Source organism: Benincasa hispida, chromosome 3 (assembly GCF_027475165.1).
Source record: "Benincasa hispida cultivar pf3 chromosome 3, pf3_genome.v1.1, whole genome shotgun sequence".
Classification (NCBI taxonomy): domain Eukaryota; kingdom Viridiplantae; phylum Streptophyta; class Magnoliopsida; order Cucurbitales; family Cucurbitaceae; genus Benincasa; species Benincasa hispida.
In genome coordinates this window covers 24,158,289-24,230,377 of record NC_143480.1, presented here as the reverse complement: position 1 = coordinate 24,230,377, position 72,089 = coordinate 24,158,289, and the positions used below count along the sequence as shown (strand labels likewise).

General features: G+C 31.0%; 3 protein-coding genes across 4 annotated transcripts; all 3 read left to right on the top strand.

Moving 5' to 3' along the window:
* The first annotated feature begins 5,108 nt into the window (after positions 1-5,108).
* LINC4 (crowded nuclei-like protein) lies at positions 5,109-12,645 on the top strand. Of its 2 annotated transcripts, XM_039025802.2 has the most exons (9): positions 5,109-5,777; positions 6,922-7,131; positions 7,211-7,464; positions 8,202-8,472; positions 8,571-8,654; positions 8,848-10,730; positions 10,886-11,090; positions 11,170-11,239; positions 12,099-12,645. In XM_039025802.2, exons 1-8 carry the CDS (start codon positions 5,577-5,579, stop codon positions 11,173-11,175), a joined length of 3,114 nt encoding a protein of 1,037 aa, XP_038881730.1. In that variant the 5' UTR covers positions 5,109-5,576; the 3' UTR covers positions 11,176-11,239; positions 12,099-12,645. The 2 variants fall into 2 exon arrangements, with proteins under 2 accessions (XP_038881730.1, XP_038881729.1); XM_039025801.2 differs by lacking the exon at positions 11,170-11,239.
* A 2,364-nt stretch (positions 12,646-15,009) lies between these two features.
* LOC120073149 (branched-chain amino acid aminotransferase 2, chloroplastic) lies at positions 15,010-26,193 on the top strand. The gene is made up of 10 exons (XM_039025803.2): positions 15,010-15,316; positions 15,418-15,470; positions 16,486-16,663; positions 19,487-19,663; positions 19,783-19,914; positions 20,387-20,485; positions 20,884-21,000; positions 23,375-23,470; positions 25,417-25,529; positions 25,880-26,193. The coding sequence occupies exons 1-10, from the start codon at positions 15,176-15,178 to the stop codon at positions 25,992-25,994; spliced, it is 1,221 nt and encodes a 406-aa protein (XP_038881731.1). The 5' UTR covers positions 15,010-15,175; the 3' UTR covers positions 25,995-26,193.
* Positions 26,194-39,192: 12,999 nt separating this feature from the next.
* Positions 39,193-40,723, top strand: LOC120073150 (transcription repressor MYB6). Its single transcript, XM_039025804.2, has 3 exons — positions 39,193-39,552; positions 39,633-39,762; positions 39,852-40,723. Exons 1-3 carry the CDS (start codon positions 39,417-39,419, stop codon positions 40,558-40,560), a joined length of 975 nt encoding a protein of 324 aa, XP_038881732.1. The 5' UTR covers positions 39,193-39,416; the 3' UTR covers positions 40,561-40,723.
* The last annotated feature ends 31,366 nt before the right edge of the window (positions 40,724-72,089 follow it).

Sequence of the window (72,089 nt, the reverse complement as noted above, 5' to 3'; positions counted from 1 at the left end):
TTCCTTCGGGATTCACCAGATATTGTGTTTCCTTAAGGATTCACCAGATTTTGTTTCTTTCGGGATTCACCATATTGTGTTTCCTTCGGGATTCACCAGATATTGTGTTTCCTTAAGGATTCACCAGATTTTGTTTCTTTCGGGATTCACCATATTGTGTTTCCTTCGGGATTTACCAGATATTGTGTTTCTTTCGGGATTCACCAGGGGTTTTGTTTCCATGAGGATTCACCGAGGGTTGTGTTTCCTTCGATATTCACCAGGGGTTGTGTTTCCTTCGAGGTTCACCAGAGATAGTGGACATACTTAACTATCATAGGATAGAAATTTCATGTATGTATGTATCCCATGAGGACTAGAGAAGTTTATATGTTCCACCAGAGGTAGGTATCTAGAGGACATAGATGCCTAGCCTGACCCTAGTGGTGGGGTTACTTACTGAGTGTTTAATACTCATTCTTTCTCATGTTGTTGTTTTAGGAAAGGTAGAGATGCACCGGCGATTGTTAAGAGAAATCCATGAGCCACTGGAACCAATTTTATGCTTCTGCTCATGAGATTTAGATTTCTTTTCATGTTTTTCTTAACTTTCAGTTTTCATGTTTGAAACTTACTATTAAGAATTGTTTTCAGACTTATTTATTATCATTTATGATTTATGGGTACCCTATTGTTGTTTTTAATATTTGAATGTAATGAAGGACTTTTGAACATACCTTATTTATTTAACATTTATTTCACCATAAAAGGGTGTCATTTTAAGTTCCATGCATGCATGTATTTAATAACGGCCTAACTTAAGTCCTAGGGGGTCAGGTCGTTACTATTCGATTCGAAAAATCGAAAACTGACACCGACTGCTCTGCGTAGATTTCCGATCGTCTGACTCCATTTCGGCTAGTTTGGATTGGTCGTGTCATTTTTCGGTCTAGCATGCTCACCCCTAGCCTTATCCATCTACGATAGACCGTTTAGGTTATTATTTAAACAAGATCTACTTGTATGTTTCTACATACTTGTTTAAATTGCATGAAATAATCTCTGATCTTAGTTTATTGGATTGAGTATATGCTTATAAAATAACACTAATTTTATTAACAAAAATATGTTTATATACAATTTACAAACTATAAGATTACAAGGAGATTTAGGACACCAATCCCAACCGTATTGACACAAGGCGATCTATAACTGATTTTTGTGTCTTCTTGGGGAACTCCCTTGGGACCTGGAATTCTAAGAAACAACAGATAGTATCTCGTTCATCAGCTGAAGCTGAATACCAAGCATTAGTAGTCGCAAGTTGTGAGATCATTTGGCTCAAAAGTCTCCTTACTGAAATGCATATCACTTTACCATCACTAGCTCTTATTTTCTATGATAATCAGGCAGGCGTTTACATTGCAACCAATTCTATGTTCCATGAAAGAACAAAACATATAGAACCAGACTGCCATTTGTCCAAGATCAAGTAGCCAATGGGTCCATTAAACTATTGTCAGTACATTCCCGTGATAAGTTGGTTGATGTGTTCACAAAGCCTTTATCTGTAGCTTCATTCTTACCGTTGCTTGACAAGATGGGATTACAAGACATTTTTTTGCCCATTTTAAGGGGGAGTATTAGAGGTTATTTGTAAATATACTCTCATGTTGTTAGATAGTTATAAAAATGTAACTGATGTATCTGGGCTGTTAGTTTATTAAGCTAATTTATCCAAACCACGCTTCTCTGTATATATATATGGCCATAACCCTTTTAAATAAAAGTGCGATGACATTTTTTAAATTTTGCTGTTAATAAATTCCACCATAAATCATCTAAGTCTCTTTGGATTGCAATGGAGGAAGAAGAGGAGGGGCCAATATTAGATTTAAAATGCAAGGACTGACAAGAGAAACAACAAATTTTAAAGTTTCATTTGGAAAAATGGAAAAAAAGTTTCAAAATTATAAAAATAGCAAAACAAATTTATATAATAAAAAATACTAATTAGTAAATGACAAAATTATCCTAAAACAACTAAATTAAGTACAAATGAAAATGAAGAGATACACTACAAAAATAAGCTGAATACCCCAAATACACTCTACCTAGACATTCTAGAATCACGAATACATAGTATATAAATATTCCAAAAGCAAAATTAAAAATCACCCAATATGGTCCTTTATGTAAAGGAAGATGACGAGCAGTCGATGGGGGTCATTAGAAACTTATGGATATATACAACAATAAACTTCCTCCAAGGTGAGAAAGAGCAAAGTTGATTTTACTAGTAAAGTTTTTTTATTGACAAGTGAATATGTTAAGGAATTGCAACTTGATGTGATCATTGGAAGTATGATTGTGTATGATAACAAACCACTTGTAGGGAGTCTCATCATCCTCATTCAATGTGACCATTTAAAAAACATGTGTACAAGCGAAAAAAAGGTCGGCAACCTGGTGAGGGTGGTCGTTAAAAGCTAATCAAGATGATGAAATTCAAGAAAGAGTTATTGAACCAACGATCAAAGACATAAGATTGCAAAGGATAAAATGAGATTTTGGGGGCGGCTAAATGAAGAATATGAGATTTAAGGTTTTTTGTTATTTTCTTTTAATAAATAATAATAATTATGATGATGATAATAATAATAATAATAATAATAATAAACTGAAAAATATATATATACACACATGTTTCAAACATTTAAAATTTAATTTCCATTTATATGTTTTTTTTAGGTTGAACAAACCATTTTTACATGTTTGTATATGAAAAATTGAAAACATCGAAAATATAGAGAAAAAAAAGATCAAATTAATTTGATAAAAAAATCAAATTAATTTGATAACAATATATATAAAATAATAAAAAAATACTTGGTTAGTTGGATATAATCAAATTTGATAATAAAAAAATAAATTCAGATATAAATGGGAGAGAAAAAATTAAAAGAAATCGATAAGTAGTTCGATAAAATCTAATTTGATAAAAAAAAATATAAATTCAAATATAATTCGGGGAGAAGAATAAGGAAGGGAGTTCGTTTATTTACAATGTAATTTATAATTTCGTTTTCATAAAGCTTCAACATATTTATAATTTCATCAACCACAAAAACCTATGAAAAAGCCTAACTCGTTCGTTGTAGAGGCATAGTAAAAACAATAAGATTGCAAAAGTGAATACTTATTTGTTTGTCAAAAAGCCAAATTAATGATATAATAATATAATAAGATGATAATATGTATAAAATATTCCGTAAAATCCTAATTAAAATAAAAAAATTAATTCAAATTTAGAATAATAAAACATGAATAAAATAATATAAAGATATATCATAAATTAAAATCCAAATAGTGATAAATAAATTAAATATTGCTTAATTCTTACTATTTTCGAAAAGTGGTTAAATCAAAACAAATAGCTAATTTGAATGGGAGAAAAATGAGGATGATATTAATTTATTTTAAATCAATTTAGTTATCAAAATCTAATTTCTATATTAAAAATAAATTTAAATTTCAAAAGAGAGAAAAATGAGGAAGAGATTGATTTATTTTAAATCAAATCATAATGGTAAAGTTACAGCAAAAACAATCGTTTGTTAAAGAAATCACACAAGAATGATGAAACATTTGTGTAAGTAACAAAAGTTATGGAGATGTAGGGATCAACAATCCAACTTATTATTGTAAAATTAATGCATGACCACTTTTTAGGAAGTGATATTTCTTAAAAATGTGAGAAATATAAGTTAATTCATTAAAAATGTATGTATACAATTATGAAAAATAATCTAAAGATTTGATTAAAGTATATGGATAAAAGAAGTTTTAATAATATATGGATATTTCAAATATAAATTTGATAGAAAAATTTGGATATTTTATAAGATGAGATAAATTCGAAAAATAATTAAATAGAATCTCAAATAATAATAAAATATAGAGATTATGTTAACTGAGTAAAATTAGGATGACATTTGTCTTTGACAAATATTAACAATTAACTTGTATATATATGTCGGCCCTGTTTTCTATTTCAAAATTACCTGGTATTTCTTGAAACCTTAAATTCCGTCATACACTTCAATTTTCTAAAATACAATGGGGGCTAAATATTCGGTTTCTTTTCTTTATTAAAAAAGAAATATATATATATATATATATATATATATATATCTTCCAACTGTTTTTCAAACGGGAAGTGGATTGATTGGCCCGCGCAGTGCCCACTATGGGTTGATGCTCCTAAGTCCCACGGATCTGTATGAAATGGTCTAGAGTTGAACCGTAAGGTCAAAGGCTACCAAGGCCCGTTCTACGGCCTTTGGGTTCGGATGGATTGGGCTTAAATTGGGCCCGGGATAGCAGTGGATACGAGGCAAATACAGATCCGGAATACCCAATTGCATCTCTCTACAAATATTCACAAAAACAGTAGGTTTTAAATATTATTTTGCTTTTGGTTGATTTAGGCCCTTCTACTCTCAATTTTTTTAATTTTTATCTTCATATTTTCAAACCTAGTCACTGTAGTTTCAAAATATCCATTTTAAAATGATAATTATTGTGTATAAAATTTGTGGTAAAATTTCGTAGATAAGGATCAAAATGGTCATTATATAAACAAAATACAAGAACCACAACAAGTGTTTGGGAAGTACAGAAAAAGTAAAATAAATAGAATCGAAAGTACGTGATGAAAATAAAATTTGAACAAAACAATAATACCCAAAAGAAAGAAGCTTTCATTGGAATAAAAGAAACTTCAGCACTTGAAATTGTCTTCATTTTTTTAAATTTAAGACGTCTAATTTATATTTTTAGATGAACAAATTAAAATGGCATGTTCAATAATTTTTTGTTTTCATCAAAATATATAATATATCATACACTGCATTATTTTGGGAAAAAAAAGGACAAGAAATTGCCTAATATTGCTCCTAAAATCATGCTAGAAACTTGAAAGGTTGTTAAATGCCCATGAATGATAGAACGGTAAATTCCATAAATGGGCGTTGGGCTTCTCGATAGTTGAAAGATTGGGCCCAACTGTCCATACACGGCCCAAATCAACAGTTTAAAAAGCTAAACAGCAACGTGACGTGGATTTCATTGCGGACTGTCGCACTCAATTTAATTCCTTTCCTTCTGCTACAAAGCGGACTGAGATTTTCACAAATCTTCAATTAATCTTTACCTTATTTTAAATTCTAATAATCAGGCCGTTAATTTGAGAATCAAATGGGAATATAAAAAAAAGAATCGTTAAATGGATTAACAGCAAAACGACGTCGTAGATTTCATCTCCTTCTTGTTGTCCGCTGACTTTGTTTTGACTGTATCGTGTGAATTTTGCTGTGAGCCAACGAGGACTGAGAGAGTAAAAAGTAAAAGCGATTCAGAGCGGAAAGAAAGTAGACCAAGTGGAAGGAACCCGATCATGGTTCCCACTTCAGAGAGGGAGTGAGGAGAGAAAGCAAAAGTAGGTTTCTTCTTCCAAGATCGGTCGTGGCTGAGCGTCGAATTGAGGAGATTTGAGTGTATTAGGGTTTGTTTCCCTTTCCAATTCGGACTCCGAAATGGCGAGTCCGCAGTCGGCCGGAGTTACTTTGAGTTCCGGTAAGGGTTTGTCTCTGACACCTGGTTCTAGGGTTTTGCAAACCCCACTTCCCGATGAAGCTATCTGGAGGCGTCTGAAAGAAGCTGGCTTCGACGAGGAATCCATTAAACGTAGAGATAAAGCTGCGCTTATAGCTTATATTGCTAAACTCGAAGCTGAGGTTTGTCTTCTTCAGTTTTTTGAGATTTACATTTAGTTTATCTACTATCGTTTTTGTCTTAATTACTGATTCTTTGTAATTCTGCTGATGCACTTTAGGTGCATAACGTTTGAATCATTTCTGTCAGTTGTGTAACCGTATTGAAATTAATGATCCATTTTCTTATTAATATTTAGAACCAAAAGTGAAACTTAGACTATCGAAGGGTTAGGTAACCTACCAATTGTGTAACTCCTGTTTTCTTATTATATCTCAATTTCATTTTAAAGAGTATTGTTATTCGAATTTATGATGATATGAGAATTTAGTGTCATGTTGCAATATGACTCCATTTGAAATTTTGGAGCTCAAAATTATGAATTTGATGTAATATCTCCAAAAATTCATTGAGGTGTTCTTTAAGATTCTGTATGAAATTCACGATTGTTTTATTGGTGCCTAACTTGGATTGACTTCTCATTAGCATCGTAAGGTTAACTAATAACTTTCCTTACATTTATTGAACATGAAGTAATATCTCATCGCAGGTAGGGTTCATTTGTTTCGTTCTAGTAGCAGTGTATTAAGAAAGGGTAGAAAAGAGATTCGTACACTTGCAATAATGAATTTAGTAATTTTTAACTTTTTTTTCCCTACTTGAAAAGGATGTAAGAATGACCAATTTGGTCTCTTTTTATGATAGGTGCTCTGAATTTGATTTATATCTAATAGTCATTTGTTTCATGGTTTAATCTAATAAGATAGGGCTCTAATTTGCTTTACTGACTTGTGTCTGCTATCCTAGGGTGGAAATTGCTTTGAACTTTTTAGTTTCTTATAGTTCAACTTTCACACTTTGTAGTGTGCCTGGACCTTTATCATCTCTTTTCTGTCATTGGACTTTCTAACAACAATGAAGGACATTTCTATGGTCAGTGGTGTAGGACTAATGTGTATAATACTATTACTGTTGTTTGTCTTCAATTACCTCAACTCTATACCTTCTTAATATAAAATTCTCCTCGTGAGTAAATATTGTGAAGTTTTGAATTGGTCTTTCTTCTAATGGGCTTGCATCTTAATTGAAAGATCTCTGGTTTTTTTTTTATTGTACTTTTAAATTTTCCATTTTTTCCTACTAAACTAATATACGTATTCTTGTTAGATATTTGATCACCAACACCATATGGGCCTTCTCATACTAGAAAGGAAGGAGTTGGCTTCAGATTACGAGCTGATGAAAAGTAAAGCTGAGTCATCTGAATTAATGTATAGGCGTGACCAAGCTGCCCACTTGTCGGCTTTAACTGAAGCAAAGAAACGGGAGGACAGTTTGAAGAAGGCTATTGGTATCAAGGAAGAGTGTATTGCAAGTGTATGTTTTTGTCTGTAAATGAGTTTTCTTGACCATGCGATGCATTTATCTATGCGTAATTTTCTGCTTTGTAATATAGCTCGAGAAAGCTTTGCATGAAATGCGTCTAGAATCTGCTGAAACAAAGGTTGCAGCTGAGAGTAGATTGGCTGAAGCACGCACTACGATGGAGGATGCTCAGAAGAGATTTATCGAGGCTGAAGCCAAACTACATGCAGCAGAATCTTTACAAGCGGAATCTAACCGGTGTAATCGTGCTGCAGAAAGAAAGCTCCTGGAAGTTGAGGCACGGGAAGATGATCTAAGGAGGCGTATGACACGTTTCAAGTCCGAGTATGCATTCTGCTCTCGTTTATTTTATTCTTTCATCATATTTGATGTGATTTCTCGTATTCATTTTTTTAAAAATATGATTTGGTTCTCCTCTCTGTAAGTGACACTGTGACCTATCACTTATCATTATGAACTTCAACCTTTGATTCTTCGCCTGTTTTCAACTTAAGAGTGACAATTTTTGAGACAAGACCAATGATGATGATTTTTGATGATCACCCCCCACCCCCCACCCCCCACCCACAAAAAAAAAATCCCCCAACACAGAGAGTTAGAATGGGTAACATACAGAGTGTAATTTCAAAAAGAAAATTAGGGAACACCATATGAACAATAAAACGTAGAAATCTCAAAGGCTTCATCCAAATAGCATTTGTTGTCATTGAAGATTGAATTTATTTCAGGCCATAACCTTTAATTACGCTGATTCAAAGAACTTGTTGCTGGTCTTTTCTTTACCCCTAATCTGATTGACTAGGTGACCTGAAAGTTACAACATAGTAGCTTCATTATCAACTGTAGATCCACAACATTAATTTCTCATGAAATGGAAAGATAAAAAATATTGACAAGTCGTAGTAGCTCGCACAAACAATATGGACCATCAGTTGTGACAATAACTTCTTCACTTTTGCTATGGTGGATGAATAGTTGTTATACTTTTTCGGAAACTTCTTCTGTTCTTAGATTTATAAACATTATAGAAATTAATAGAAATATATACTCTCTTTTTTCAGTTGTGATAAGAAAGGGGAGGAGATTGTGCTTGAGAGGCAATCTTTAAGTGACAGACAGAAAGCATTGCAGCAGGAACATGAGAGATTACTTGATGGACAAGCTTTGCTTAATCAGCGGGAGGAATATATATTAAGTAAGACTCAAGAGCTAAATCGATTTGAAAAAGAGTTGGAGGAGTCGAGAGCTAACATTGAGAATGAGCGCAGAGCAATTCATGATGAGAAGTCCAAGTTGCAACTTTCAGAAGCGTCTTTATCTAAGAGAGAAGATGTTAGTTTTTTTCTCTTTATTTTGGATAGGATATTATCCCGTGAATAATTTTTTGTTTTTTCCTGAAAATATAATTGGTTCATCTTCTGGGTTTTCAGGCTGTCAATAGAATGAAAATCTTGCTGAACAGGAGAGAGCAAGAGCTACTTGTTTTACAGGAAAAAATTGCAACAAAGGAATCTGTGAGTTTCTCTGACCTATTCTTGAGCTATACTTTTGCAACATTATGGTTCATCTTATTATTTTACGCGCACCTTAAGGAATGTGGTTGAAATTTTTTCCCTCCTGGATTGCACCCTATTCCATCCTAAGTAAACTGACCTACTTTTTGAAGCATTCGTTACATTCTAATTCTTCTCTGATTGAGTTCTGCAGAATGAAATTCAAAAAGTTGTTGCAAACCATGAAAGTACTTTGAGAACAAAGATATCAGACTTTGATGCTGAGCTGCAAGTTAAGCAGAAAGCAGTTGAAGATGAAATTGATGGCAAAAGACGTGCTTGGGAGTTGAGAGAGATGGACCTTAAACAGCGGGATGAGCAACTTTTGGAAAAGGAACATGACTTGGAGGTTCAATCTAGATCATTGGTAACAAAGGAGAAGGAGGTAGATGAATTATCCAAGTTTCTTGAGGAGAAAGAGAAGAAACTGAGGGCTCTTGAACAGGAGCTTGAACTTAATAAAGTACTCCTGCAAAAAGAGAAAGATGAGTGCTCTAAAATGAAGCTAGAGCTCCAGTGCTCCCTTGATTCTCTTGAAGACAGAAGGAAACAAGTTGATTGTGCAAAGGACAAGCTTGAAGCCTTTAGGAGTGAAACAAATGAATTATCTCTACTAGAGATGAAACTTAAAGAAGAACTTGATTCAGTTCGAGTTCAGAAATTGGAATTGATGGATGAGGCAGATAAATTGATGGTCGAGAAGGCCAAATTTGAAGCTGAGTGGGAGATGATTGATGAAAAAAGAGAGGAGCTGCGCAAAGAAGCTGAAATTCTAGCTGCAGAGCGGTTAGCTGTGTCCAAGTTTATCAAAGATGAACGTGATAGCCTTAGATTGGAGAGGGATGTAATGCGAGAACAATTCAAGAATGATATGGAGACACTTTCTCGTGAGCGTGAGGAATTCTTGAACAAGATGACATGTGAACGGTCTGAGTGGTTGAATAAAATGCAGCAAGAACGTAAAGATTTGCTAATGGATGTTGAGGCACAGAAGAAGGAGCTTGAGAATTGCCTTGAGCAGAGGCGTGAAGAATTAGAAAGCCAGTTGAGGGAAAAACTGAAAAACTTTGAGCAAGAAAAGAAGAATGAACTGGAGAAAATTAGCTTCCTTAAAGACAAAGCAACTAAGGATTTGGGAGAGGTTGCATTAGAAACAAAAAAACTCGAAACTGAGAGAATGGAAATTACTTTAGATCGTGAAAGAAGAAACAAAGAATGGACTGAACTGAACAATTCCATCGAGGAACTCAAGGTTCAAAGGGAGAAACTAGAAAAACAGAGAGAGTTATTGCATGCTGACAGGGAGGAAATTGTTGCGGAAATTGAACGCCTGAAGAAGTTCGAGAATCTGAAAGTTGCTTTGGATAATATGGCTGTGGCTGAGATGAACCAATCTGATTTAGAACCTGCTCAGCCAATAAGTTCTCCAGGAAGGCATCTGAAGCAACGGGCACTTGTTAGAGATGCTGATTTGAATTCACAGCACCAGATAGATACTCAAAAGATTACTAATGGCTTTGACTCCCCATCTATGCTCAAATTAGATGGTGATTCACCTCCTACTTCTCGTTTCTCGTGGATTAAACGTTGCTCTGAGTTGATATTCAAACAATCTCCGGAGAGAGAGAGGCCATTTACAAAGTATCCTGTTAAGAATCTGATCAGTCAGGCTGACAAATCCAGCTCAATTTCTGGACAACTCTTTCAGTCTCAGGATTTTGAAATGGATGGGGGTAATGGGAAGTCTCAAAGAACTTTTGCTGAAAGGCAGGATGTGAAATATGCTATTGCAGAACCAAAAGTAATTGTTGAAGTACCCCCAGCAGGCAAGGACATGAATGGAGTACCTATTCCGGAACCTGAGGTTGTAGATGATGTTACATTGTCTGATCATAGGGTTTTGGCTGGAAGGAAAAGGAGAGCTACCAACATCACTCATCCCGATTCTGTAGGACAACCGGAGTTAGAAATTAACAATAAGAAACAGAGACAAGAAGAAATTTCTGCGGACCCTATGGAAGATGATTCTAGTTGCCCGTACGTCTTTTTTGTCTTGTCAAATAAAATTCATTCATTTTCTATTGATCTTTAGTTCTCACTCTTCCTACAATGTCTCAGTACCTAGTTCATCTAATGGTTTTTGGATTAACAAAGTTTTATAACTGATTTTAAAGCGATTAATTTGATTTCAGTGAAGAAGCAACACAAATGAATGTGCCTGAGGATTCCAAGGCATTTGTATCATCCACAGAAAACCAAGAAAGTGCCAAAGAGGCTGAAGTTGTTGTTGTAAGTACAGACATTAACATCATTGAAGTTACAACTTATAAACAGAAGAACTCTGACATATCTTCTGACCAAGATACGTTGAACCATCAGGAAACTCTTTCAGAAAAGGTATGCTGCTTATTATGAAATTCTTTATTCAAATGCAATTTGAGCATTCTAAATTTATGGATGGTATATTACCCTGCAGTATTGAAATCCATGGAATGGTTCAGAATGTACGCTTAGGAAATGTTGAACAAGCTGCTATTTGCTGTTAGGTATATGTTATTTTGATATGAAGTTGAAATTATTCATAAATAATTTTTTAAATTTATTTGGCATGGATGGAGTCTAAAGTCATTCCTATAATAGGCCTAATAGAGGTAATCACGGAATGAAAAGGCATCATGTGCTTGAATTATGTTACCGTATTTCTCTTTGTTTATTTAATTTTCTTTTTTTAGAACTACCTTATTTCTCAATTCTGACAAGGTAATTTAATTGGGGGGAAAATTATTTTTTTAGTAAGTTGGCAGTTATTTGGTTTGTCTATTGGGTAGGAGGGTATCACCGTAACTGGAGTGACCTAACTCTTGAAATCCCAAGAACTTGGCTGTAATATTCTGGTTTCTTATATTCGTATCATCTGGTATCAAAGTGGAACAAACTGGAATGATTGGAAAAAAGTTCGAAGGAAAGGTAAAATCGATCAAAGGGAGAGTGGGTGGTGCTTTCAGGAAAAGTACAGAATGGCATGCAATGGTGATTGGACCCAATGTTAAAACAATAGTTGCTGCTGAAGAGTTTGGAGCCTTCTCCACCTAAAACGGAGGACTCAGCTGAGATGCTAGAAACGATGGTGAGGGGAAGGGAAGAGGGAAAGGAAGAGAAGAGGTGAGCGGAGTTGTAATTTGAAAGGAGGAGGAGTTGGGAGCAGAAGGTTTGTTCCAGAGATGGTTGAATTTTTATTTTTGGCTTCTTGCTGATATATTCAAACATTTATGCTTGCTGGGGACTCTCTCTTGTTATTGTTATTCTGTTTACAATTTTCTAGTTTTCTTTGCATCTTTCCAGTTTTCTGTGAATGAGCCGTATATCAACCTCATGCCATAATACGCTATTTTCTTTTTTATTTAGGAATTACACCTCCGCGAGAGTTATAGAATGTGCAGAGAGAGCCCGAAGGAGGAAGGGAAAGAAAAATCATTCACATGTTGAGAAAGGAATTTGTAAAGCAATGGTCTGAGAATATATCTGTTTCTATTGTTTGCCTTGGTCTTCTTGTGGCGATGAATCAAACTAATTTTTGGCAGAGCGCTTGTGGAAGTGTCGTGGCTCCACCCCCTTCTAATGCATAGGTATAGAGTGGCTTTATTTTCTAGCATGTTAATATTCTTAATTGCTACGAATTAAGATGTCAATAGATAGTTTGATAGTAGAAAGGGCTTTTAGTAACAACATTTATGTTAGTATCCATGCCTTGAAGTGGGGGTTGGACTTTGGGTGGTGTGTATATGATTCTTTTGTTGACTGTGTTTAAGGAATGGGTTTGTATTTTCTTTAAAAGGATGCACTTTGAATATTTTATTTAAAACTTGATAAGTATGTAACCGCATATTTAGTATGCACTTTAATCTCTCATATTAAAAGTATAGTTAATACAAAATTGAACTTAAAAGTAAAATTGATTTTGGCTACTTGCAAATGGTGTCGGGGTGGGGGTAAGAAGTTCTAGTTTGTCAGGCATTGGCAACTACTTGAAAATGGTGTCATTTTCAATGGTGTGATGTCTACACGTCAAAGTAAAATTGATTTTGGCTACCATTTGTTGCCTTCAATAGTGTGAGGCAGAGTTGGCCAAAGAGAATGTAATTTTTTTTTATAATTCATTAATTATACATATTACATCATATTATATGTACTTCTACCCATAATTTGTCTTTAGATTTCCATTACTATTTTATTAAACAAAACCATTGTTCAGAAGAACTGTGACTATTTCAACTGTCAAGTGCCTCTCTTCGAATTTCTTAAAAAAAAAAAAAAAAAAAAAGAAATAATATCTTTTTGGCCTATAAATTTTGGTTTTAGTTTCTATTTGGTCCTTAAGTTTTAAAATATTACAAATTTAGCTCGTAAGTTCTAAATTCTATTTCAATTTAATTTCTAAATTTTAAAATGTTACAATACTCTTGAGATTTAAGTTTTATTTCAATTTGGTGATTGGGTTTCAAGATTTTACATTTTTAACTTTAATTTTTCATTTAATACCCATTTTTAATAATTGATGGCATTTTCTATTAATTAATTAAAAATAATTGTAAAGTAAAAATTTAATTTTAATTTTAATTTTAAGAGATAAAAATAGTGGAACTTAATTAATTATAATTTTTTTTTATGATTTTTAATTTATCAACATAAATTAACTCGAAAAGTGAGTATTTAGTTACAAAATTGAGGTTAAAAGTGTAAATTTTGAAACATAAGAATCAAATTGAAGCAAAATTTAAATGTCAAAGGTAAAATTGTAGTATTTTAGAACTTGGGTTAAATTGAAACAAAACTCAAAATTAAGGATTAAATGTGTAACATTTTAAAATATAGGGATTAAATAGAAATTAGATTTAAAATATTTAAAAAAAAAAGTACTCTTTCCAGGAAAAAAGAAAGAAGAAGCAGGGAATGCGTTTGTTTTTTGTGATATATCCACACGTATGTTATAATTCAATTTGTTTGTAGCTTACAATATTCTCTGTAAATTCGTCAAAGTACATTTGGAAATCAAGTGTTCGAGTGACACGCGAGCAACAATTTGAATGGATACACGTTTAGATTACTATAATTGTTGGCAACAACTTTATAAGATTTGAACTTAGATCTTTAAGACAAATGATAATTTAACTATAACGGGTTAGAGAGTTCATTCGTATACAGCTTGACCTAGGATGTGACGTGAGCATCAAATAATTTAGTATTATATAATGTTTGGAATTGATGGTTCAGATGGAGACAACATAAAAAATAATTTGCAACACATTAACGAAGAGATCAGAGGAAAGATGAACAAATGCTGTTTCTATTTAGTTTTCTATGGCAATGTATTTTTATGCTCTTAAACTGTTTGATTATGCTAATTTGATTTGATTTAATGACTTTAACGTATTTACCATGTAAGTTTAGGAGAAACATGGTTGTAAATGGCAAAGTAAAAAAACGGCCAGAATTCAATTAATAGATTATTTGACCTTATGAATTTATTTAACGTACGATTTATACTAATAAAACTGGACCAATAAACGATTAAGTCCTTACCAAGATAAACATAAACTAAAACATGACATAAATTTTGTTTAATAACATAATCTATAACCACAAAAAAAGATTATTAGTTATTTATATATAATTTTGTTTTCTTCGAGTCAACGATGATATAAAGAGTTGGAAAAGGAACATATAGCTAATTCATTGTTGGATAAGTTACTACACATTTGGATAACTCCATGCCTTTAACAAGACACTGTAAAGGCATCGTTTTTCAACTGTAATTAATTATTAGGGAATTCATTTTAATCCAATTATTTATTTATTTTTCCTTTCGTTTGGCAATTTTCTCAGTATATAATTTATCTTTTAAAGAAAAAAAATCAATAAAAGACTAATCACTTGCCAGACTGGAAGGGGAAAAGGAAAAAAAAAAAAAATAAAAATAAAGAAGTAAAACTAGCATTTCGAAAATAGTCACCCCACATATTAATATTTGTTTCAACATTGATAATAATAACAACAATAAACTCTTCCTAAATTTCAAATCAACGACTATTTCCCTCCAATTTCCTTTTTAAGAATATTACATTACAATGTATGAAAGGTCTTGAAGCTATACTACAAAGATTGAGACAATTATTTATTTCCTATCTATACAAATACAATTTTATCTTCAGAATAAAATAAATTCTCACTTTGTGGATTATTTCATACTAAATTAGTAAAGTTTAATTTAGAATTATAACGCTACTTATTTAAAAGAAAAAAGTAAACGGAAAAGAAAAACAAGGAATTCCCATTAAAAAAGGGAGGGAAGAAAAGAAGGGGAAACAATATTCAATATTAAATTTCCATTTGTTTTTTTTCAACCATTTGTTTCCGTCCGAGAGAGAGAGAGAGAGGGAATCGAAGGAAAAACGTGGGAGTCGAATTCACAGTGAGAGAGAGAAATGGAGGGCAGCGCCGCCGTTGCAGGTCTCAGGCCAAATTATCTTCTATGTTCTTCTCGCCATTATTCTCCTTTTCTTCATTCCTCTTCATCTTCAGCCTCCTTCTTCCATAGAAAGCATTCGTCTTCTTTCTTTCTCAAGGTCTTTCTCCCTTTTCCCTTTGTTCGAACGATTGCTGTTTGACCTTTATTGCTTCTGTCTTTTTCCTTCATTTTCACATTGTTTTCGTCTTTTCTTTCCAGAAGAAGCTTTGTTTTCCTTCCTTCCATGCTAGCCAAACGGCTTCTCCCGTCAGGTGTGGTGAAAATCTTGTTTGGTAACTTTACGGTTTCTTCTTGTTCTTGTTTTCTATCCTATATGTACGATTTACCTCGGTGGAATCCATCTTTCTTGGTGATATACTCGATTAATATAGGAATATATTAAATTAATGGTGAGAAATGTAATTTGATTGGAAGAGCAGGAAGTTCTTTTATCATATTTCAGTTCATAATCTCTTGTGATTTATGGTCAAGTTTTGGGATACTTCTGGGGATGACATTAATGAAATAAGATTATATGAGCCCTGGTGAAATGGTTGAGTACTAGCTCGGTTTTTTCAGTGCTTTGGAGGATTAAGATCCTTAGAAAAGTGAGCTTCTTTATTTGACAAGTTTTACCCAGCTGCACCAACATGATGAATCACTTAAGAGGAAGTTGCTCTTGCTTGTTGGCCCTTTTTCTGTAGCATTCTCTGTCGAGAGGCAGAGGAAGACCTGCACCATATTCTTTGGTGTTGTGAGTTTGCCAGTTCAGTTTGGGATTTATTTATTTATTTTTCCTCCAATGGTTTGACATTGTGGTTGCTTGTCTTAGATGTTTGTGCTATGATCGCGGAGACTCTTCTCAACTTGCCTTATGAGGAGAAGGGTCGCTTTATTTGTTCTGCAGGGCTACTTGTTATTTTGTGGGTTCTGTGGGGAGAGCGAAATAATAGGGTTTTTTGTAACTATTCCATAGGTGTTATTTTGCATAGTTGGAGTCCCTTCTTATAGAAGAAACTTCCTTCTTTTGTGGGATGGTTTTTCATTTGCCCTTATATTCTTTCATTTTTTTCCTCAATAAAAATTGTTGTTTTCATTAAAAAAAAAGGGTAAAATGGTTGAGTATGTATAGATAATCACCCCAAGGGTATCAGCAGTTGTCCGATGTTACTTCACGATGTTGCACCTTATAAAAATGGTTATATATCTACGTACGAAATACCCTGTGCGGAGTGTTATGTTTCTTACGTTCAACTGATATCCAACAACATTTTTGCAACTCTGCAGCAAATCTGCAACGGAAATACCTGAGTTAGATTGGGACAACCTTGGTTTTGGAATAATTCCTACTGATTATATGTATGTCATGAAATGTCCTCAAGGTGGCAATTTTTCCGATGGTGAATTAAAGCGATTTGGGAACATTGAACTGAGTCCTTCAGCTGGAGTCTTAAATTATGGGCAGGTTACAACATTCAATTACTTTAAACGTGATATTTATCTTTTTCTTACTTTTGAAGTTTGTCTCATGTTCTATGTATGAAGTAGCATGATTTAATTTCTTGCTTTATCATTTTCAATTGGTTTAGTTTTGCATTTGCTCTCTTTCACTCTTGTCTGAGGTTGGTTTTATCCTTGTTATGACTGTAATTTAATCTTGCCAAAGTTCTGCCTAATCGGCTAAAGAGGGTGCTTTGTCGACAATTTTTGACACGCAAGGAGCTTTTATTACTAGGAGACAGATTTTGGATCATGCCCTTATTGCTAATGAAGATATTGAGGATTACAAATCACAGAAGAAAGGAGTGGTTATTAAGACTGACTTTGAAAAAGCTTATGACTATGTGGATTGAAACTTTTTGGATAAGGTGATGAATAAGAAAGACCTTGGTTATAAATGAAGGATATAGATGTGTGTTGCTTGAGCACTGTTTGTTACTCTTTCCTTATTAATGGGAATTCGAGGGGTTAATTGGTGGCTTCGAAAGGGCTTAGACGAGGAGACCCTCTGCCCCCCTTTTTGTTCCTTCTGGTAGTGGATGTTCTTTCTTCCTATCTTGATCTTCCTCTTGGAAGCATTCTCAAGTTGATCGCTTTGTGGGATTTGGTGGTGGATAAGTAGGTTAGCTTCTTGGAAAAAAGGATTCTTTTCTAAAGCAGGTAGGCTTTACCTTGATTAGATTTGTCTTGAATGACATGTCCATTTATTTCTTTTCGCTTTTCATATCCCTGTGCAAGGTCTAAAAGAGCTTGGAGAGATTGATGTGTGATTTCCTTTGGGAAGGGGTCGATGAAGGGAAAGGTAAAGCTTCGCACTTGGTAAGGTGGGAGATTATTGAGAGGTCGATCTCTAAGGAGGTTCTTGATATTGGAAATCTTAGGTTCTGTAGTAAAACCCTTTCAGCCAAATGGTTGTGGTGTTTCTCCTTGAACCTAATTACCTTCGGCGTAAGATCATTGTTAGTAAACATGACTCCGTCCTTTTGAGTGGTTGTCTAAAGGGGTTAAAGATACTCATTAGAACTTTTGAAAGGATATTTCAAAAGAGCTCCCTTCTTTTGTTCATTTAGTCCATTGTGTAGTGGGGGAGGGAGAGATTTGTACTTCTGGGAAGATCATTGGGTGGGGATAGACCTCTCTGTGCCTTATTTTTAAACTGTTTCGTTTGCCTTCTCTTAAAAACTACTTTATTATTGTAGATTTCCTTGTTTGCTTTGGGAGCTCGTGTTCTTCTTTACTCGAGAGTCAATTTTTTAGGTGTGAGAGAATGGATGTGAGAGTTTGGAGATCCAGTCCTTCAGAGGGATTTTCGTGTAAGTTCTTTCGTCATGGTCTGGTTGATCATTCTCCCTTAGATGACTTGGTCTTTTTGTTTCTTTGGAGGATTTAGATTTCTAGGAAAGTTGAGTTCTTTACATGGCAAGTGCTTCACAACCATGCTCATATGATGGATTGAGTTGTGAGTAAGTTACCTTTGCTCGTTTGTCGTTCTGTTGTATTTTTTGTTGAAAGGTGGAGGAAGATTTGGTCCATCTGGATGACTGGATCATATCTTTTGGCAATGTGAGTTAGCAAGTTTTGTTTGGGAGCTATTTTTTCGGACGTTTGACATTTCTTATACTCGTCAGGGTTATAGTAGCAGTATGTTCGAGGAGTTCCTCTTCAATCCACCTCATAGGAAGAAGGGTCGCTTTTAAATTGCAAATTACGCTTGTCAGAGTTCCTCCTTATGGATTTTGTGGGGGTGAGCAAAATAATAGGACTTTTAGAGGGAGGCATAGGGACCCAAGTGAATTTTGGTCTCTTGTTTGTTATCATGTTTCTTTATGGGCATCAATTTCGATGACGTTTTGTAACTTTTCTATAGATATCATTTTGCATAGCTAGAGTTCCTTCTCGTAGAAGGACGTCTCTTTTGGACTTGGTTTCTTGTATGCTCGTGTGTTCTTTCATTTTTTTGAATGAAAATTGTTTTTTCTATTTATCTATTAAAAGAAAAAAGATTGAAATCTGATCTTAATGGTTGAATCTTTTCTCACAGTTCTTGTAAAATTTGTTACCCCTGTTCCTCTCTCTTTTGTTCTTAATGGAGGTTGTTTTGTCCTTGTTTTGACTGAACTCTGATCAGTACCAGTAGATAACTTTCCAGAAAGTTCTACAGAATTTGGTACCATTTGCATAGCTCTCTTTTATTCTTATTTCAGGTTGATTTTATCCTTGTGATTAAAATTTGTTCTTACTAGACGTCAATCTTCCCACAAGTTATGTAGAAGGGTCAAATATTTTTAAGGGACAATGAATAGATGGACAAAACAGCATTGATGTAATCTTATTGAGTGGCTAGAATTGGACAAAATGCCTTCTGAAAGGGAGGGAGAAAGTACATTTGTCACAAAATTTGTTACCGTGTTCAAGGAGATTTTAAGCATGGGCATACAAAGCACCACTTATTGTAAACTTGAACGTTGTTGGGAACATTGGACATAGGAGCACTTAGGCTTAGACGACCTTACTTGAACAGGATTTGTTCTATAGGTTGTACATCTGTATCCTTGAGCTTTAAGATGCACTTAAGCTTAATAGTCGTAGTATTATAGATCTGTAACATCTGTTGCATTTTATGACTAATTCAACTTGCCAGTTAGGATCCTGACCGTTGTATACTTGTATATGATCACACATTAAGGATACTTGTATTCAACATGATTGAACTACTAATGCATTCTTTTCATTATATAATTTATAAGATCCTGTATTTTGCTTGATAAATATTATTCTCTCCGAGTAGGGATTATTTGAGGGTCTAAAGGCGTACAGAAAAGAAGATGGTTCTATTCTTCTCTTTCGTCCAGAGGAAAATGCGTTGAGGATGAGGATGGGTGCAGAGAGGATGTGCATGCAATCACCAACTGTTGATCAGTTTGTGGAAGCAGTGAAGGCAACTGTTTCGGCTAACAAACGTTGGGTAATGAATATTATTGTCTACAGTTTGTTTGGGATGTGCTTTTTTTTTTTTTTTTTTTTTTTTTTTTTTTTTTAAATAAAAAAATAAAAAGTTCATAATTAGTTGCTCTTGCATCTCAGGTGCCCCCTTCAGGTAAAGGTTCATTGTACATCAGGCCTTTGCTGATGGGCACCGGAGCAGTTCTTGGTCTTGCCCCTGCTCCTGAATACACATTCATAGTTTATGTTTCACCTGTCGGAAACTATTTTAAGGTTTGTCATTTTGTATATCCATGAATGTTCAAAAATTATATTCGTAAATGTTAATTATGTTTTTTTGGGCCTTTTCACATGTTTTTGTTCATTAGTTGATTCATAATTCAAATTTCAACTTAAATGCCGCTATTACTGGTCACAATGCAACCTTCGTGATTTGGACAAATGGTCAACTCCTTAGTGCTGAAATTTATAAGCTCGAAAGTTATAGTGTTAGTTTGAGAAATCCACTATATCTGCATTGTTGGAAGCAAAACTGTCAATGCTAGAGTAATGCTTGAAATATATTGTGACGTATGGTCATTTCCGCAGCTACATATATATATATATATATATCTTTTGAGAAGATTTCCCCCAGCTATAAAAACTTATATGTGATGTCATTACATTAATTAGTTTCTCTTAATGTTGTGTTGTATCGGCTTTTTACTCTGCTTTAAAATTTTAAGATTTATATTTTTTAATACAGGAAGGCCTTGCACCTATAAATTTAGTTATTGAGCATGAGTTGCATCGTGCTACACCTGGGGGTACTGGAGGTGTAAAAACCATTGGCAACTATGCGGCGGTGAGCATGCTTTCTATTTTACATTATTTATAGTTACTGGGTTATGTAACAGTTGATACCGTTTTCAATAGCCATTTGCTATTTTCTTATTTATTATTTTGGAATAAGAACCGTTTGCTTCCCGACTAAACCAGGGCCAGTGCATGAAGCTTTAGTTATATTATTATGGAGTAGCACAATCACGTTTAACCTCCTAAGTTAGAAAATGTGTAATTTGATCTTAATTTGTGATTGACTGATGAAGGAAACTAAGTATTTCCTCTTTTATAATGCTGTTAGCTGAATTACTTAAATGAAGATGTTCTCCCCACAAAATTATGGTATGAGACTGATGGGAAAATCACTCCTATTATTGGGATAATTGATATTGTTTCTGCCTGTTAAATTCTTGTTCGTAGGTCCTGAAGGCGCAATCTGCTGCAAAAGCAAAAGGCTATTCTGATGTTTTGTACCTTGATTGTGTACATAAAAAATATCTCGAGGAGGTTTCTTCATGCAATATTTTTGTTGTGAAGGTACTCTGCTGAACACTATAGCTTATTATTATTATTATTTTTTTTATTTTTTTTTTAAAATTATTATTATCACTTTCTCAGTTAGAAACAAATGTCATAAATAAAATAAAATTTACTGACAGAATCTAAGAGGGTTGTAGTCACTTAAAAGAGTTACTAAGACGTCTATTAGTAAAGTTCTAAAAAGAGGACTCAAGAAAATAATGTCTTATTTATGGAAATACCCCCTCCTGGAAGAAGGGCTTCTCTTCCTCTCAAGCCACATTCTACAGAATAGTTATCATAGATGAGGCCAAAATATTTTTGCATTTTTCTGAAGGATTCACAGAAAGGAGAGCTGTGCGAGTTTTTATGTTTGGAAATCCATGGCTTAGTTAAAAATCTGCAGCTTCTGGGTCCACAAATTTTAGATGACACAAGGGCTAAAAATATGGATGTTTCGTTGGTTATTGAAATTTGACTTATATTTCCTATAGGAAAAAAATTAGCTTGTATATTAGTCAGCACCTTGGAGTACCACACCCCAAAAGCTAGTATAAGGGTGGGAGAGCCAAGCCACTTAAGTCCCACATTGGTCATCCTATTCTAACCAATGTGGGACAAAGGCAACCCATACTACCTTGGTTCCTAACAATACCCCATCCTCAGAAACCCGATGTCCTGGCGGTTACTTCGACAGTATTTCACTTGGCCGTACCCAGTCAAAACCATCCATCCGTCTATTCCACTCTAGAACGTTAACAACCAGCTCTGATACCGTTGTTAAGTACTTTAACACTTTGGAGAACCACACTATTGGAGTGGGAGAGTCAAGCCAAAGTACCACATTGGTCATCCCATTCTAACCAATGTGGGATAAAGGCAACCCATACTATCTTGGTTCATAATAAAGGACTCACCAACCAAGGACCTAAGGAATGAGTTCATTTATTTACGACTTTTTTCTAACAATTTAATTGATCTACAAGACTATAACTTACTTTTAGAAACACTTGGTTAAAGTTGTACCATATTTTATTGATTAAATCATATAAAATAGGAAAATACTTAGGTGTATCGGGTATTACCCATCTTTATGCATCCCACTAAGTTGCCCAATCATAATTTGCCATGTGCCAAATTATTTTTATTTATTTTTTGAAATATATATATATATATTCTTTTTGTTGTGAGTGAAGAGAGGGAAAGCATAGAGATGGGTGCATCCCATCCTTTTATTATTATTATTTTATTTTTGTTAAATTGGTTTTTTTTTTTTTTTTTTTTTTTAAACGAGAAAAATATCAGAAATTTTAGAACAAATTTGTCACAGGAAAAAAGGCCTTAATTTGCTTATATATATATTCTTTTAAAAGAACATTTCTCCTTGTAGATGCTCCAAATGTTCACAGTTTTTATGATTGCATTATTCTGATGTTAAATATAGAGATTAGCAGTGACATCTCAATCTTCTGTGCAAACATTAATAGCTACACGGTTCCAAGGATTAGTTTTCCATGCTCTGCATGGTGAGAAACCCAATAGGGACTTACCCTTGATGATTTCTGCGAGCCATTACTTCAAATAATTCTGGAAATTAGCCAAAAAAATAGGCGTTGCCTGCCCTATCGTCGAAGGTTATCTAATGTCTTCACTATTAAATGAGCGCTTTATTTCTTGAGTCAAGTCTCTACTATTCTCAGACATTTGTGTTTTTGAACGTTCTAAAGGTGTATATCTGATAGAATCGTCATGAAAGCTTTATTAGAAGTATATAGGTATGTAAATCCTTCTAGGCAGAGACTGGAGTTGTGTAGCTTTTTATAAATTTATTTGGATTATATGATTATTTACTTTAGCTGCGATGCCTAAGATCTCACGGAGGGTTTTGAGGGTCGAATTCAGAAACATACCATTAAACTGTTTTTATTTCTTTGTTCTAAACCTGTCCATTTACGTTCCGTAAGTTCTTATCACTCTTACAACCTGAATCTCCTGAACAGTTACTGTAGTGTCAGTCCTAACCAGCAACCTGATATTCTCTAACGTCCTTTATTCTAGTTCAATTAATTTTCAATTATCTTAGCTCTTAAATTTACAACTTTTTCCTGCTGGACTAAGGAGGCTGGATGATACACCTGACTGACAAAATTTATACGAAGTATTAACGCGTGAATTTTCTTTATAACCTTTAATTCTGAAATTGTCTTGACGATCTTGATAATTACATGAGCTGGATTTTTCCTGTTGCATTTTTGCTGTCCGCAATGGTCTGTTTGTTTTGAAAAAATCTTTAAATTGAATATGGGTTCACGTGAATGCACCTGACATTCTCATTTGTATTGATCGGCTGATGCAATTGCACCCGGCTCTTCACTTTTTTTTTTCTTATTAGGGGGATGTGATATCTACTCCTGCCATAAAAGGAACAATATTACCTGGAATTACGCGAAAGAGTATCATTGACGTTGCTCGTAGCCTTGGATTTCAGGTTCTTCAACATTATAACTTCCATCATTTTTTTGTTTTCTATTTTCGTGTGAAGTATAGTTGATGTTGCTCATATCCTTGCCAGCCCGAGGTATTTAAATGATTAAGGACGGTTTGGTTGACAATCTAGATTCTGTTTTATGTTTTCAAATTCTTTAAGTTCAACAAATATGTATTTAGCAGATAACTTAGATTCTGTTTTTTAAAACCATTTTTGGATTCTGTGATTTAAACAGTACAAATTCTAAAAACAATATTTTTTTGTTTTCATTGTATCTAGAATTTGAATTTTAAAATTTAAAATGCAGGATTATATTAAATAAAGATAAAAATATTTAGAAATATAATATGTTATGTTATAAACTCAATTAATTTTTTAAAATTAAAATATGGATTATGTAATGTACTATTATAAATCAGGCTAAATTGCAAATTTGGTCTCTATGGTTTGGATGGTTAGGAGTTAGTCGCTATGGTTTTAAAAGTGAGTATTTAAGTCTATGGTTTGATATAACTCTATATATAGTCCCTATGGTATGTTAAAATCCTCTTAACTAATCCCTAACTATTTATGAAGTATTTACCAAATCATGAGAATTAAATTCTAACTTCCTCCAAACTATAGTTATCCTCTAAATTATATAACATTACAAAATAATAATTATACAATTTTTTTAATATAAAACATTCAAAAATAAATTAATAATAGTTTACTATCAACTAATATTTAGTGGGTAATGACAACTTGATTGTAATAGTTTAAATTAGAATTTAATTCCTGAATATGTTACCAAACATATATTTGAAAACATGAAATATAATTCTATTTTCATTTAATTTCTTATTTTCAAATTTTTGTTTTCAGATTATCTATCAAACAAGTCCTACAAATACTCCATTTGTCTTTGTTCCTTTTGGTTTGGGCTTTTTTGTTTTTTTTACTATAAATATATACCAATGGAAGATCGATTATTTTAATGCGAAAAAAAAGGAAAATAGGCCACCCTTATTTTGTTCAATGATTGAGGGCGAGCTCCAGTGGCAGCCTAGATATCTTTGACTTCATTTTTTTCGTCGTAGGGTCAAATAATTGTCATATTAGATCACTTAAAAGGTCCTTACAATGCATGTAATAAAACCATTTGTGAAGCTTAATCGTATTATTTGTTAAATGGTTATATTTAGCAACTAAGTACTGTATAATAGTTTTGAGAGGAACTACCACATGTTGATCTAGTGGTCAATAACAGGGCCATATGACAAATAGATGACTTAGAAGAGATGAATTCAAACTATGTTGGTCATTTGTACTTGAGATTTTTTATATCTCATGGACTTGTAGCCATTTTGACAACGGCTGTCCCATAAGAATAATTGAAGTTCACCCTAGCTAACAATTTAGCTTGGGTACTCACGAATTAAAAAAGAACAAAAACTATGTATGGGGAATTTGTACTATTCAAGTTATTATACGACTATCAACATATTCATGATTTTCTTAAAATCATTTTAGAAACAACTTTCAAATGTAAACCATTATCGATTGGTTTAGTAGTCAATTAGAATTATAGATTTGATAAAAGAGTTAGAGGGAATGAATTCAATCAATGACTACTACTTAGGATTTAATATTCTATCAGTTTTTTTGAAACCTAAATGTTGTAAGGTTAGATGGATTGATTTATGAGATTAGTTGAGGTGTCCACTCATGGATATTAAAAAAAGAAAAAAAACAAAAACTTTTAAATGTAACTTCTGATATTTAGATTTTATCTCAAGAGGCGTTCTTACAAATGTTTTATAGACGGAAATGTGATTGAGTTGGTCATTTCTTTAGGTGGTTTAAATACTTATGTAAGGAATATTAATTGTTTATCTTGGTAAAAAAAAAAAAGGGATTCTGATAAAAAGACGAGAGAAGTTGGCACTGATTTGAATGAGTGTCAGGTTGAGGAACGATTTGTGGCAGTGGATGAGTTACTTGAAGCTGACGAGGTCTTTTGTACGGGGACGGCAGTGGTTGTATCACCTGTGGGCAGTGTCACATATCTCGGGAAAAGGTAAAATTTACAAAAACAATATCTGGATACGTTGTGAGACAGCGAGACCGTGGATTGAGTAGTTGGGAAATTGAATTTGCCCTCTGATTGAAAGTACTCCCGTATTCATTTGTTTTTTAATTAGAAGACATTTCGACATGCTTAGAATGGGATTAAGTCTCCTCAACATAAACCATTAATTATCTCTAGAGGACTTGGAAATGGGAGATCGTTTAACTAGATTGAGATATATCTCCCTTCTTTTTGTACGTCAGTTGCTTTGAGTAGGGGCAATGACTGGACGTGTGGTTTCTGGAGTGTTAGACATGAAAGCATTCTCCTTGTATTGATTTGATGGCTGAATTTTGCAGGATATCTTATGGAAATGGTGTTGGAGTTGTTTCACAACAACTCTATTCTGTGCTTACCAGATTACAAATGGGCCTTATCGAAGATAAAATGAATTGGACTGTCAGTCTATCGTAGGCATAGGTGATTTTGTAGAATCATCGTTTACCTTTTCTGCCAGTCCCAGAGATTTTGTAATTTTCTCATTTCTAATTAACGGTGTAGATAGATTTGGAAAATGTTCCAAGAATAATTATAAGATTTTTCTGTATGCTTTGGTTTGAACTGGAAATGAGTGGCCAATGGCATTACGAATATCAAAAACTATTTTGCATAATTCCTTTGCTGGCCATTAATATTAAACCCTCTGAGCAAGTCGTTCGTCCATGGAATAATTGGGTGAACTGCCACCAATTCTTTAGTTCACACGTAACATTATATGGAATTGGACAGGCCTAGAAAATAATTGAATTGCCATATTTTAGACCATCTAGACTGTTTAATTAAATATGCACTAATTTGATTAGAGCATTGTTTTTCTTCCCTTCTAAAGTTTGGCCAAAATGACTTCCTTAAAAGCGCTCATGTTTTATTATTTAATTATTCCCTTTTTCTCGTGTGAATTTCAAAGAAATTGATGCAACATTTCAACAATCCCAGTGAAATATAGTTGGCAAGCATATGTAATAGAGTGGGACTTGCACTCCTATTTTATTATTTATTTTTTTTTCCAAATTTCTTGTTTGACTATTTTGCTATGTACTATGTTTAGATTGAGAAAGATAATGTTGTAAGTGAAAAAATCATTAAGAACATCCTTATGCAATGAAACGTCATTTTTCTTCTTTTGATCCCTCAACTAAATAAGTTTGCTTCAATTAAATGTGAATGAACTAAGCTACATGCAAGTATCCATTTTGATGTAGCAAAAAAAGGTATTAGGCTAAGTAAACAAATATTAAATTAAAATATACTAATTATCTTATTACATAGTTATTTAATTCTTCTCATTACATAATCAGTACCTTATTGCACCTAGGATGACTCTTTCTAAATTATTGGTGAAGCTTCAACCCTGCAATATTTGTAAACCAACCACCAACAACTTGACTATCAATTTTAAAATGAGAAATGAAAGACAAAGGCGTATGAAAAATAGTAGAGTAATAGTAGTTAAATTCAAACAAAGTAGATAGTGTGGGAGTGCAATTAGAAGTTACAACTTTATATGTTGTCTATTCCCATTTATAGTTCGTACTGTTTTACAACTGTTGAAAGAAGAACAAAAACAATTTCCCATAATTTGTAACCCACATCTCTCTCTTTGCGACCAAAAAACAAACAACAAACAACAAACAACAACAACAATATTAAAATAAACAAAAACAGGGAAGCTGCAGGCAAACATCAGTCTGAAAAGATAATGAAATGAAAGCTGGAAACAAATCTTATCAATCTTTCATTGACCATCACAACATAATAATAATAATAATAATAATAATAATCATAATAATAATATAAAAATTTATCAAATTTTCTTCAAGTCTTTGTCCTGTTGCCTCAGGAGTCCAAAAGTAGGTCAAATTTGGAAGTAAAATAAGCTACACACATTCCATCTTGTCATCCACCTAGCCCAACACCTCCCCTAATTCACACTTTGAAATCTTCAATATTTCCTATTTTGTTTTCATCTCTCTATTAACTTTTTATTTTTTTATTTTTTATTTTTGACCTTTTGCACCCTCTCTTTATTTATTTTTTTAAATTAAAAAATAAAATAATAAAGGGTTCTTTTTCCTTTTTAAACTCAAAGGACACCTGGATCTAAAAGAGATGGTTAGAGAGGAAATTAAAGCTCTCCCATAGCTGACTATAGCTTTAGCTTTATTGAGGAAGAAGAAGTTGATTCCATGGAAAAGGTTTAGTTTCAGTGGCCATTTATATAAATATTAAAGCTAATTTGTACTTTAAGACTTTGTTTGAGTTTAGCCAATTTGTAAGAATGATTCCAATAGTTAGCTAAGCATGATATCATTTCGATGTCCAACCCAAATCTCGTGTTTCCTTACATTTACATTGCTTTTCTCCAGTGTTTTCTAAATTTGATTGTAATTAGGAACCGTGTGAAGAATTAAGTAGATGTTTGTTTGAAGATAGGTTTTATTATTTAATGTGTTTCTAGATGTTCTTAATTTTCTTGCAGTTCTGTTGATTTTTCCCCACATTTATATGGTCATACACGTCTTTGTTTAAACTTAAGAGAATCACATTCACTTGAAGCCATTAAAAGAAAATTAAACAAAAAAAGGAAAAACTATATGATTAAATTGAATAATGGGTAAAATGAATATATATATATATATGTGTGTGTGTGTGTGTGTATATATATATATATATATATATATAAAGGCTTAGGTTGTTATACTAGCCACTTGGGTTAAATTGAATATGTCAACCTATATAAATTTTCCTATTGGTAGGCTCAAATACTAATATGCATTGGAAATATTAAATTTTGGAAGTATTGAATTTATCATAATCTAATAATTTAAGGTACTTTTAATTTAGGGGTAAAGTATTTGTGCATCTCACAAATATGATAGGAAAAAAACTTGTGTATTTTTTCATTACCAATCTATTGAAATTGGTTGACACAAGGTTTGTAAAAGAAAATGGGATGATTGACAGTTGGTAATAAGTTTGGGTTGGTTATGTATTTAGAATTTAGAAAACCAACTACATAAGTATACATATGAAAACATAGGGCTGACTTCTTGATTTTGGTCACACAAATATAATTTGCATATTAAATACTACTCTCCAAATATTTTATTTGGATACTATTGTGAATTTTAGAAGCACACAGTGCACAACGAGAACACGGATATAGAGAAAATATAATATTAAAATAAATATAATAAAATATAATGATAAAATATTATAAAATAAATAAAAAACAAAAGTTAAATTTCTCCACTTTCTCCAATCTTTTTGGATTTGTTACCAATGTGTGTCATTCAAAACCCAACAAATGTCAACATTTATAGACAATTTGGCAAGTAGGAGGTAGATTACATGGACAACACATGGGGTAATAGATAAGTGACACATGACCAATTGACATTAATAATGGGCTTCTACATTACACCTAATTTAACATATTTATAATACTTCCCCTTAGATGCCCATTATATATAAAATATGCATTGTTAAAATCTTACTAGGAAAAAACCCACTGGGAAAAAATCATAGTGAAGGAAAAAGAGTACATATTTCATATAATCTGATACTCTTAAAAAAATACAATATATTTACTCCCCTGGAAATATCACTTGAGATCTCTGAGTCGCCATATTCCAATGTTGTGCACCTCAAAGGTTGTGATTGATAATAATTTTGTAAATAAGTCTATCAGGTTATCCTTCAAACAAATTTGCTATACAGTGATGTCACCATTTTCTTCAAGATCATGAGTACAGAAAAGTTTTGGTGAAATGTCCTTTGTTCCATCTCCTTCAATATATCCTCCTTTGATTTGGGATATACATGTTGTGTTGTCTTCGTATAATATCATTGGAAGATTTTATTAGAAGACAAACCACATGTTTCATGAATATGGAGTCATTGATCTTAAGCATACACATTCTTGGCTAGTTTCGTGAATTGCAAGAATTTCAGCATGATTTGAGGAAATAACCGTTATGGCTGTTTAACTAACCGCCACGATACAACAATTCCTTCACACGTGAATAGATAAACTGTTTGAGATCTAGCTTTGTGTGAATCAAATAAATATCTAGAATCTACATAACCAACTAGATCAAAATTTGATTTGTTTGAATAAAACAAACCCATATCAGTCGTTCATCGGAGATAGTGGAGTATATGCTTAATCTTGTTCCAATGTCATTTTGTTGGAGAAGAACTATACATTGCTAATAAATTTATTGAAAATACAATATATGGTCTTGTATTATTAGCAAGATACATTAATACACCAACTGCACTAAGATATGGTACTTCAAGACTAAGAAGTTTTTCATTATCATATTGAGGTCAAAATACATCTTTCTTCACATTTAGTGAATGAACTTCCATTGAAATATTAGAATGTTCAATGGATGTGCTTTGTTCATATAAAATTTTTTCAAATTTTTTCTTGTATAAGTTGACTGATGAATAAATATCTCATATGCTAAATGCTCAATTTGCAAGCTAAGGTAAATTTTTTTTTCCGAGATCTTTCATCTCAAATTCTTTCTTATTCTATTGCCTTTGAAAGCTCTTCAGAAATTCCAATTATATTTTAGTCGTCAACATATATAATTATAATGATAAATTATGACTGTGATTTTTTTTATAAAAACACACGGACATATTAGATTATTTTGGTATAATTCTTTCAACAAATATCCACTAAGGCGATTGTACTATATTCATCCTGATTATTTCACTTCATATAACGACCTCTGTAACTTTATTGAATAAAATTCCCGAAAATTTGATTTATATGTTTTATGCATCTTAAATCCTTCAAGGATTCTCATATAAATATCATTATCAAGAGATCTCTATAAATATGCTGTTAAGATGCATGCCCATATTTTCATGCACAATTAGACCAATTAAATATCTTAATGTAATTGCATCCACCATCGGAGAATACGTCTCCTCATAATCAATATCAGGTCTTTGTGAAAAACTTTCTGCAACTAATCTTGCTTTATATCTTGTAACCTCATATTTTATTTCTTTTCCTCACAAATACTCATTTGTATCCCACAAGTTTGACATCTTCTTGTGTTCGGACTACTAGTCTAAAAACCTGACGTTTTAAAAGTGAGCTTAATTCTACCTTAATTGCTTCTTCCTGTTGAAGCCAATCTTTTCTGTGCCAACATTCTTCAACAAATTTTGGTTCAGGTTCCTCATTTTCAGATATAATACCAAGAACAACATTATACGCAAAAATGTTGTCAATAACTACATTAGTTCGGTTCCATCTTTTTCCTGTCATGACATAGTTTATTGAAATTTCATTATTATCTTTAAGTACTTCACCTTCCTCACTAGTCATGTCAAAGATTTCTTTATGGGTATTTACATCCTCAACCAAGTTCTTTTTACTTTAAATTATTTTTTTTTCGAGGATTTTTATCTTTGGAACCCACTGGTCTGCCACACTTCTAGCATGTTCCAGACTCATTAGTAACTACTTGCTATTTTGTGATATTAATTTTTGATAAAACATTTGTAGCTGGTAAATGTGACTTAGATACTTTCTTTGCATCTATAAATACATCTAGTAATTGATTTGCTATATTTTGCAAATAAATTATCTTTTGCTATAAATACATCTGGTAAATACATCAAGTTGACATTGATTTGTATAGAGATATAAATGAGACAATAGTGATGCATTCCATGTAATTTCTTTTTTTCAATTTCTTAATCCTTCTAATGTTGGAAAATTTGTCTCAATAAAATAATAATCAACAAATCGTGTAGTAAATACATCACCCATCAGGGGTTCAAGATATTTAATAATTGATGGGCATCATACTCAACATGTATTTCTAACCTCATTTGAGGACCCATTTTAGTACATTGTGGTAGAGCAATTGGAACATATACTGCACTTCCATAAATTCTTAGATGGAAAATATCTGGCTTATGGCCTTAAGCTAATTGTAATGACGAGTACTTATGATAAGCTTCTGGCCTAATGTGTACAAGTGATGCTACATGCAAAATAGTATGTCCCCTTACAGATGAAGAAAACTTAGATTTCATAAGCAATGATCTAGCAATTAATTGCAAATGTTTCATGAATGATTTTGCTAAACCATTTTGTGTATTAACATGAGTTACAGGATGTTCAACACTTATCCTAATCGACATACAATAATTATCAAAAGATTAAGATGTAAATTCACCAGCATTATCAAGATGAATGATCTTAATTGTATAATCAAGAAATTGTGCTCTTGACTTATTATTTGAGCAAGTAAGCTTGCAAATGCAAGATTTCGACTTGATAATAAGCATATGTATGACCATCTGCTGGATGCGTCTATTAATACCATAAAATATCTAAATGATCTACTCGTTGGGTTAATAGGTCCATATATATCACCATGAATTCGTTCTAAAAATGCATGGGACTCAATTCCCACTTTCGCTGGTGATGGTCTAATTATTAATTTTCCTTGAGAATAAGCATCCCATGATAATTCATTAGATTGAAGAATCTTCTAGCTCTTCAATGAATGTCCATTTGAATTCTCAATAATTTTTCTCATCATTATAGACCCTGGATGACTCAATCTGTCATATCAAATAGCAAATATATTTGGATTCATGAACTTCAGGTTCATTGTTGCATATGTTTCAATTACTCGTATATAAGTATAATATAATCCAGAAGATACTCTTCCAGTATACATTTTTTCATATGAGATAGTAGATATGATATGTAGACATTCCACATTATTCTTACTATTAGTCTCAATATGATAATCATTACAACGTATATCTTTAAAACTTAGTAGATTTCTCTATGATTGACTAGAGAACAATGCATTGTCAATTGTAGAATTTGTTCCTCATGGTAAAATAATATTTGCCTTTTCAAATCCTTCAATTAGGTTAACTTGATATTGTATTAACTTTTGCTTCCAACATTGTTAGTTTGGAAAAATATTTTTTTACTTGTAAGTATTGTATGTGTAGTTGCATTGTTTGGCAGACATATATCTTCTTTGCTCATTTTTAATCACCCAATATGAAAATAATCCATGTTTCCTCATAAAAAAAAATAATTACAATAAGAAAAACAATACTTGGAATGTACAAAAATTAACATCTATTAAGAGGAAAAAAAATATGGAGATGAATAAAAAAAAATATTAAGTCTAGATATTTTCAAAGTCAAATGAAATACTTGATATTTCATCAATTCTGCCGATTTTCTCTTCAAAAGATTCAAAGAAGTCCGTCACATCCAAAATTTTCATATGGGATGGGTCACATATGTCATTATCCTAGTATACAAAATTTACTTCCACATTTTTCTATTTTTCTTTCAGGGAGGTTTGATAGAGATCGAATAAGTGTTTTGATGTACGACAGGTAGTGACCAATGGCTAGTCATTCTGCATCGGAAGCATTTCTTTTCAACACTTTTTGAATTCTTCTCTTATGAGGCTTTCTCTTTGTGATCATCATTTTGTGTGGTTCTTTTGAAATTTGAATGATTAGAACCAACACCACGAAAATAATAATTATTTCTTCCTCTGCCATGGTCTTGACCTCGACCATGACCTTGGCCACGATTATTATTAGGGAATGATGTCGTTCTGGTTGGTCGAGATTCATAATTTTTCATCAATAACTTGTTACTTTGTTCGGTCACGAGAAGACATGAATTAGTTTAAAACCTTTCTCTCGATATTGCTACTGTAGGAGCATATTCGAGATATGAAATATAGAAAATATCTCCTCTAACATATCAGCATCAATAATTTTATCTCCGCATAATAACAGTTTCAAACTAATTTTAAATAATGCGGAGTTGTAATCACTTACTGATTTGAAATTTTGTAACCTCAAGTGCATCCACTCATAACAAGATTTAGGTCGATTAATTATTTTTTTTTATGATCATACCTTTTTTTTCAAAATTTTCTACAAGATACGTGGATTTTTTATTGTAAGTTTCTCCATCTTCAATCCCTCGTGGAGATGATGATAAAGGAAAATCATAGCATTCGCTTTATCCTGACTGGATGTCGTATTTCCTTATCTAATAGTCTCTCAAGGATTCATAGCATCCAGGTAGATTTCGGCATCAAACACTCATGATAAATAATTATTATTGTTAATATCAAGGGTGAAAAATTCTAATTTTGTGAGATTCGTCATAACAGTCATAAAATATTGTATTTATATTAGAAATTTAATCTATATTTAATATGAAAAAGTACATTAAATTTAACGAAGAGGGAAAAAACGACATACCTTTAGGACCTACCTTTAGCGGGAGAAATGACAGGAGCTCATGCTGATAACATGCTGTGAATTTGAGGAGCACAACGGCGCACAATGAGAACACGGATATGAAGAAAATATAATATTAAAATTAAAAATAATATAATATAATAAAAATATTATAAAATAAATAAAACAACAAAGATGAATTTCTCCACTTTCTCAAATCTTTTTGGATTGATCACCAATATGTGTATCTTTCAAAATCCACTAAACACCACGATTTATAGACAATTTGATAAGTGGAGGTGGATTACATAGATACTAATAATATGTAGTTTGGAGGCACATGGACAACACATGAGATAATGAATAAGTGACACATGAACCAATGAATACTAATAATGAACATCTACATTACACCTAATTTAACATGTTAATTAAGTTGTCAAGTAGACCTAGAAGAATTAGAAAAATGCAGGGTCTTTCATCCATCAAAGCCACTGAAATAAATTTCAGCAAATTAAATCTCTTATAAGATCTTATAGGAGGCAATGCTAATTGGCCACACACACACAACAATTTATGGCATCCTTAATTATGAGTGAAATCACCATGGTTATTCTCAAAATCACTTGAAAATAATTTTATTTTGAAAATATGAAAAATACGTTAAAAAATATAAACGTAAACATTAAATTAATTTTAAATGATTAAAAAGTATATTTCAAAGTGATTTTAAATATAATAAAAATGATTTTAATCATTTACATAAGTAAAACTTAAAACATATTTGAAAGTGAGGATTGAAATGACTATAATATTTAAAATAGAAAAATGTCTTTTAATATATATTTTTTCCAAGTGATCTTGAAAACAACCAAAGTGCTTTAAATCAATTTAAAAATACTTTCAAACATGTCCTTTTTATCACCACGATAAAAGAAATAAATAAAATAAACATGCAGAGAAAAAAAAAAAGAAGGGGAAAAGGACATAATCTCTAGGACATATATGGACACTGTTAAAAACAAATATTTGAAGGGCATATTATATGCATCCCACATCACAAACACAACCATATTATATGAGAGAGATAGAAGGCAGGGGCCAGGAAGACCATTTCCATCCCTTTGGTGTTGACAAAGCCATATGTTGTACTTACCTTTTTTTTTTCTCTCTCCATTCATTATATAAGAGGGGGAAAAAAAAAAAAACCAAGATAAAAAAGATTTAAATTACAAATTTAACCACTCAGTTTTAAAGTTGCGTCTATTTAGTCTTTGAAATTAAAAAAATATCTCATAGCTAAGTCTCTAAACTTTCAATTTAGTGTCCGATAAGTTCTCTAAATTTTAAAACGTCTAACAAATTCTTCCACTTATGAGTTTGTGTTTAATAAGTTATTAAGCATTCGGTTTCGTATTGATCTATTTTACAATGATTTTTACCATATATTTTTAAAGTTCAAGAATCTATTAAACAAAAAGTTGGATAGGACTGAAAACATATTTGTATAAAATCGAACCTTTAGGGTGAGTCAAGTCAGCAAATGCACATTTTAATGGGATGAGATTAATTAGTGATAATATTTAATATTAAATTATTTGAAAGAAAAAAAAAAGCAGTAAAGAAAGAATTAGTGAAAATGGAAATTAGGGGGAAATAAATGTGGGAAAAGAAAGGCACGTAACATATGTGAGGGAGAAGAAAATATAGGCCAAATTAAGGTGACGCAGTTGATTTGACAGTGGCTGCCTCGTTTTCTTGTGCTACCAATTCCTTCTCATAACACACAAACAAAGAGACAGACAGTGCATCTTTGTCAAAGATTTCTACTCACCTTTTTGGGTCCCATTAGATGACATGTGCCATTTGTCTATTGGTTATTGCCCATTATATCCTTTCCCTTTCAATAACACTACCTTTCTTTTACTTATAATTTATTTTAATAATTCACAACGAGTCTTTCTTTTTCCTTTTTTTGTTAGCTAACCAAAAAGTCACTCCCATTATTGTTGTCATAATTTGAAACTTTTCTTTCTCCTTTCTCTTTAACTTATTTTATTATCCTATTCCATTCATTTCATTATTTCTTATTATTTTTCCCATTATTATTTATTATTATCCCAATTTACACCCATTTCAATTGTTTCTCTTCTCATTTGGTCACCAACCGTTACGAAAATTTACCCATTTATTCACACATGGATGGGTCTTTGTTTCTATGTAAACATTATCTTTACCTTCTAGATCTTTTTTTTTCCCTTCATTTAATAATTTTGAATTTTATTTAGATATATACGTTGTCATGTTTTCGTGTTTCATAATTTTTTAGTTCTTGAAATTGTGTCTATTTCTTTTCTATCTCTCTAAGGTTGTAAAATGTAATTTCAGCTTGATTAATTTTTAAGGAAGGTTTTTAGAAAAAATTATTTATACAAAATAGCTAAATTTTAACCTTATTTGATAAATGTTGATAAAAGTTTATCAGTGTTATCAGTGATAGAAATTAAAAGTAGAAGTCTATCAGTGTTTTTTTATTATTATTTTTTGTAAGTAGTTTGATATTTTTACTATTTGTGTGAAAAAAAATTTCATTTTTTATTTTTTTAAAAAATCTTACAATCGCACTTAGAATGAAAAATTGGAATTTAATTGCAACCTCTAGAAGAAAATATATTTGTAAGTTGATATTTGACTAAACCTTTTTTAAAATTTCAACGGCTAAACATATTTTAATACAAGCATCATTGCTTGAAGTATATAAAAAGGTAACAACCTTTGGGAAAAATTAATTACATGTGTTTAGCTAGCTTTGGAAATGTTTGAGTAAAATTGGAAAATATTAAGAGAAAGGAAATGTTTGCTACACCTATATATGTATATTTCCGAATAAAATAAGTTTTGGAAATCGTTGTTTTTAGTATGTTTAGGATCGAAAAACATGAATCTGGGTGTTTGAATTATGAGAAAGAATAAACGTTAATTACCTGTTAATTTGGTTATTAAGCTTCTATAATTTTATTTAATAAGTCCACATTTTTTAAAAGTGTGTTTGATAAGGTCATTGGATTTCTAATTTGTATTTAATGATTTTCTAACATATTTGAGTTTTTTTTTTTTTTAAAAAAAATCATAGACTTGTTAGACATAAAATTGAAATATTTATTTAGACTTGTAATTTAATAGATTCCTCTTAATTGTGTAGGTATATAAGTAAAATTTGTACATCTAACAGTGATGTGATTTTTTTAATATTATGTAGACGTGAAATTTAATAGAAATTAAATTAAAAATTTAAAAATCTATTAGATATTTCTAAAATTTGGAGATCTTTTACCCTAAAAATTGAAAGTTTATGAAGACTTAATTGTTATATTTTAAAGTGTTAGAGGTTCATTATCATCACCATTGCCACTAATTGGTGTACTAAATCTAAACTGTTAGATAACTATGATGCTTATACCATTTTCTTTAATTGAAAGATTTTCCTTCAACGTTCCTTTATATTCTTTACCTTTATCAATAAAGCGACCTTGTTTTCCGTTTAAAGAAAAAAACTTAGAGGTTTGTTATCCAACACAACTTTTTAAGAAGATTAGGGACTAAACTTATAATCTAATGAGATTAAATTATTGAAACCTAAAATTTTGTCACCTGAGTTGAAGTGGTGCATCTATGACTGGTGAAAATTAGTCAGTATGAAAATTGAGTTTATTTAGGGATAATCAATCTAGTTGAAATGTTTTAATTGGTCTTCTAACCTTGTTTTTCCTGAGTCTTTCAAAAAAATCATTTTAAACAACAAATTAACAGAAAAATAGAAACGATGAAAAAGAAATATGAAAACACAATTTTTAAGAACTAAAAATTAAAAACTAAATAATAAATCGACAAAGCAGCTTTAACTTCGTAATTGATTGTTGATCTTTATAATCCCTCTTGAACTTAATGTTATATCTTTATGGGAGATGATGAAGGTGGTAAGAAGGTATCTGCCTAATAGAGATGTTTGGGTGCAATTCCTGACCCTTTGTTTCATTCTCTAAAAGAAAAAAAAAAATCTCGTAATTGATTGTCAAAATGAGCAATAACTCAATGTTATATTATAAACTTTGAACTAAGAAGTTCGATTCTTCTGCCACATATCGTAAAAAAAAAAAAAAAGGAAAGAAAAGAAAAAGAAAGCTTCATAATTAATATCAAATTACAGAAACAGATCCCACAGGCCAAACATTGTATAAAAAATATATAGCATTGTTTATGATTTGTTTTCATCATGTGTGTGATGAGAAAGAAAAAAGTTGAGCCCTAAATAACTAGGGATGTGCATATAGTTTTCATTTATCAGTTAGAACTTAAAAAGTGAGAAAATATTTGGTGAAAAAAAAGAGAGACCAAAATGATGGCAGAGACCTATTGCCCTAACACTATTTTAGGTTTAGAATATATCCTGTCAGTCTCCCACTCAGAAAATGTTTTTGCTTCACTCTACAGTCTAATATTTCTTTTCTTTTAACTCTATAATTTCTCTCTTTCTGACCCTCTCTCCCAAAACCTTATGCACATTGATTTAACTGCACAAAAATTGTTGATTTAATTTAAAGTCTCAAAGTACATATGGAAAATTTAAGTTTAATTTACGAGGTAGTGAGGCATGGGGTAAGTTATGGTAATTGGTATATAGATGATAAGTTAGAAGGATTAAATGAAGAGATGAGAAGAGGAAATTAAAGCAGATAAGTATAAATATTAGCAGCAAGGCAACACCAAATCTCTCTTATGTACCGAAAAAGCCCTGCTCTTGCCCCCAATGCTATCCACCATCATCTCAACTTTTTTCCTTTACAAACCTTTTCTAAATTTTTTTTTTTTTAAAATATAAGAAATAAGAAGGGAACAACTTTGCCTGACCAATTCAAAACAACTTTTTTCAAAAAAAAAAAAAATAGTTAAGAGGGTATTCCCCTTTCTATAGGACACACAAACAAACACCCACATATGATACCATAAAAATATTCTTCATACTTTTGTTACTTTGGAACCATTCTTTCCTCTTCCTGACCAAAGCCCCATGTGAGAAGAGAACCCTTCAAATGACTATTCTATACACACTTTCCCCTTCTTTCTAATTCTATTTCTATTGGGTTTTCTTTTTTAAAAATAATTTTTATGGTGAATAGTAGTAAAAAAAATTATAATATAATAAATATGAGAGAGAGAGGGAGAGGTGGCTGGAGGGGGATGAATGTTTATATTAGATTAGAATGAGGGGGAAAAGGTCAAGGACAAAAAAGAAAGCTTTTTTTAAGTCTACCTATTGTGGCAAAATTTCAATTTCTTTATGTATTAAATTATAAAGTTGGGATCTTTTTCCAAAACCCCCTTTTGAAATCCTATGTGTGTGTGACCCCTTCCTTCCATGCATTCTCTTCTCCTCCAGCTACTACTCTCTCTCTTTTTCTCTTATATTTATATATATATAAAAACCTAACCATTATCATGTTGGTACCAATCACCAACAAATTAAATAGCTGAAAAACCTCAAAAGAAAAAGAAAAGATCAAGATGGGAAGAGCTCCTTGTTGTGACAAAGCTAATGTCAAAAAAGGTCCTTGGTCTCCCGAGGAAGATGCCAAACTCAAAGCTTATATTGAGCAATATGGCACCGGCGGTAACTGGATTGCCTTGCCTCAAAAAATAGGTGCCACTAATTAAATCATTTTCAATTTTTCTCCTGTTTTCTTTCAAATTACTCGTCATTAACAAGAATATTATTGTTAGGTCTTAAGCGATGTGGGAAAAGTTGCCGGCTGAGATGGCTGAATTATCTCCGCCCCAACATCAAACATGGAGGCTTCTCCGAGGAAGAAGATAACATCATTTGTAGCCTCTATATAAGCATAGGAAGCAGGTAATTCATTTCAATTTGTTGGGAAAAGAAAAATTAAATCCCTTTTTTGTTTCTTCAACATTTAATCTAGAATTTTTTTGATTTTGTAGATGGTCAATAATTGCAGCTCAGTTACCGGGAAGAACTGATAACGACATAAAAAACTATTGGAACACAAGATTAAAGAAAAAGCTTCTGGGAAAGCAGCAACAAGCTCTAGCAGCTCGTCGAATTATTCAACCCCTCAAAAAGGATGATTTTGATAAAAACTTCAACAATAATATCATTCTTCATCCTGCAGCTTCAGTCTCGTCCATGAATCTCAATAATTATGAAGCCCCATATGTTCCGACTCCCAACACAAGCAGCCAAGATCATCAAGTTAGAGACTTGATCTTGAAAATGGGTGGAAAGTTTTTTTGTTCTGATCATCATCATCATCATCCTCAATCATTTCAATTCAACAACCCATTAATGGATAATCAAAATCCATTAATGTTTCAAAGTTCAAATTTTGATGAGTTCAACATGCAATTTGGAGTGAGCAATGATGCAATATTCCATGGAGCTGATCAAAATACAAATAGTAGTGGTGAATTTGGAGATCCAATAATGTTGGAGAATTTTGAAAATGGGTTAGTGGAGGATTTTAATTATGGGATTATGGCAAGTAGTAGTAATTCTGGAGAAAGCAGTAGTTTGGGTGAAATCAGCTCTTTGGGTTTTAATTATTCAGATTTTGAAGCTTCCCAACATCATAATCATCATGTTATTGCTCCTGCTTTTGCTCATCACTCTACACATTATTCCCTCCAATGACAAAAACAACCTAAGCCTCTTCACTACAAAAAGGGTTTGTAAATTTGTATTGGGTTTTCTTTTCCCCTTAATCCAATCTCATTCAATGCTCCATCTTTAACTTCATATATCTCTCTCTATTATTTATTTATTTTCCCCCTAATTTGAGTTTGTTCCTCTAGAACTTCTAATTCTTCTTATTTTCTATCTTAATCTTTATCCCACTTCATATATATCCATATAATTTTTATTTTCTTTCCCTTCAATCTTCTATTTAGTTATGTTTCTGGAAACTGAAAGGTCTCCAAGGGTAAGAATACTAATTCTTCACTTACTGTCACAGGGTAGCCGACACTTTTACACTGTTACATGTGAATTTAAGATACTTTTAATTTGTAGTTTCTAATGATATCATACATATAATGGTATAAAACTGTTTGGATTATTTATAGTGGCTCCTCAAATCATTTGCTTCATTTTATAGTAAGGAGTGAAATTGTGAACTCTATTGGCCCATTGAATTAGGGTAAATGGAGTTGTGAACTCCACTCCTTTGATCCAAGAAATTTATTGGTCACACGACTAAAAAAACATCAATTATACTTTATTAACTCCATACATACCGGAATTATAGGAGTTCACAACTCTACTTCTTGCTCTAGACGCTCCCAAAGAGTTGAAAATTTTGGAAAGTTGCGAACTTCTAAAATCTATAATATAGAGTTAATATGATATAAAATTATTATTTTTAATTGTGATACAAAAAGTGGAAGTTCGCGATTCTATACTCCTAATTTCTTGGGCCAAATACCTCAACAACAAGTATATGCATATTACCAAAACTAAGTAGTACTTGAAAGAAAACTCCATTGGAAAGAGAGAACATGGTTTTTAGGGAGTACAAAAGCAAAGAACTTGATGGAAAACCATGTTAAATATAGTGTGATTAATGATTTGATAAATTAGGGTTGGGATTATCCATGAAAGGGATGGAAGTGGAAGGTGGAAGAAGAAGGTTCGTTATATATAGACACAGAGTGTGTTGGCTGTGAGTTAGTTGTTATGTAGCAAAGAAAAGCATCCATAAAAATGGCTTCTTTCTCACACCAATTTTCTCCATGTCTGTGTACAGAGTTTTGTTTCCCACATAAACAGCCATCCCATGTAATTCCAACCAAAAAACGAAGCATAAATTTGAATAATATAAGAATATGGGGGATTGGGTATTGTAGTAAAAGTGTCAGAATCTCATATCTGTGTGTTTATAGAGAGAAAATCAAGAAGGAATTGAAGGAGTCACCCATTGGACATTATATATAATCATTATATAATTTGGTTTTGGAATAATATACATCAGCTGTACCATTCAACAGCATTATTACTGTTCCTTTCTTCACAACTTGGACCATCCCTTGTCTCCCATTATTAGTATTACACACAATACAACCTTTACCACTTGCTTATTATCTTTAAATCCCTATGGTCCCACTATTCTTTCACAATTTAAACATATCTCTTAATCAATCACTTTCCAAATCCTTTCATTATTCATTATATCCAAAGAAGTTTCTTTGTTTTTTCTTAAAAATTTAAGATAATTTAATATATACTTAAATCCTTATCTCATTCATACATATGGATTGAATGTTAAGTTAATTAAGTGAAAGGTTTTGAATGATGAGGAGATCTCAATATCTTAATAAGATACACGAGTCACTTCTCTCATTGTCGCCAACTGGTCTTGAGATGAAAACTCATGCTTATATAATATGATATTCGAGTTTATAAAGCTCAAAAAGATATTTGGTTGAAAGAAAATTGATATCTGGTCTAATCATTTTGTGTTTCATAGATTTATGAAGTGTAACAAAGATACTGAATAAGTTAAAGATTTATTTGATTCAAAATGGAAGATAATTTCAAAAGTGTACTAGTTATAAAATTAAAAATTTAAAGACCTATTATATACTTAGTACACAAAAATATGAAAGTTACTAACGAAAATTTAAACTATGATTTAAGTTGTATAGAATAAAAATGTCAATTAATCTCCACCTATCTCATGCTTCCCCTTGTATTTACACAGTAAAAATAAAATAAAAACAATTCAATTCAATTTTTTTACTACATAACTTTTTATTGGGTGTTGTTCTCGGTTGCACAGAGACTACACACAATTTTTTTTTCAAATAAAAAACATATTGGAGATTTGATCATGTATGGCATTAGTCATAGGAGGTTACAATATTTAATGCTCATCACTAGTGAGAAATGAAATGGTCCTTTTTGGATGTACTTAAAAAATTTATAGTATAACCTTTTTTTAAAAAAAAAATAATTTGACATGAAAGGAATCAATAAGTGCAATAAAATATCTCAACTAAGTTAACATAGTCTAGCACTTTCATCACACTTCAAAGTCTAAACGAGAATGCAATACGATAAAAATGAACAAAGTCCAAAGCAGTCAAGAAGTTAGAAGGAAACTCTAATATAACTAAAATTTAAAGACCATGTTTACAAATATTTGAGTTGAAGTTCTTTATTTTTGTTTCAACAATAAGGTGAAAGTTTGGATCAATTGAACTACATTATAAGTTGAATATCTTATATAACTTAAATATAACATATCATTATTGCACCTAAGATGTCGTATCAACAATTTTTTCAATGACATGTAAAATATGTTCAACGATTTGTACCAATCAACAAATATATCTTCAACCCAGAACTTTACTTTTATGAATTATACTTAATTATATGTATAATATTTCTATTTTGAAGAGAAAACTTCAAAAAAAAAAAAAAAAAAAAAAGAAAAAATTTAACTTTTAGTACAATTTTCTATAACTTAAGAGGAGGCAAGGTCATCCCTTCTTTTGTGCTTTGCCCTTATTCATCACAAATAACTTACTTTTCGAATCTTATAGGTGCTAATTCGTCTCTACTTTGGATGTAACCTAATCTTGAAAATGAAATTATGTTGAATAAAACAAAAAACATAATCATAATGCATCATACAATTATAGATGAGACGATAATAATGAACTCAAATGATTAAAAAAATAGGAATCTAAGCTATGGGAAATGACAAATTTGAAAGTGAAGCACAAAAATCACTCAAGTTTCAACTTTCTTTATATACTTGTAAATTGTAATATATATCATATATATTTCTAAAGTCAAAAGCAGATTTTTTTAGAGTTTTAAGTGCAAAGGTTAACGTGCAAGTTGGACCATGTCTGTCAATGTGTTCCAATCCAAATTCAGCTTTCCTTCCGTCAATTTCACCATTTTTCACATCATTCTTTGACATTTTGAGCTGACTTCTTTGAAAATAAACCTAAATTATTACCGTTTATTATTTATTTATTCATTGTTAATTCATATTAGTAGATTTATAATCATTCTAATGCCTAGGCTGGCACTCATTTTGTTTTTGTTAAGATCAATTTAATGACTTGAAGAGTCTTCTCAATTTTGTTTGTGTCAGTCATCGTTATTGCTGTGACATACTTCCGCATAATACTTTGAATTGTTGATATCAATTTTATGAGAATAAATAATATTATTTGGAACAAAAATTTCTATGGTTTCAATATTAATATGAGACATGAATTGGTATCTTCATTATATTATAAAGAATTCATAAAACATAAAGAATAAGTAACAAAATATCACTAATGTAAAAATATTATAAATAATAAACATATTAAACTTGTTTAAAGATCATACAAGGTTTATTTACTAATTTAAATTTATTTTTTTATATTTTTCTAAAAATATTCATCGACATCAACATTTTATCGATATTTTTGTAAAATTAAAATTTCAATATATTTTTCTTATATCGACATTTTAAACTCTGTGGGTGTGTGTATGTATATTGAGGTCTTAATTATATATATAGTGTCAAAATGTATATTTTAACATTCATGATTAATAATAAAAATTATTGAGATTAATTAATAAAATTTCTAAAGGTAAAGAGATTAGCATTTTTTTTATTGTATACTTTCTTGTTTTTGTTAGTCATTATTCAAATTTAAAACAGGTTTGTTGACGATCGACTTGATTTATGCAAATAATTTTCTAGCTCTTATTATATAAGATAGGTGCCTTTGATTAAAATTATTCACCAATATTGAAAGAAAAATAAAATCAAAGGTTCGTATTCTAAATAATAATAATAGGGTGCTTATGCTGCATAATGATAAATTGTTTTGTGTAATAATATATTTGTAGTTGACAAAACAAACGTCTAATCGATCAATGTAATCACGTGGTTGTTGAAAAGTAATGAATTCAATATAATCTCAATTATGATGCTCTAATAAGACCAAGTTTTATTTAATTAAGATTTCAACCCAAGAAAAGTTGACACATCATTTGTAAATATACTAAAGGAAGCCAAGATTGACTCAGTCAATTAGTTACCATGGAAAATTCTTCCATTTTGAGGTTATTATTGTAATTTTACTTATGTTAATTTAATCTCTAATATTAACTAACTAGTCAATTCATCAACGTGCGAATAATATAATGCAACATAAAAGTTAGTTTAATCTTTAACTCTATTCTCAAAATGAGTTTAACTTAATTGATATAAAAAATTATATTATCAATTTTGAGGTTAGGGATTCGATCTTCTCTCTTCATATTGTCAAAAAAATAAAAAAAATAAAAAATAAAAAATCTTACCTCTATTTATTAGATTGAATATATTATTTGTGAATATTATATTAACAAATGTCGAAGAAAAGATCTAAATCTACAATTTTAGATTGTAAGATCTCCGCATTTTTTTTTTAGACTTTATGAGCTTTGATATTATAATGGATAATATGAGACAAGTAATTTATGTATTTTAAAGGTTTTTTTTTTTCTTTACAAAGCACTAAGAATAGTCATTTATCCATAAATTAAATAAGGGTCTAATATTGACGGTCAAAAGTACAAATATTTTTGTGGCGTATAATGTCTCAACTTAGAAAATCAAGTTTGGAAAATATTGTAATAATGAAGCCAACTTATTTGATGGCTGATGCCTTCTTTAATATAATATTAGCCAAAGATAGGAATAATATTTAGTTTAGACGACAAAAATACTGAAAAAACAAATCCACATAATCTTCCAAACATTCTCCACAAACAACAAGGAAACAAATAACATTTCATTATTAAACAAAATTAGCTTATTTTAATTATTGCAAAACAATAAATTGTTTTTTTCTTAGAAAAAAAAGGATGGAAATCTAATCCGAAGCAAAAATTGGTTATGCGGCGGCTAAGATGTTATTTTAAATGCACATATATACGACGAGACATTTTAAATTCATACACTTTTTCTTCTTTATATTGAAATAATATGTGCATCCTAGGGGCTAATTTTAGACAAAACTTAGGCTAAGGTTAATTTAATCATTTAATATATATTTTGTACATTCTCTCTAGTGACATAGTGTGAAACCTTAAATATATAATAGTAATTTAGTTTCCACAATTTGAATAGGGAAGGAAATACCAGTATTATTGAAAAAGCGGGTTTGAATATAGATGGTCTCACCCGAATACCACATTAAATTGTCATTATATATAAGCTTATAGTTTTAACTCTACATAGAGAAAATGGATTGTGATCGAATAGAGTAAAATTGCAACTAAAATAGATTGAGAATAATAATAATGAAGAAGAAGAAATGAGAAAATAACACACAGTAATTTTACGTGGAAAACTCCTAAACAAATTAGGGTAAAAACCACGGGCAAGGATAGAAGAATTCCACTATATGAAAATAAGAGTTACAAACTTTCTTATAGAGGAACACCAAACTCTCTTACAAGAAGAATCTCTCTCTATTTTATCTCTCATTTGTTGGAGATTTTGAGATAGTTTGGCAACCATGGATCCTCACCTATTTATAGCCCAAAGAAACTTGGGCCATCAGGCAAATTCAATGACTCCAACTTGTTTTTGATAGATGTGAATGATCTAATGGCTCCAATTGTCCTAGAAAGATGTGAAAGATCTAATGGCCATGAATTGATCTTGGATAACGTGTAAGATCCAATGACCCAAAATTATCTCCAAGAAACTTCTTAATAATAAATAAGCTTCTTGAAAAATCTTGATAATTAGCCAATAAGCTTTTATCAAGATCACCTACAAAATCTGAGTTAACATATCCTCTAACAATAAAGTTAGATCCTCCATAACACAAAGCAACATCTATGGATCCTTTAATGCATCTAAAGATCCTTTTAACAGTATTCTAATGCTCTCAACCAGGATTCGCCATATACCGACTAACAACTCCCATTGCATGTGCAGTGTTTGGTCTGGTACAAATTGTGGCGAACATTAAACTTCCCACTGCTGATGCTTATGGTACTCGAGATATCTCCATCCTCTTTACTTCATTGCTAGGGTTCATACTAGAGGATATCTTAAAATTAACAGGAAGAGTGGTAGAAATTGGCTTACAATCTTGCATGTTGAAGCATTGCAAGACATTTTTCAAATAATTTTTTGTGATAGCCAAATCTTCCTATTATTTCTATCTTAGTGAATTTACATCTCCAAAATCTTGTTTGCTTGTCTCAAGTCGTTCATTTCAAATTTCCTAGCCAATTGAGCCTTTAATTCTTCAATACAATCTTTGTTGGGGCTTGTTACCAACATGTCATCAACATACAATAGCAGGACAATGAAGTCTTTTTCTCCAAACCTCTTGAAATATGCACAAGGGTTTGCATTAAGTCTGTTGTATCCAAGGCTCACAATGAAGGAATCAAATCTCATGTACCAACACCTCGGCGCCTGTTTGAGACCATACAGAGATTTATGTAACTTGCAAACCAAGTTCTCTTTTCCTTTTACTTCAAAATCTTCTGGTTGGAGCATATAGGTTTCTTCTTCGAGATCTTCATGAAGAAACATAGTTTTAACATCTGACTGCTCCAAGTGTAAGTTAAATGTAGCACACATTGCCACGACTATTCTAATAGTAGTAAATCGAACTACTGGAGAAAAGATCTCATTGAAGTCGATACCTTCTTTCTGAGTGTATCTCTTTACCACTAATCTTGCACAATAATGCTCTACTTGGTCATCATTGTTCCGCGTGATCTTATACACCCACTTGTAACCAATGGGCTTTCTCTCTTGTGGTAGCGTTACAAGTTCCCAAGTCCTCTTCTTATGAAGAGCTTCTATTTCTTCCTGTATTGATGTCATCCACTGAGCAGCATCAGAACTTGTCATTACCTCTTTGAGAGTTAATGGATCTTTATCCTCGGATAGAAGACAATATGCAACATTGTGCTCCATAATATATTCAAATTGCTAACCTGGTGGCTTTATTATTCGATTAGATCAACGTGGTACTTGTGACTCAGCTGGTTCTTGGATCTCATGCACTGGTTCAACTTTAGAAGAGTCCTCTATAAATTCTTGCTCCACATGTACTTTCGTAGTATGAGCTTTCGTTTATAGTGCTATCATCTGCTACTTGTTTCTTATCTTCCATAAAGATCACATCCCTGCTGAAGATAATATTATGGGCAATGGGATCCCACAGACGATACCCCTTCACACCATTAGCATACCCCAAGAATAAACATTTCCTGGATTTTGGATCCAACTTTGTAGTTTCTTGGGCATTGTACATCGCGTACACAAAATTTCCAAATATATGGAGGTTCGAATAATCAACGGGCTTATTAGTCCATATCTACATTGGTGTCTTCAACTCAATTACAATTGATGGAGCATGATTCACTACATAACAAGTGGTATTGACTGCTTTCATCTAGAAAGTTTTCTCTAAGCCTGAAGCTCCCAACATTGCTCTTGTTCTCTTTAACAATGTTCTGTTCATCCGCTCTGCTACCCCATTTTGTTGGGGAGTATAAGTAGTAGTGAATTGTCTTTCGATGTCTTCTTGATTGCAAAATTTTGCAAACTCGTTGTTTGTATATTCTTCTTCATTTTCCATCCGTAAACACTTAATCTTCTTACCAGATTGAAGTTCCACTTGCGCTTTGAATACTTTAAAGATTGAACACACATCTACCTTTGTTTTTGATGGGATACACCTAACATCTTCTGAAGTAATCATCTATAAAGGACACAAAGTACCTTACTCCTCCTAGAGATGTAACTGGTGCTTGCCATACATTAGAGTGAGCCAATTCTAGGATCATTTTACTTCTAGAATATGATGTGTTGAACTTTAATCTGTGTTACTTACTTGTTTTGATGTGTTGAACTTTAATCTTTGTTACTTACTTGTAACACAATCCTCACAGAAGGATAGAGATACCTTAGTGAACCTTGCGAGTAGATTTTGCTTTGCAAGAACTTTTAATCCTTGTTCAGACATGTGCCCAAGTTTCTGATGCCACATCATCGAAAGATTTTCACTTGGACTACTTGAAGCAATTGATACTTCTCCTTCTTGCAAAGTTTCTCCCTCTAACATGTACAAGTTTGCATCCACCTTTCTTCCCTTCATAAGTACTAGCGCACCTTGAATCACCTTCATGATTCCCTTCTCAACTACAACCTTGTAATCAAGATCATTAAGTTTACCTAATGAGAGCAAGTCCTTTTTCAGGTCTTCTACATGTCGCACTTGTTGAATCGTACGAATTGTATAATCATGGAACTTCAATTTGATAGTTTCAATATCGACAATCTTTAAGGCATGATCATTACAGCTGAAGACAGGTCCTCCGGAGGCAAGTTCATAAGGATGGAACCATTCTTGGCGAGAGGTAATGTGATAAGTGGCTCTTGAATCGAAGAGCCATACATCAACCATTTTTTTTTCTGGCTTCTGTAGTTGTCACTGCTTCACAAGACAATGCACCACTTTCATTTAAGGTGCTTGCTACATTTCCCTGAGGATTGAAATCTTTCTTGTTTATATTCAAATATTCCTTCTTCAGATGTTTTTTCTTTCTACAATTGTAGCACTTCATATTCTTCTTGCTTCGTGATTTTGACCTTCCTTGATTTTTGCTCCCACTTGAGTCATGTTCCATTAATTTGCCTCTTGTCACGGCCAAGGTTTCTGCTTGCTGTGAACTTACCAACTAATCTTTGTTCTTGCACTGATTTTCCTCTTCCATGATAGCAGTTGCAATATTATCAAAGCTTAGATAGTCAGTGAGAACATTATTTATCAGATTGATGACAAGTTGATCATACGAATCACGAAGACTTTGAAGTAGAAGTTCAACACATTCATTTGGCTCTATTTTATAACCTAACAATGGAGAAAATAGAGTATTCAACATGTTCATGTGCTCTATCATTGACATGGATTCTGACATTTGAGGAGTATGTAACTTCCTCTTAAGGAAAATCTTTTTGTGAAGTGATATGGCCTCATACAATTTTGTGAGATGGTCCCAAATCTCCTTTGCGATTTTTCTCTCTTTAATACTTGACAATACATTATCAGCTAATGCTAGATGAATATTTGCCATAGCATTCCTACCTTAGCATTTCTGTCCATCTCGTTCCATTTGTTATCATCTGTGATCTCTGTCGGTCTCTCGTCAATGGCTGAAAGGCAATTAGCTTTTCTCAAGAAAGCCTTCATCTTCAACTTCCACAACGTAAATTAGTTCCGTTGAACCTCTCAATCACGAACTTTGTTGCCATTACTTCTATCACAAAATATAAACAATTCTCAATTGTGCCTTTTAATTCGGATGAAAATATCTTACTTATTTTCTGATGTGGAGAATCCAACTATTAATGGCAACTACAGAGCATATGATAAGTAGATATTAATACACAAAACTAAGCTAGACTCTGATACTACTTGTAGTGAAAATGGATTGTGATCGAATAAAGTAAAATCGCAACTAAAGTAGATTGAGAATAATAATAATGAAGAAAAAGAAAAGAAAGAATAACACACAGTGATTTTACTTGAAAATCCCCTAAACAAATTAGGGTTAAAACCACGGGTAAGGATAGAAGAATTTCACTATATGAAAATAGGAGGTACAAACTTTATTTCTTATAGAGGAACACCAAACTCCCTTACAAGAAGAAACTCTCTCTATTTTATCTCATTTATTTGTTGGAGATTTTGGGATAGTTTCGCAACCATGGGACCTTACCTATTTATAGCCCAAAGAAACATGGTCATCAAGCAAATCTAATGGCTTCAAATTGTTCTTGATAGATGTGAATGATCCAATGGCTCCAATTGTCTTGGAGAGATGTGAAAAATCTATTGACCATGAATTGATCTTGGACAACGTGTAAGATCCAATGACCCAAAATTGTCTCCAAGAAACTTCTTAATAATAAATAAGCTACTTGAAAAATCTTGATAATTATCCAACACCCTAGTAGGCTTTATTGAAAAAAAAAGTTAAAATACTATTTTTGTCTCTATACTTTAAGACTTATTTTATTTTAGTTTTTATGTATTATCAAATATTTAATTTTAGTTTTCACACTTTTAATAAATCTTAAATTTAGTTTCTATTGTTGACTATTATAATTTTTTTTATTACCTATTACCATTTTTATTATGAATTATGGAAACATTTACCTATCATATTTTCTTGCATAAATATTATTATTATTATTATTTAACCAATTTTGATAAAAAAAAATCGAGAGACTTAAATTGAGGTCTATTAAATATGTATGAACTAAAATTGAATAAATTTAAAATACAAAGACTAAGATGATATTTTAACTAAAAAATTTGAAGGTATTCCAAAAAGAATTGAAAAGGAAGGGTTTAATTATTCTATCTAAGATAGAAGATGTGAAGAGATATCTTTCAAAGAAACTTCTTAATCAATTCCAAAAATTGAAGCAATAATTTCAAAAGGGTGTGTCTATATAGAAGAGTCTGTTAAATAAATAAATAAATATATGTGTGTGTAAGCAATGACATCAACATGTTAAATAGTAGCTAGACTCAACATACAATCATTATTATAAATATCACAAATTATGTATAAAATAGATACCTATTCTTAGTGTCAAAAAGTCAAATATCACTTTCTCTATGCTCCATGTATATAGCCATGCATGTATCTTGTAAATACTCATTCTTTGTGTCCATATAATCCACTTCCTACTTGTTAAATCGCCTATAAATAGTGGCATTTGGTGGGTTTTAAAACACCCACACATTGGATAAAGTCCATGAAAATTGGAGAAAGTGGAAAATTTAGAGAAATTTCTTATTTCATATTTTATTAATTAATTAATGTACATATATATATATATATTTTAATTTATTTATTTTATTATTATATTATATTATATTAATTTTAATATTATATTTTATTACTATTCGTGTTTCCATTATGCTCTTTAATTTCACAACACGTTATCAGCATGAACTCCTATTGTTTTTCCCGCTAAAGGTAGTTCTAAAGGTATGTTGGTTTTTCCCTTTTCGTTATAATTAATAAATTTAATATAATTTTACATATTTAATATCTATTAAATTTTTAATATAAATACAATATTTTATGATAGTGTTGTCATGACAAATCTCACAAAAGTAGAATTTTTCGCCCTTGATATTAACAACAATAATTATTTGTCATGGGTGCTTGATGCCGAAATCCACCTGAATGTTATGAATCTTGGAGAGACTATTAAATAAGGAAATATGACATCCAGTCAAGACAAAACAAAAACTATGATTTTCCTTTATCATCATTCCCATGAGGGATTGAAGATGAAGTATCTTACAATAAAAAATAACTCGAAAAATTTGAAAGAGATATGATCATAAAAAAATAGTTATTTTTCCTAAAACTCGTTATGAGTGGATGCACTTGAGGCTACAAGATTTCAAATTAGTAAGTGATTACAACTCCGCATTATTTAAAATCAGTTCAAAATTGTTGTTATGCGGAGAGAAAATTATATGTTAGAGAAGACATTTTCTACATTTCATGTCTCGAATATACTTCTACAGTAGTAATATCGAGAGAAAGTTTTAAACAATATTTTAAACTAATTTCATGTTTTCTCGTGGAATAACAAAATAACAAGTAATTGATGAAAAATCATGAATCTCGACCAACTGAAACGACACCATTTCTTGAAGTGAATGTTGTAAATTTTAATAATAATCATGGTCGAGGTTGTGATCGTGGCAGAGGAAGAAATAATTATTAATTTCGTGATGGTCGTTCTAATCATTCAAATTTTAAAAGAACAACCACACAAAATGATGATCACAAATGAAAACCTTCACAAGATAAGGGTTCAAGAAGTGTTGAAATAAATGCTTCCGATATGGAATGAGTGGGCATTGGTCACATACCTATCATACGTCAAACACTTCGTTGATCTCTATCAAGTCTCTCTGAAGGAAAAAAGAAAAAAATGTGGAAGCAAATTTTGAATATCAGGATGACATATTTGACCCATCCCATATGATAATTTTGGATGTGGCGGACTTCTTGAATCTCTTGAAGAGAAAATCGACAGAATTGATGGGACATCAAGTGTTTCCTTTGACTTTGAAAATATCTAGATTTAATTTGTTTTTTTTTTATTCATCTCTATGTTTTTTTCTTCTCTTAGTAGATGTTAACCTTTGTATATTCCAAATGTTGTTTTCTTATTGTAATTATTTTTTTTTAATGAAGAAACTTGGATCAATTTCATATGTTGGGTGACTAAAAAATGAGTAATGAAGATATATGTCTGGCAGAGAGTGCAACTACACATACAATATTTACAAGTAGAAAATATTTTTCCAAACTGTCAATGTTGGAAGCAAAAGTCAATACAATATCAGGTTCTGCAAATCTAAGTGAAGGGTTTGGAAAAGCAAGTATTATTTTTCCTAGAAGAACAAAATTTATAATTGACAATGTATTGGATATGAGTCCCCATCAATTATCAAGTAACTTGAACCCCTGATGGGTGATGTATTTATTACACGATTTTCTGATTGTCATTTTAATGAGACAAATTTTCCAAAATTAGGGGAAGAAATTAAGAAGTTGGAAAAAGAAATTAGATGGAATTCATCGCTATTGTCTCATTTAGATCTCCGTACAGATCAATGTGAACTAAAGTTCAGAAAATATTTCATTTACAAAATATAGTAAATTAGTTACTAGATGCATTTATATTGTAAGAGTGTACAACATGCAGCGGAAGCAACAAGAATCAATAAGCATTCAAATTAACTAATTTTGGCAGAAACTAAAGCATACTCATCTAATAAAAGAGGGTTTGTAGTCATACCTTTATAGAAGTTTTCAAGATCTTGATCAACTGCAGTTGTCTTCTCCAAAAAATACCGTGAACCACCTCAAGATCTTCCCCACTATCCTCTTAGAGCTTTAGAACGAGTTGTGGGACTCAGAACAACTTGAAGCAATGAATAAACAAGGAGAAGCTCACTGCACCACACTGCTTTGAAAACTCTTCTTCAACCCGAAATTTTCTCTCAAATTTCTTTAGAATGTCTGCCTCAAATTCACTCCAATCTTCTTTATTTATTGCAGTTGAACACACAAAGAAGAATACTGCATGGGTTGCAACTCATGCTTGGAGTAAATGTAAAAAAAGGAAGTGGTGTTTGTGTGAGCATGTAGAAGATGATAATGGAAAAAACTGATTTTCCATTTTGTGCATGTTTCCAACTTTTCAATTTTTTCTCAAAATCAAGTGATTTTCAAAAATTGAAAATTTTATTAATTTTATAAAATTAATTTCATAAATTATTTTTAATTTTTAAATAATTCTAATTAATTTAATATCAAATATTAAATTAATTTTTACACAAATCCATCTTCATATATTTAAATCATATTTAAATATAAATTCTCCTATTCCGTTTAATTCTAGTTTGAACGTTTCAAATTAACTTCTCAAGCTACTTTAAAGCTTATCCATTTATGAGTTAGTAGGGGGACCTCGCGGACCTATAGATTATGGGCTCCAACGATCCAAGATTAATCATCTAAACTCACTAGACCGAATTAACCCCCCATTCGTTAACTAATGGGTCACTCCACCATAGCCCATAATTGAATTCCCCTCATTATAAATATATTATATCCACTTTATATAACCATAATCAGCAAGTTGATTCTTCACAGGTTGTTCGTAATCACAGTTGGGTCAAAATAACCTTTTTACCCCTGTGAATACATTTTGTTCTTTATTTTTCCATTAACCATCTAATGAACAATTTTGATTCATAATCCCTATAAATCAAGTCCTTTCTATATCATGAGAAGGCGGGGCCCCGATTGTTTAAGACTTGGAATCAATACTTAAGAGAACAACCTATCTACTAACCCTAAATTGGGTAGGAGTGAATTTCATCTTGCAGGGCTATGTCCCCAGCTATTCATCCGGTCTTATCCCAAAATGGGAGGCTTATTGAGCAATGCTATTTGGACTACTCTCGCCGTTTGCAGATCAAAAGATAATCCTGAACAAACAGAAGTTCATAACTAGATCAGGATTAAGATCAAGTTAACCTAGGTTACTTAATAGATGAAATAGTCAGCTTTAAAAGTAAACAAGCGTTATAAAGAAAAGTGACTATTTTCGTATTCTACTCTATATGCAAACTCATTGCATAGGATGCCTCCATTCACATGTCTCAACATGAACTATCTATGGATCACATCGTTTGTAGTACTTTACAACTTCTTGTAACAACTACAGAGTGGGTCACATCCAATAGTGTTACCAAGATAAGATACCTAATTTCATCCATATACTTTTTAGACCATTTAAGCTATATACTGTTAACTTGATCCTGTTTATGTCACTATATAAAGTTACAGTATTCAGACTATAGCCATGAATATGTTTAGTGAATTTTCATAATAGAATGCAAAATCAACAACTTATTATTATTGATAAATATAATATTTAACACGAACTGCGAGTTCTAGGACATTCCCAACATTTATAGATGCAAAGAAAGTAGGTAAATCACATATACTACTGCAAATGTTCCATCGAAAATTGATATCCTAACATAGAAAGTTGTCATTAATGAGTTTGGAACACACTAGAAGCGTGATAGACTAGTGAGTTCCAAAGATAAAAATCATTAATAGTAAAAAAGACTTGGTTGAGGATGCAAATACCTATGAAGAAATCGTTGATATGATTAGTGAGGAAGGTGAAATACCTAAAGATAATAATGGGATTTCGATAAACTTTGTTATGATAGGAAAAAGATGGAACCCAGCTCATATAGTTATTGACAATATTTTTACGTATAATGTTACTATTGATATTATATCTGAAAATGAGGGTTCTAAATCAAAATCTATTGAAGAATGTCGACATAGAAAAGATTGGCTTTAGTGGAAAGAAGTAATTGAGGTAGAATTAAACTCACTTTTAAAACATCAAATTTTTAGACCAGTAGTTCAAACACTAGAAGGTGTCAAACCTGTGGGATACAAGTGGGTATTTGTGAGGAAAATAAATGAAAATAATGAGGTCACAAGATATAGAGCAAGACTAGTTGCATAAGGTTTTTCACAAAGACATGGTATTGATTATGAAAAGATGTATTCTCTGGTAGTGGATATAATTATATGAAGATATTTAATTGATCTGATTGTACATGAAAATCTAGACATGCTTCTTATGGATGTAGTCATAGCATATTTATATAGATCTTTTGATAATGATATTTATATGAGAATCCTAAAAGAATTTAAGGTACCTAAAACATATAAATCAGATTCCCGAAAATTGTATTCAATAAAGATATAGAGATCGCTATATGGATTGAAACAATCAAGACGAATATGGTACGATCGCTTGAGTGAATATTTGTTGAATGAATGATATCAAAACAATCTAATATGTCCATATGTTTTTATAAAGAAATCACAATTAGGATTTACTATTATAACTATATATGTTGATAACTTAAATATAATTGGGACTCTTGAAGAGCTTTCAAAGGCGATAGAATATCTTATGAAAGAATTTGAGATAAAAGATCTCGAAAGAATAAAATTTTGCCTTGACTTGTGAACTGAGCAATTAACAGATGGGATATTTGTTCATCAATCAATTTATACAGGAAAAGTTTTGAAAAGGTTCTATATGGACAATCCATTGAAAATTCCAATGGAAGTTCATTTGCTAGATATGAAGAAAGAAATATTTCAACCTCAAGATGATAATGAAGAACTTCTTGGTCTTGAAGTACCATATCTTAGTGCAATTGATGCACTTATGTATCTTGCTAATAATACAAGATCAGATATTGCATTTTCAGTAAATTTATTACTAAGGTATAGTTCTTCTCCAACAAAAAGACATTGGAATGGAATTAAGCATATACTCCACTATCTCCTAGAAACGACTAATGGGGTTTGTTTTATTCAAATAAATCAAAATTTTATCTAGTTAGTTAGGCAGGTTATGAATATTTATATGATCTGCATAAAGCTAGATTTCAAATAGGTTATCTATTCACATGTAGAGGAACTGTTGTATCATGGCGACCAGTGAAACAGAGCATAATGACTACTTTCTCAAATCATGCTGGCAATTCATGAGGCTAGTCGAGAATGTGTATGGCTAAGATCAATGACTCAGCACATTCATGGAACATGTAGTTTGTCTTCTAGTAGAATCTTCCAACGATATTATACGAAGACAACACAACATGTATATCTCAAATCAAATGATGATATATTAAAGAAGATAGAACAAAACATATTTCACCAAAACTTTTCTACATTCATGATCTTGAAGAAAATGGTGACATCACTGTAACGAATTTGTTCGGGATAACCTAGTGGACTTATTTACAAAATCATTACAAATTGCAACCTTTGAGAAATTGGTACACAATATTGGAATGCGACGACTCAAAGATCTCAAGTGATGTTTCCATGAGAGGGAATAACTATACTGAATTCTTTTTAAGAGTATTATATTATATGAAATATGTACTCTTTTTCCTTCATTAGAATTTTTTTTCCCAATGGGGTTTTTCCTAGTAAGCTTTTAATGCGACATATTTCATATATATATAATAGGTATCTAAGAGGGAACATTATAAATATCACAAATTATGTGTAAAATAGATACCTTAATGTCAAAAAGCCAAATGTCACCCCCTCTATAGTCCATTATTTAATTATATGTCTTGTAAATACTCATTCTTAGTGTCTATGTAATCCACTTTCTACTTACCAAATCGCCTATAAATAGTTGCATTTGATGGGTTTTGAAAGACACACATATTGGGTAAAGTCCATGAAAATTGGAGAAAGTGGAGAATTTAGAGAAATTTCTTATTGTATATTTTGTTAATTTTATTTATTTATATATTATGTTTAATTTAATTTATTATTATATTATATTTTATTGGTATCCTTGTTCTATTGTTCTCCTTAAGTTCACAATAGACACACACACACATATATATATATATTCATTATTCATGATCCTATTTCTGATATTATTTTTCTAAATTAAAATTCAAACAAGGACATTTAATTAGTCATTATGTGCAATGAAATTTCAATTCTTGTGATATACCATTTAGGATGTTCAAATAACCTGACCATCCAAACAACTCGAACTACCTAATTCAAAATATAAGGGTTGTATTGGATTAATTTTGTTCTTGGATTAGATTGAGTTAAACTTTTTCTATTTTTGTTAGGTTGGGTTGGATCGTGAGTTGGCTAAAAAAAATTGGGCTGACTCAACCCAATTCGAATTTATATATATATATATAGAGTTTGATTATTTAGTATTGATTAATTTGTGAATTTTTAATATTTTCTTTTAAAATTATTATGATATTTTTCTTTGTCTAAAGTTTACAATATATATCATAAATATTAGGTGATTAACATTTGAATTTTATGAGATTTTAGTTATTAGTCATATGTTGTATATAAATTTACATATTTTTAATTAAAAAGAAAACATAAGTTATGACCCGACAAGACAGCCAAACTCAACCAACCCAAATTTTAAGGGTTGGGTTAGGGACTTTATTTGGGTCCTTTGGTTGTCAATCTAATCATCCGAAATTTTCAAGTTGGTCCAAAAAACATTCTCAACCCAACTCAACCCAATCCTCAACCCATATACACCCTTAATATCATTACCATCCAATTTAACAGCTTTTTCTATAACTATAATATTTATCTTTTATTTCCTTGTACTTATCTCTAGCTATTTTATCATTGTTTTAATCAATATTACAAATGTATTGGTGAAAATTTTGAACATTCAATTTACAAAAGAAGTAATAATGTGCATAGATTGACTTGAGAAAAAAATGTTTTTAAAAAAATTTATTTTTATTTAAATACTTTTTGATAAAAAGGGATTAAAATACACTTAAAAAATTATTTTGAATGATTACCAAACACTCAAATTTCTTACAAAATGACTTATTTCAGACATTTTAATTGAACTGTACATTCAACTTTACTAGTTTATATATATTTGATGTTTTGTTAGGTTTCTGGTTTTATTTTAAGAGTTATATGTTGGGAAAACCTCACATTACTATCAAAGAGTTAAATGGAAAAAAAATATCGAGAAATTAAATAAAGCAATAAAATTAGGAACACAAGATTTAGCATAGAAAAACTCTATACCAAAGAAAAAAAAATCACATACTAGAAAAATTCTACTATATGAAAAATTACGATTTTCAAAATCTCTCTCCAGTCCCAATTATAAGAAAACACTCTCAAAGTATTGTACCACTCCATTCTTTATTCTCACGCTCTTAAACTGGAGCATACAAAAGAGAATTTAACTTAAGTCAGAATATCAACATTTAAAATATTTTAATTGGGATAATTTGAAATCAAAGGTATAGACTTCTTTTATTGTGTTTAAAACCTACCACTTCTTTCAATTTTTTCAACGTGGAACCATTGCTTTTCTAATATTTGATCAAAACCAATATTATAATGAGTCGATCCACCATATATCTTACTTTTCTTTTGCAAATTACTTCAAGTCAAAGAGATTCGAATCTGAGGGTAAAAAAGAAAATTTAGATCTATTTGATAATGGTTTAAAAATTATGCTGGTTTAATATTTTCATAAGCCTTTACGGTAATTTTCATATTCCTTTTTTCTAAAATAATATATATATATATATATTTGAATAGTTAGTCAAAATAAGCTTTCAAAATAAAACCATCTGTTTGGTTCTTGATTTGATTTTGTTACATATGTACATTTTAAAAGTGTGTTCAAAATATTTTGAAAACCAAAAATTAGTAAATATTGAAAATTTGTTTTTATTTTTTAGAATTTACCTAAAAATTCAAAAGTTTATTTAAAAAAGATGAAAATTATGCTCAGAATAAATTACTATCGGCCTCTTTTTTAGTTTTTAAAACTTCTTTTGATTTTTTTATGCATTAAGACTTTAAAAAATATTTTTTATCTTCTAAAATCATTAAAGAGGTTATATACAAACACAATTCCAATATTAATTTTTCTCAAAGGTTCGTAGAAAAATTGATTTTCTAAATGAAAAAAAAAAACCATTAAAAAAAATCATTTCAAACCCACCATTAATCCAAAATCCAATTCAAGGAATATAAAAAAGAAAAATTATAATAAAAGGAAAAATGAGGAACAATATTTATCAATATAATACCATTTAAAAATAATTACGCATATGACAAATGTTGAACAACCACATTTTTAACTTTTTTTTAATTTCCAAATTTACTCTATTACCTAAAATTTTCTTATCACCTACCTTTCTCTGAAAAAAAAGGTCAAACAAGATTATTATCAAACTCTCTCATGACAAAAAAAAAAAAAACATAAAAGATATATCATTAATTTACAAGTTTAACCTCTAATATAAACAAACATAAAAAAAATAGAATTATTTCTATTTACTACGTCTTTAAACTTTCAAAAAAATGTCTAATAAATTTTTAAATTTTTAGTTTTGTTTATATTACGTCCACGTTAGAAATGACCTAATAGTGGATTTTTAAGCTTTCAATTTTATGTCCATAAAGTTTACGAAATTTAAAAAGTATCTAATAATGATCTCTAAATTTTTCGATTTTGTTTTTTAATAGTTAGATTATAATTTTACATTTATCTTTACCCATCCGTTTCAGTTTTTTGTTATAATTTTTATTTAAGATGATATAAAAGAAAATGGTCCAAAAGGTAACCGGTCAAACCCTTGAAATAAAATTCTATCTAATAGATTTATTATCAATATTTTTACTAAAAAATTGAATATATATATATATATATATATATATATATATATATATATATGAAATCTATTAAATACAAAATTTAAAATTTAAGTATTTATTAGAACACAAAACTTAAAGTTTTCGTTCAGAAATTTTTTAGACGCTTTTAAAAGTTTTATGATGAAATAGACACACAAACTTGATTGTTTATAGATTAAAAATGTATTTAGATTAATTTTTTAAGTATTTAATTTTAAAAATAAATTATTTTAGAAAAAATTAATGTATTCGATAACCAATGAAAATAGTTTTTAAAACATTCATTTTAAACCGTTTTATAAAAAAAATAAATAAAAATGACCTTTTTGGAAAAACCCTAACCTTACAAAAGCTTAAATCAAAATGATCCGCAGGCTACAATCTTCTACTAATTAAAGTTGGTTGAATATTTTAAAACCTACTTTTATGAGTAATATTATTTATTATTATTTAGGGGATGGGAAGAAAGGGAGGACGCCATAAGAGAATTGATTGAATCCAACACAAGCCACGACAAAGGCCTCCCGACGATCCTTCCAATCCATACAACCTGTTTTTCCATTTTCTATTTAATTATTCATATCAAAATTCATAAATTCCTCCCATTCACTTTATTTTATTTATAGATGTTGACACTCACTAACACTAACCCTAATTTTATATTTATTCTAGTCCTAATTTATATACCTCATTTATTACATTATTAAACTATAATCAACCTTCTGTATTGCATCTAGTGTTTACTTGCGTCCATCAAAAAATAACTCGCTTTCTTTTTCCAAGAACTTGGCACACTATCAATATGGAATTTTAAATTTCTTATAAATCTACTATCGATGTTGGCAAATAATCCATCGCTTAAAAGAATCAAAATTTTGATAATCAATTCTAAAAGTTGAAGCTTTGAATCTTTTCCTTTCTTATTTCAATTGTAACAATAATATAAATAATTACTTTATTGATGACATATCTAAGAGCACAATTTCATATAAAACTCTAAATCAATGTCTATGCATGATCATAAAGTTTAAAATGTATGTAATAGATCGTTAGATTTTTTATTTTATGTATAATAGATTTATAGGATCTCAAACTTATATCTAATAAAAGTCTCTTACATATACATTAAAAAATGTTAGCAATTAATTGAAATGTGTCTATAGTCAATATGTCTGATTGGACATTTTTTAGGAAAAAATCAATCTACTATCCATTATTGACTAAATTGAACTGTTAAGACTTAGTTAGATGCAAAATTAATTTTTTTTAATTTTTAAGTTTTTAAAAATGTGAATATATCTAAAACCTAAGTGATACAAAATTGGGAATTTATGAATATATTAGATATTTATAAGAGATTTATTAGATACACAATTTAAAATTTAGAGATTTATTACGCATAATTTTAAAATGATAGAGAATTCATATAAATAAAATACAATAATTTAACATCAAAATTAAGTAATGTTAATTTTTTAAAAAATTATAATAAAACCTTTATAAAATTATCCATCCAAAAAAATAAAGACAATAATAAAATTTGAAATATCTGTGAAAGTTTCTTAAAATAAAACTGAGTTAAGACAATTAATTTTCTTAAACTAATTTTTTTTTGGATGGTTCCTAAATTAATTTATTAGGGATTAGAAAGTATTTATGCATTGTATATGTATATATATGGGATAAGAAAATAAAAAAAAATATACATAAATTATAGTTAAAAGAAAATATTTAGTTGGAAATTGAGAAAATATAACTAAAAGGTGCAAAATAATATACCTTTTAAAAAAAAAAAAAAGAAAAAGAATCATGACATTTGAAAACGTTAAAAAGGATGAAAATATGAAATTAAATGAAAATGAACCAAAATGTGGGTTTCGAACACAGGACAGGGGGGCAGCACATAGTTTTTGTATTATCAATTACTACTCAGCAAATCTGTTAATTTATTTATTAAATTTATTAATTGACGGGTCCCCCTGGCCCCACGTAGCTCCGCCCACGTAACTCTGTTAATCTTCAAGTTTAGTTTATACAATTTAGTAATGTATTTGTTGAGAAATATGGAGCCCAAATATGCAAAAGGCTCATTTACACAGTAACTGAAAAATTAAAACTGCAGGGGAAGTTCTCTCATGGGTGGTTACTGAAAATAGTGTGTGAAAAAACAGGAAAAAAAATTATATATATATAGAGAGAGAGAGAGAGAGAAAGGCAGTAGCCTTATTTGCTCTTGACTTTTGTGTAGGTATGTTTTCTTCCCATCGAGGAGTTTGAATGTTATCGTAAAAGTAATTTGTGAGCATTTTCTTTCTCGTGGTAAATTTTTGGGTTCTTCTCCTAATTATTTTTAGTGAAACAGAGAACTAAATATAGTTCATAATAGGTGAATCAGTATAGATCGGTGTCACCTCTTTTTCCTTAAATTCGATTTAGAATTTTTCTTATTGCTTGAAGTTTAGATTATTTTATCTATTCTTTTTAAGTCTATGAATTTCAATTAATTTATTCCATTGTATGTTGGAACTCGAATATGATTTGAAATTGTTAGATAATATATATTGTCTGAATTGGGTAGCTTAATTTAGATTGATATAGGTTCCGTTTTGGATTGCTGCTTTTAAAATAATTGCTGAGAGTTGTGCGTTAGAAAAATCAACTGTGAAATGAAGTAAAATAGTGTTTGAAAAATTTTAATTTTAATTTAGTTATATGAACCAAACTACGTTTGTTGTTTCAATTATTTTTATATGGATAATTAATTTATAATTTATTTAAAATTGGATGTGATTTAATTAGAATTTAAAAATAGACCTAACAAATTATATTAATTTGAAATAATATTATTAAAATATATTTATTTAAAAAGTAAAGAAGTTAGCAATTTTTTGGAAAAGTCAAATCTAAAAACAATTATCTATTAATTTTTACAAGTTAGTTAAAATTAAGAACTAATTATGATAGATTGTTAAATAGTTCATTTTACTAAAGAGTAAGGTAGTTAAGATTTTTTAATAATAGTTTTTTATAATTTCATATGCAATTCCAAACGGAACCATAATATTATTCCTTATAAATTGTGGGGGTGTTGAGAAGTTTTTATTTTGAAAGTTTTTTTTTTATTATTATTATATAGTTTTGTTTTCTACTTTATATAGATACCTTTATATCTACCTTTTATTAATAAGTATTAAAAAAATATTCTTATTGAAGAAATAAAATAAAATAAATTGTTAAATTGTAATCATCTATTCATATTAATAACTCAACACCACTCTCACTAAAGAAAGAAAAAAAGAACAATACAACAAAATTTAAAGTTCTTTTAACATTACAAATTTTCAATAATTCTATTATCGACATTAAGAAATCCGAGAAAATTTCACCATAGAGTAAAATTCAAATAAATGCATTATGAAGTAATATTAAGAATTAGATTTAAATATTATTTTGATCTCTTTGGACTTTAATTCATTTTGATTCTTATACTTCTAAAATATTCATTTTGATTATTATACTTTTAACTTTGACTCATTTTAGTCTATATAATTTGAAAACATTTATTCTTGTTACTCTACTTTAAAACAATGACTATTTTAATCTTTTTATTTTCATTTCTATTTTAGGTTTATAATCAAAATTTTAGTGGGACATTTTTCACTAAATTTCTTAAAATATAGTCGTAAAATTATATTGAAGAGTTTCCACTAAAAGAAATGAAAATGAATTAAAGCGAAAAGTTGATATGAACCTAAAAATTATATATGAAAATGAATTGAGAGGTATATATATGATGAATTTTGCAGCATTATAGGGGTGTATCTTGAGCCGTAGATATGGGCCTTACAATCCATGTATCATTTTTAGACTAAATAAAGTGGACTAAGCTGGTCCAAGCCCAACGGGCTATAAAGGCCCTCCCTAAATCCTAATTATGGGCCTCCCTTTCTTCTTAGGAAATTTATATCAAATAATAATACAAAGAGGAAAAAAAAACATATCCTATTTTCCACGTTTGGAATATTTGCTAATATAGCACTGTTCACCGGTCAAGATATTAGTTTTTTCAAATTTTCAAAATTGTCCTCTCTTTCCCTTTATTATATTTATTTTTTACATTTTCGATTTGATTCTTTTCAGGAGCGCGTCTTTGTTTGAGAGGGAGGAATGTTTGACGAATTCTAAATTTCGAAGCTTTCTTATTTGAAATTGTCTCCTGATTCAATCTCTCCGATTCAATTCGCCATTTTCATTTTCTCTATTGCATCTTCGACTGTGATTTATTTTACTTTGAGTGTCTTTTTTCTGATTTTGTTTGTTTTCTTTTTCGATTTTTCAGCTCATTTACTCTTTTTTTTTTCTCTTTTTCTCAAGAACCTAATTATTTCTTCAACTCACTGTGAACCGAATGGATTATAAGGGGAGTTTGTTGTGCTTTCATTTAGTTTTGCTTTCTTCATTGCGTTGTTTAGTTTTTCTTTGATATTTTGATTTTTGATTGATTAATTAAGTTAGGATTTGCATTCTTTACTCTTTTCTTTAATTATTTTGAGGTTTGTGTTCTTGACTCTTTTATTTGATATTTTCTTTTAAATTGTATAATATTTCTAGAAACATATATATTTTGATGTTTAATATTTATAGGTTTGATATTAAGGCTATCTTGTCTTTTTGTTTGTCATTTATGATTTTCTGCAATTTTCACTGTATCAACTTAGGCTTTAGAAGCTACTATCATCAATTGGAAGATATTAGTTAGCTATCATTGATAGTGACTATCACTAATAGAATATATGTGACTGCTATATATATATATATTTTATGTATTTATCGTTTCTTATTGATATCCATTGAAAGAAATGCCTAGTTATAAATTGGTATAAGTGATAGTGATAGGTTTATATTTGCTTTTGATAGATATTATAACCTATTGATATTGTTATTCAAGAGTTTTTGTTTTACTTTTGTAGGAATTTTAAAACATGGTCATTCCAATAGTTGTTTTTCATAGTGGAATCTGGAATAAAAAACACTGTTATGTGAATTACAAATCTATTGGAGTTTTAGTAATGGTTTTTGAAGATTTTGTGGGTTTAATAGTGAAGGAGATTTATTTGGATGCCTCTACTTATTCTATAGAACTTTCAACTTTATTAGATTTTGTTATGAATAAGGTTCAAAATGTAGTTCAAATTCGTGAAGATAAGGATGTAGCTTGGTTTTTGGCTTTAGTTAAGGAACACAATACAAGACATCCTTTGATTGCTCATGTCACTAATTCATGTTTGGAAGTGTCTTCTAATGTTGTTTCTAATGGAGCTTCCAATGGAACTGAGAATTATTTGTTTGTTGTTCCTTCTTCTAAGCCTATGATTGATGATGATGATTTCCATGTGACTATGGATATACATATTTCTTGTAATTTGAAAAAAAAGGATGCGTTTGTTAGTAAAGAGATTTTATCAAATTGTTTTTACTTGATAACAGTCAATAAGAATTTGAATTTAAGACTGCCACGTCAAATTCAAGAGCAATTGTATTCTTATGTGTTCAAGATGGTTGTCAATGGTATGTGAGGACATCTCATTACAAGCGCAGTGTTTTGTGGATGCGTAGGAAGTCTATTGATATTCATGATTGTTCTATAAAAAGTATTCAAACTTTTTATAGGTAAGCTTTCTCATCCTTAATAGCTGAATGTTTGAAAAATGATTTTAGATTTAGTTCTTCTCATACCTCAACCCTAGTGATATTGAAAAAGGAATTTGGAGTAAATATTAGCTACTATAAAGCATGGAGGGCAAAAGAGCAAATAATGAAATTTTGAAAGACGATGCACGCGAATCTTATACTTTGATTTCAAATTTTTCGGTGAAAGCTTATTGATGGGGTTGATGTCCTAAATCTCATGGATTCTATAGTTTGTAATTGTAATGTACAAACAATTTTTTTTATTTAATAAAATATGAGATATTTTATTCGACATTTAGTAGCATTAACCCAAAACCAATAAACTAATATCCAAAGTTATCTTTTGTAGCTTAAACATGTATGTAGAGACATACGGATAGATTCGTTTAAGTGATAACCTAAATGGTCTATAGTAGATGGATAGGGTTGGGTTCCTTATCCTGATGATATTACGAATACAGCCCGCTTTATAGATGTTACAATTGTTGTAAAGTGCTACAAATGATCTGATCCTAATCATTCATGTAGATATATATGAGTGGAGGTATTCTATACATAGGAGTTTGTATAAGACCGGGCCACGAAATGAATAGTCTCATTACATAATACTATTAATAATAGAGACTTACATTTCACTAGGATGACCATAGATGACATGACCTGAATCCTGAGTGAGTTGTGAACTTCTGCCTATGAAGGCAGTCTTTTGATTTGTATGGGTGAGAGTGGCGAGATCGCCGATTCAATAAACCTACCATTTTGAGGTTTTGTCTGATTGGGTAGCTGGGAACACAACTACACAAGATAGAATTCACTTCTTCCCTAATGTAGGGTTAAGTAGGTAAATTGCTCTATTAAAGGTTGATTCCGAGGCTTGAACAATGTGATGTTACACCCTCTCTTGGTTCGAGAGGGGATTGGTCATAGTTGGACAATGATTTATTGTTCATTAGAGGGATCAATGATACTTAAGAAGTTAGATGTAACTATAGAGGCAAAACAATAATTTTCGCCCAACTGTACTTACGAGCAATTTGTGAAGGGTCATCGCACTGTTGACTGGTTATATCCAATGGATACAAAAATACATCTGTAGTGCGAAGAGTGCAGTTGTCGGTCTTTAGTTGAGTGATCGATAGTTAATAGATGTTGAATAATTTAATTAAAGGAGTTTAATTAATTGTTCAAGTACCATTGAAGCTTCAATCTACAAGTTCATAAGATCCCCCCTGTAGCTCAATGTTAGAATACTGATTCTTGAAAATCTTTATTATCGTAACGGGTTGGTACACTCTCTGAAAATAGCAATTAAACGATGAACAACTTCTTTATTAAATGATAAGAGTCAAACAAGACTAAACGGTCGCTTGCAGTTGTTACTCGATCGCTTACCAAACGCTAAACGATCGTTTATAAGTTCTGCACGATCGCTCAGTATTACTAAACAATCGCTTACAAAATACTCCATGATTGCTCACAAACTTCTACACGGTCGCTTATTACACGATCGCTTACCAGTTTCTATGCGATCGCCTACCAAATGCTACACATGAGCTCTACTACATGATCGCCTAGTAGAAGTAGACATTAGACGACACACTGCGATGATGTCTCCGTAACAGAGACTTCCGAACTCCCATTCTCGAGAGCTCTTCTTCCCCACTTTTGATATTCAGACTACGCTATCCTTTCTTTCCGTTTCATTCTTCTTTTAAACCTCCAGTTCTCCCAACGGAATTGGAAGTCATCCTTAACTGATTCAACCGCCTCTCCTCTATTCTTTCTTTCTTGAAATTGCCACATAATTGGAGTCCTATCACTCAAACAGGGATTATTGAGAAAAAAATTTGGATTAATTTGAATTGTTCAAATTAATGGAGGAAATTAATTATATGTGATATAATTAATTTAATGTATTTGATACATTATAAAATAAAGTTTATTAAGAAATAAATTAAACATTTGAATATGATTCAAATACTAATTATATGGATGAGAATTCATAGAATTATGTTTAGTATAAATGTGATTTATATTAAATATCATACATTAATGAGAGAATTTAAAACTATAGGTTATTGTATTTGATACAATATAAACTATAGATTATGTGTTATATATGATATAATATATAGTTATATATATACATATAATAAGTTAGTTATTATATATATAAATTATTATTTAAATTAAATTAGATTTAATTTGATTTATTTTTAAGTTTTAAATTAAAGGGAGGGAAATAACTTTCCTCCACTTAATTCTCTCAAAATGTGTGTAGAGAGTGTGGTGTTGGAAGTTACGAGATTTCTTCTTTTTATTTTGGCCATAGACTCATAGAGGGTCTCTGAATGCTCTGCAAGATCTCCCTGAAATTTCCTCTCTCCAAATACTCTCATTCTTCCTAAAAGAAACACAAAGCCCACACCTCCTATGATTCTCATCCTCTATAGAGAATACAGAGGAAATTTTTGGTGTCCAAAGTTGGGTTGCTATAATTTTGTTCAAGGTGTTTGTGATTGTTCGTGAAAGATTGAGAAGAAATTTTGTGAAGTTTTTTAGCTTCAAGGGTAAGATTTTCCTTCTCCCTAATTTCTTCTATTAAATGCATATGTAATTTTTGTTTTGATGCATAATGTATGTACTGTAAATTTTGATTTTTGTGAAAATAAAATTTGGGAGCGATCCTACTATCACAATTGAACTTCACCGTTCTTTCACTTCTATCACTGGTAGGAGTCTATCACTGATAACATAAAAGTGATGGAAGCTATTGGTGATAAACTCCAACCAATGATAGAATCTATCATCGATAGGGATCAATCAATTATATACCTTTTGTAATTTGGCTTACTTGTTAATTTTCATGTTTATCTTATTTTAGGTATATTCACTGCCTATGAAGCTAACATAAATGAGCATTTTAAGTATTGTTATATGGCTATTAGAGCATTAATTGAGGGTTGGAAACATTGTAGACCTAATATATCAGTTGATGGCAGTTTTTTGAAATTTAAATATGCTGGGACTCTTTTGACGGCTTTAACAATTGACATTAACAATCCGAATTTTCTTCTTGTTTTTAGTATTGTTGACTTTGAAAATGATGCATCATGAAGATGGTTTTTTGAGAATCTAAAGAAAATTTTTGGTGAACGAGAATGATTAGTCATTATTTCTTATCGGCATTTTAGCATTTCAAAAGGTGTCATGAATGTTTTTCAAAATGTTGAGTATTGTGTTTGTTTACGACACCTTTTGTAAAATATGAAGTTGACTTATAAGGATTCTTTAATCAATGACATATATTATAGTTGTGCAAAAGCTTATACAATTGAAAGTTCAAGTTTTATATGAAATGGATGAAATCGATATATTCTACTATTCGGGAATATCTTAGTAAAGTTGGTTTTGAGAAGTGGGCACATGCACATTTTAGGAGAAGAAGGTATAATATGATTACTACTAATATGTCAGAGTGCTTGAATAATATTTTGAAGAAACCTAGGGAGTTCTTTGTTGCATCATTACTTGATTCCATTAGAGAAATACTTCAAAATTGGTTTTATGAAAAAGGTCAATCAAAACAATCCAATACTTCAAAATTGGTTTTATGAAAAAGGTCAATCAACATTATCCATGAAGATTGTTTTGACTAGTTGGGTTGAGGCTGAGTTACGAGAGCAACACAGTCATCAAGAAGATTCAAGCTACAAATAACTTCGCCAATAGAATGTCGGGATTGATGCCCTAAATCTCGTAGGGTTCAGTAGTTTGTAAACACCTGTATGCACAAACATTTGTGATGTAATACTATGAGATATTTTCTTCACTATTGTCTTTGAAATATGAGATATTTTAGTTGCATTAACCACAAACTAATAAACTAAGATCTCTGGTTATCATTGTAACTTAAGCATGTATGTGATAACATACAAGTGGAACATGCTTTAAGTGATAACCTAAATGGTCTGTAGTATATGGATAAAGGAGAGAAGCCTTATCATGTTGACGCTACGAGTATGGCCTGCTTTTAGATGTTAAAGTGTTGTAAACTGCTACAAATGGTCTGATCCTGACCATTCATGTATTAGACATGGGAGCGGGGATGCTCTATACAAAAGAGTTTGTATAAGACCGGACCACGAAATGTTTAGTCTCCTTATATAACGCCGTTTATAACAGAGACTTTCATTTCACTAGGATGACTATAGATAACATGACCTTAATCCTCAGTAAGTTGGGAACTCCTGCCTATGAGGGCGGTCGTTTATTTGTATGGGTGCGAGTGGCCAGTTTGCTGACTCAAACCTACCACTTTGGGGATTCGTCTGATTGGGGCTTTGAACTCACCTACACAAGACAAAATTCACTCTTTCCCCGATTCAGGAGTAAGTAGATAAATTGCTGCCTTAAGGGCTGATTTCGAGACTTGAACAATGTGGTGCCACACTTTCTCTTGGCTTGAGAAGGATTTACTCATAGTAGGACTATGATGTATTGTTCATTAGAGGAAGTGGTACTTAAGGAGTTAGATGTAATTACAAGGGCAAAATGGTAAATTGGCCCTACTGTTCTTACGAGCGATTTATGAAGGGTCATCGTATTATTGATTGGTTATATCTAATGGACACAGAAATATATCTATAGCGCGGAGAGTATAGCTGTCATCTTTAATGGAATGCCCGATAGTTAACGGATGGTGGATATCGTGATTAAAGAGTTTAGTCAGTTATTCATGTATTGTTGGAGCTTCAAGCTACCTGTCCATAAGGTCCCCTTGGTAGCTCAATGAATTCACGTCGAGAATCAATTTTTGGGTTAGTTTGAAATGTTCAAATGATCAAGAGGAAATTTGATTATATATGATATAATTAAATTGCATCAATTATATCTATAATTGACTTAATGTATTAGATACATTAATTAGAAGAATTATTATTAAATGCTATAAGGGAGAAAAAGAACTATGGTTTATATATTGCATGAGATGTGATATTAAAACTATAGGTTATGAATATATTATTTATTTGTAATAAAATCAATTATAGGATAATTGGTTACAGTTTTTTAAGGAACTTTTATCCAAGAGAACTCATGAGCAGAAGTAAGATCTTTCCAAGCCTGTTGTGACATAATTAAAGGTATTCACAAACATACAGAACGATTATGCATTTTCTAACAAATTATAGCATGCTTTAGTAATTAAATACAAAAGGAACGAGAGACATACCTTTGAAGAACTCTTTTTCTGAATTCCTCTCTCTCTTGTGATCATTGGAACAACAACCTCTCGTTGTCACTTATAACGCCTACCCAATCTCTTGTTTTCGCTTAGATCACGAACAAACATCCTTTTAGACACCACCACTCGACAACCTTGGTATTCTCGGAGTGAGAATCCAGAAGATGTGGGCTCTGTTGGATTTGGTAGAGGGATGGAGGAAGGCAACGATCGAACCAAACAACCAAACAAGTGGGAGAAGGAACTGTCTATCAAATAGACTTTGTGTACTTGATCGTTTAGTAAATCTTGCTAGGTACACGATCGTTTAGTTAAACACTCTTCATCATTGATGCGTTATTTTATGCGA

What these genes read in the sequence shown, in the direction of transcription:
- LINC4 (XM_039025801.2), top strand. Translation starts at nt 5,577, where the DNA reads ATGGCGAGTCCGCAGTCGGCCGGAGTTACTTTGAGTTCCGGTAAGGGT. An exon ending in TTGCTAAACTCGAAGCTGAG is followed by an intron (nt 5,778 to 6,921) that starts GTTTGTCTTCTT and finishes TATTCTTGTTAG; the next exon opens with ATATTTGATCACCAACACCA. An exon ending in CTTTATCTAAGAGAGAAGAT is followed by an intron (nt 8,473 to 8,570) that starts GTTAGTTTTTTT and finishes CTGGGTTTTCAG; the next exon opens with GCTGTCAATAGAATGAAAAT.
- LOC120073149 (XM_039025803.2), top strand. Translation starts at nt 15,176, where the DNA reads ATGGAGGGCAGCGCCGCCGTTGCAGGTCTCAGGCCAAATTATCTTCTA. An exon ending in GAGTCTTAAATTATGGGCAG is followed by an intron (nt 16,664 to 19,486) that starts GTTACAACATTC and finishes CTCTCCGAGTAG; the next exon opens with GGATTATTTGAGGGTCTAAA. An exon ending in TTTCGGCTAACAAACGTTGG is followed by an intron (nt 19,664 to 19,782) that starts GTAATGAATATT and finishes CTTGCATCTCAG; the next exon opens with GTGCCCCCTTCAGGTAAAGG.
- LOC120073150 (XM_039025804.2), top strand. Translation starts at nt 39,417, where the DNA reads ATGGGAAGAGCTCCTTGTTGTGACAAAGCTAATGTCAAAAAAGGTCCT. An exon ending in TGCCTTGCCTCAAAAAATAG is followed by an intron (nt 39,553 to 39,632) that starts GTGCCACTAATT and finishes TATTATTGTTAG; the next exon opens with GTCTTAAGCGATGTGGGAAA. An exon ending in TATATAAGCATAGGAAGCAG is followed by an intron (nt 39,763 to 39,851) that starts GTAATTCATTTC and finishes TTGATTTTGTAG; the next exon opens with ATGGTCAATAATTGCAGCTC.